General features: G+C 38.3%; 1 protein-coding gene and 1 long non-coding RNA gene across 2 annotated transcripts; one reads left to right on the forward strand and one right to left on the reverse strand.

Moving 5' to 3' along the window:
- Positions 1-34,254: 34,254 nt before the first annotated feature.
- LOC142165769 (uncharacterized) lies at positions 34,255-34,884 on the reverse strand. The gene has a single exon (XM_075224141.1). The coding sequence runs from the start codon at positions 34,882-34,884 to the stop codon at positions 34,255-34,257; it is 630 nt and encodes a 209-aa protein (XP_075080242.1).
- A 4,874-nt stretch (positions 34,885-39,758) lies between these two features.
- Positions 39,759-41,948, forward strand: LOC142166240 (uncharacterized). The gene is made up of 2 exons (XR_012696466.1): positions 39,759-40,451; positions 41,308-41,948. It is a non-coding gene; the product is annotated as an uncharacterized LOC142166240 (long non-coding RNA).
- The last annotated feature ends 30,141 nt before the right edge of the window (positions 41,949-72,089 follow it).

Here is a 72,089-nt window from a genome sequence, read left to right on the forward strand (position 1 = left end):
TTTTGTCCTGAAAATTGAAATTCAAGATACACCGACTAATTCCTAAATAACAGCCCTTTAGAGTGGCTACCTGGTGTCATTTCTACCAAATAGCCACACACACATTCGCTTAAACTAAATATAGTCGCAAATATATAATATGTGTATATGTGTATAATCATGTATGATCATTATATAGTCTACTAGCTAAAAAATAAATAGTGAATTCAATCAGCAATTCGTGTAAAACTCAATTTTTTTTTACCAAAGTCGCACAACTTTGTTTTCTAACTTGAAAGTCACAACACTATCATATCACATTAATATCCATCACGACCCAAAGTTGTGTGACTTTGGTAAAAATAAAATAAAATATAGTTATGTGAACATTTGTAAAATTTATTCCATTTGAGAATAACGTGATATCTCTGATTTTAGTAACCGGTGAATCACTAACTAAAGAGCCAATTTTGAACAAAATTCTTTATTGAACTAGTAGCCGAAGAATCACGAATCAAAGACTTAATGATTTGGTAAAATCTAGAGATACAATGGTTGATAGATCGATTCTTCTTCTTCTTCTTCCACGAAGATTCAGATAAATTCAGATTTTTTCTTTCTTTTTTGATGTAAATACTGTTGACTTAATTACTTATTTTTAACATCTTAGAAGAGTGAGTAACCGAGAAGGATGGATGAGAAAATCTTTTTTTCCTTGTAGGATGATTCTAGAAGCTCTAAGCTAATTATTCTTTAGCCCAATATTCTGCACCAGCAGCCATTTATATTCCACGTTTAGTTTCAGGAAGATAATTATATTACGGTCAAACCTAAAGTCACTATCGAGTATCATATTCAACATTGGCTAATAATTTTCATGAACAACCTATACATATATAATACTATTTTTAATATTAAAATGTCAGAAATTAAAGTAGGAAGCATATATTAATATTTCGCATAAACAGGTAGATTGTCCTCTATCTGAAAAATAATACTGAATTCAAATTCAAACAACTTGAATTTATATATACATATTTCACAAAATGTAAAGAATGAATGGGAAAAGGTTCAAATTTGTTCCTAAATCTGCAATTTGTCTTATATATTTCGTCCATTTACATATGTGATTTTTTCCTAACTATACCATATATGAAATCTTATTACCCTAAATGTGCATAGTTTGTTAATTACCCGTCCAGTCCACATTTTAACTACAATTTATATACCATTCGACTATTAGGCATTAAAAGGGCAGAATATTCCCTAAAAGCGCGCTAAAATTAAGGAGAGAATCTTGATGTTAATTGATTCTACATTAAATTCAATTTTTAAAAAGGGAAAGGAGATTTCTCATCTGCGTATTTTTCTCCAGAACTACAATTCAAATTCTCGAAAAAAAAGAACGAACAATTCAAATTTTCGAGTTTCAACAACTCAAAGTTGAAAAAATCTGTTCTTCCATATATTTTCCACCATTGATAGCCATTAAAAAGCTTGAAAGCTTTGAATTCAAATTTGAGTTTTCAAAAATCATTATTTGTTTGGATTGGGTGTTGTTGTAAATAATTCGGAATATGTTTAGGAGTTTATATCTCAATTTTGAGGGGTTTTGGTGAAGATTAGACTTGGTTTTGACTGAATTTCAGATTGAAACTCGAACAAGAAGAAGAAGAATAAGACATATTTCCAGAAATTGTAGAATTGTAGATCAATTGTAGATAAATTGTAGATAAATTGTAGATTGGGAAGACTAAAACTTCTACAAATCTTCTACAATTATGTCGAAAATGCCAATTATGCTACAATTGAAATGGGAATTGGGATATTAAAATTCAATGTATCCAATTTGTAGATATCTTGTAGATAAAATTTCTACAAATAAACTACAAATCAGTTTAAGTATTGTATAAAGTTTTATTGTTTTTAAGGGTATCTACAAAATTACTACATTTATACTACAATTAAACTACAATCTTATTTGAAAAAAAATGTTAGTATAGGTACCCTCTTTTTCTCTTTGGTAGGGTGGTAGGTGAGGGTGGGGGTGAATAAGCAATGAAAATCACAGGTTAGTGTAATTAGTAGGAGTAATTTCAAAATACTCTTTGATGTTCAAGATACTGTGCAGTGGTTTAATAGGTTTAAATAGATCATACAATTGACATTCTGCAAATGTTATTTTGGTTGTCTTATAAGTTCAATCGCTCAAACTTTTTTCCAATTTCACGTTTTCTTCAATGGGCTGAATTGAACGGATATGTATTGCAAGTTTAATTATTCTTTTTTTTTGTCAACCCAACATAGATAATTAGGTTGATATAGCGATCTCACGCCTTTTTTCTGACAATAAGGTTGAGGTTTTCTCTTTACTAATTATTATTAAATAGTTTTACTACATATCTTTATGACAATTTGTTCCAAAAATTCTTGTTAATGATTTGGTCGTATGTGCTTCTCTAATAAACTTTTCCAGCTATGCTTTTATATGTTTGAAACGTGGGATTAAGGGGAGAGGGAAATGTGGGATATATAGGAAGGGAGAGAGAAACTTGGGATATATGGACACCTTTAATTAAGGAGTAAAAAACTGCCAATTAATTATACCTCTAAATTAATTATGGTATATAAATGGTAATTTGGTATGCTGAAATGTAATAAACACAAACCTTAAATATTAAGGGTAATAAGGTTTCATATATGGTATAGGAAGGTAAAAATCCCTTTACATATCTCATAGGAGCTCCCACCGGGTTTTAATTCAAAAATAGCCAGATTTACAAGTGGTAATTGAAAAATAGCCACAGTTTTTAAATTAATCAAAATTTAATCACTTTTCATGTGAAGATAAATCTGAACGAAAACACTGTTCAAAATCCGAAAAATATTCCAACATAATATACTGGAGTTCGAATTTTTTACGTGTGAATTTCCAACATAAATATATTGGAGTTCCAGCATAATATACTGGAGTTTTTTTTGTTGTTGCTAGAACGACAAAATGTATTAAAGAATGAAATTAATGAGTGTTATTACAACATGGAACCGATCTTAACGATGCAGTTCCTAACAAGTCTTTGCGATAAGTAAAAAAAGCATATAAAAGGCACTGTGCTCCAAAATATGTCTTCACGTTCAGCATATCCTTCCAGCATCTGTGTACATGCATAATGTGCTAGAACGTAAGTAACTGAGTTGGTTTCACGGTATATTTGCTTGACTGGTGGATGGTCCATTGCTGCAAGGAGGGACATGCAATAATTTAGTAAAGTTGTGTAAGCGTCATTAATCATGTGAGGCTTTATAATTATGGACAATTCCTGACAGTCAGTTTTCACAACCAGTGGCATTAAATTCTTAGTAAAGGCCAGCTCCAGTTCCTTCAGTAGGGCAGTAATTTCAGCTTGAAGTGGCGTAGTTGCTACAACATGGCTAGAAAACGCTGCTATCCAGCTTCCATGGGAATTCCTAATAATTTTTCCTGCTCCTCTATAGTTGGAGTTTTTTCTGTGTGCACCATCTATGTTGAGTTTATAGATGTTTTGTGGTGGCGGCTCCCACCGTACTTGAATTCTTGTAGTTTGCTGCTGAACTGTTTTTTGATTTGTGAGGTAGGGGTATTCGATTGCTTGGACAATTGGTATGTTGCTAGTGATGGTTGCGGAGGTTTTTTTTGAATAAGTTATGATTGCGTTGTACTAGATATACCATAGGGTAATGGGGGTGATAATGGACAATAGGACTTGGGTTTGGTTTGGTAGAATTGTTGAGCCATTGGAAGTACATAATTCTTTAACCTACGTACTGAAAATTGGTGGATTAAAGTCTATGTGCAGAGTGTTCCAGATGGTGTTGTTGCATGGGCAATGGAGGAAGATGCGTTGTATCTTCCACAACACTGCAGTGGGGACAACGGGGTGATAGAACTATTTTTATGTAGTATAGCATGGATGTTGTAGATACACGTTTTATGATTAATAGCTACATAAAGTGTTTCAGTTTGTTAGGCAGGTAATTGAGTTGCAAGTTGGAGTTCCAGCATAATATGCTGAAAGTTCATATACAGATGCTCAAATATGCAGTTTATTATGTTGGAACTTTTCGTGTACTGGAGTTCCAGCATAATATACTAGAAGTTCATACACATATGCACCAATCTCCAGTATATTATGCTGGAACATTCCGTGTTGCAGTAAAATAGTGGCTATTTTTCAATGATTTTACAAATGCTGGCTATTTTTCAATTACTAGTCCGAAAACTGGGCTAGCCCGTGCTATTTTCACTCCCACTATTACTCGTAGAAATGCCACCAGATAGCCATTCTAAAAAATTGCTATTTATAAATTAGCCAATGTGTTCGAATTTCAGTAATCATTTTAATTTTTGAGACACAAAATTCCGAAATAAGTTTTTTAGTTCAAATTTTTAGGATAAAATACGTACTGACTGATCTCTAAATAGCGGCCTGAAAAATAACTATCTGTGTACTTTCCCCATTATCCTTTGTCTAAAATATGCCCGTCTCATTGATTTGGTTTGATTGATATAGTGGAAGCCATGTCGTCTATTTCCATGAACAACCTATACATATATAATACTGCTTTTATTATTTTAAATGGGCAGAAAGTAGAAAATTCATGTACCAAATAATTCGTATAAACAAGTGGATTACTCTCTATCTCAAAATAATACTAAATTCAACGTGCATAACAACTTGAATTTGAATATATATTTTCTCAAAATTTAAAGAATGAAATATCAAATGGTGGAATTGTATAGCTGTTTGTTTATACTTGTGGTGGGCCAAATAGGCCTGAAATTACGGCCTAACGAAACAAAATGTGGGCCCATTAAGCATACGTGTAAAGCCCAATAAGCCCATCATTATCATTGCCGCTCTATGACTCTGACCGGCCACTAGTCTCCAACCGCTTCACGTCAACTGAACCGGCCGATTTAACAGTTTCAACATTAGCTACACTTTTTGCTCTCGGCCGGATTTTCAGAATATTCCTTAACTTTTTCCAGAACCCGGTTCTTATACCTCTGTCTTTCTTTGACCTAACCCTCCCGATGCAAGAAACTTTAGGTGAACCCGGTTCACGTACGTGCCTAATCCCCTTTCTACCCGGTTCAGACCGGCTTCTGAATAAACTTTTTGGCACCTTTTTCTGCTTGAGATTTCCTTCGGTTGAGCTAGTTTTTTTAGACTGTGGAAGAGCAAAAAGAGATGTTGATTTGGGTTTTTGATGATGATTCAACGAGGTGAAAGAACGATGAGAGAAAGATTTGGAGTGGTGATTTGCCTTGCCAAAAAAACCAAGTTTCATTGAGGTCATACGTTGTATGGTTGCATTTTCATCAAACCAATCTTGTTCGGAGTCTTTTGGGATCCAAAAAGATTCCGGTGGTAGATCAAGGAAGTTCTCCGGAGATTTCTTGACATGTTGTTCGTCGTCTGGAATTAGGGTTTGATCAGTATCTGCACAAACAACCGAATTCTCTAGATGAGATTGTAAGGACATACTTCAATATATATGAGTTGATGAATATAGTGAGAGAAGAGGGAAAAAGTGGGGGAAAAAAGTTAAACAAAAGGGGAGGTGTCGGAGGAAGAAGAGAAGCACAAATGTGTTTTTTCACATGATATATAGGGGACACCAATTCAGTATTGTTTTGTAAATGACAGACGAATCACGTTGCAAGACCAAATTGTATTTTGGCAGCAACTAGGATTGTTTTGTTTGATATTTAATCCCTTTAATAAATTATTTCTTGGAAAATGACATCTTTGTTGCCATGCATATACGTGAATATATACGGTGGCTGCTTATTTTTCAATTCTCTTACGTACCTAGCTGGTTAGCATTATCCGGTTTTGGTTTTCGTTCTGTAGGTAGTAGCACTCCAAATTTGAATTTTCACAAATTTCTCTTCTTTGCGCTAGGAAGATAAGTACTCCCTCCTTTTTTTATTAATGAGTTAGTTTGACTCGGTACGGAGTTTAAAAAAAAAGATGAAGAGTTTTGATACTTGTGGTCTTAAAAGCTTAAGGGATAAAAAGTTTGTGGGGCCATGACATTTGTGTGGCTATAAAAGGTTTTCATTAAGAGTAAATGGTAAAATGAAAGAGTATAAAGTTGAATTATTTTCAAATTTAAAAATGTATCATTTGTTTTGGAACAGACTAAAAAGAAAAGTACCTCATTTAATATGAAACGGATGGAATAAAAGTTTAAGTGTGAAAATTGTTGATAATATTAATCCTGATATAATAATCTTGTAAAACTATATAGTAATAATCAATTAAATTGCACTAATAATATAAAATAGTTTTTATGTTAATCTATATAACTTAAATCCATCTGTAATAATTTCAACATATCAAAAATTATGAACTAGACATAGATATAGGAAATTCCGAATCAACTTTTCCCACTGTGCAAAACAGTTACTGTCCTTTTCCCGAAATGTAAACATAAGACATTCCTTTAATTTATTCAAAGGTCTGGTGGCAAATAGCAAGATAATTAAATGAGATTTTAATAGCAGGCAAATGTATAATATATATTTAATTTATTTATATTAATTATCGGATGTAATTATTTTTAGTGGAGCGTCTAAAAGTGTTAATAGCCCAACTAAGATGCTTGGATGACCAAATCAACATCCACCAATATCCAGCGTTATTCAGAATAATTCCTTCATTCACAATTAATACATTAGTTTATACAACTTCTAAATTACTCATAAATTTCAAACTAGTTTAACTGTTCAAATTTTAATCTTTGGTGTGATATTTTTTTCTATATATCAAACAACTTATCAACCAGTAGTTTAATAGTTTTTACTGGTATATATTTAATATATATAACGAAAGTTGTATTAACATTTTTTATTTAGGGTCCGTTTGAAAACCGCCCGCTAATTGGAATTGGCGTAAATATTACGGTAATAATTATACAGCCTAGTAATTACACAATATAATCATTGACCTGTTTGTTTGTCATAACGTAATTATAGTGTAATTAAAAGCGTACTGTTTGGTTGCACAAATATAATTATACAGTTAGATTAAAATTTTAAATGAAATAATAATCAAAACTTAAAAGTTAATATGATAAATATATGCCTATAAATGACTTTTTTAAAGTATAAATGATATTAGATTTGGTATTTAAGATACATATTTTTTCTTCAATATACATTAATTAGTAATCATACATTTATAACTAATATTGTAAAAATAATTGATATTTATTTTCCATATTAATATTATTTAGTTTAATATTGTAAGATGGAATGCATGTTTGATAAAATAAAATAATATTTATAAATATAATGTTATATCATTATTCAAATATTTGACAAAACTAATCTATCAATTATAACTAAAAAATGAACAACATACAATGTGAAATAACAAAACCAATACTACTAAAACAAGTAAATTGGAACCATAAATATAACAAAATTTCAAAATCCAAATTAAAGTTTAACATATGTCAATTTCCAACATAATAAAAATAAGTTCCAATACAACTTAAGATTAGGAAACATAACAAGTTTATAACCTCATTCAACAAAGAAATTATACTTTAATGATATCACTCACTCTATGCCAAGGTTGCTAGTGACTCATTATTTCTAATATTAGGAGGTGTAGCTTTAAAAACTAGAATAATAACTCAGTAATGCTAAATGAAAAAAAAAACAAATAAGAAATAAAATAAACGAACAATTACATGAAATCACAAGTAAAGTTAAAGAAATAAAAAAAAATATTGTACAAAAAAATATATTTTAAATTAAAAAAGAAAAAAAATTAGAATAAAATAAAAAATTTAAAATAGAAAGAAATTACAATAATGAAATAAAAAATTATAAAGAAAATAAATTAAAATTAACAAACAGGAAAGAAATTAAAGAGTAACCTTGTAATTAGATAGTGTAATTACCACCAATGCTCACCTCCCCCTTGTGAATTAAGGAGTATAATTACACCTCTTCAATTACACCCAATTATATGATGATCATGTAATTACTTGGCCTGACAAATATGCAAAATTAAATAATTACACTCAATCACACGCAAATTCAATTCCTAGATGCCTTTCCAAACAGGCTCTTATTGTCTCTACAAACACCATCACGTAAGTGAATGGAGGAATTTCAAAAATCATCATTTACGCATACACAGTACTGCTCTTCATTAACTTAAAGAAGGAATGTTTCTACCATTCCACAAAAGTAAATAGAAATGATTTAACTTACGTAGTTTTCCTTACTTATCAATTATTTATTACTACTACTGTATTGCTTTTGCGAATTATCATGTTGAACTTGTTATGAATAATCACAGCGCCCGGCCGTGCATTGCATCGCCTGCTGTTAATTCCCCTGCTTGAAATACAATTTATAATATGCTAAATATTCAGCAGATATCTACTACTATATAATACATTTAATGCTTCAAGCGAATATGGATGTTACGATCGTATGGGCAAATATTGAACTTCAACCAAAATACTGAAATATTGGTTTCAAGGTGTATTTCAGGTGAAAAAAAATAATTTTTTAGTCAAATGATTAACTTACACAAGCTTTTCAAACTTTTTTTTTTCTAAGTGAAGTTCATACCCAAACGTAAGTACTCGTGTAATTAACTTCTTTAAAAATATATATTATAAATTCAACTTCAAATCCTTTTTTTATATTGGTCCAATGCCTATTTAATATCCAAACGCATGCATGTCACTCAAATATTGTCCAAACGCCTTAGATTATCCTAAATCATATGTTCTAATGTGGAGAATTGTAATATAATGTTTGTGGATCTGGACCATACCATACCATGTAAAAGTAATTACTCGGATGGGTTGGATACTCGGATCATGTGGGCTGGATACTTTTAATAGTAAATTTTTTTGAGATAAATCGTGCGGGCTGACTCAAAGTGAACGCTATCATTATATTAAGACTAATTTTTCTTATAATATTCGATTTAGACGCACTTAATTGGAGCGATATGAACAATAAAGATTTATGTTCATCCCAAATTGCTTTACACTGAGATGTTATAAGCTTGCATGTAAGAACCTTTCGACAGAAATTTGTCAATTATGGGCTTGTAAAAGTGAACCATGTTGTTCCTTCCGCACAAAATTTCTGGCATGTGAGCATTCCAATGATTTGTCAAAGCAGAAAAAACGCTATTACCTGCTATTAATTTGTCGTGACTCACGAGAATAACAAAAGTTATTTTATGGGCATTTAAGCCAAAAAACACGCATGTGCCATCCATTCATGCATGCCGGAGAGAAAAAGAGAGGAAGAAAGCAACTTAAATCTGCCATTACTGTATAAGGGTAAAATCGGGGATAATGCATGCCCAGATTTTTCTAGCGAAGAAGACGGGATAAGAGCACGGACATACGAGGTTGAAATCGAGGCTGGGAGCCTTTCTTACCCAGACCCAAGAAAGGTGAACGATGTGCTCATTATCAGGCGTGATAAAGCAACGTTCCCCAAACCCAAAACAAGCACTAAGACCTTAGGAAATATGGCAAACAGTTACGCACGACTAACAGAGGGCCGTGATATCCGTATATAACCGGATATCATGACGCAGATCTCGCCCGATGTCAGTTACGGGAAATTTTTACCCTTTTAGACTTGTACTAGGGATGAAACTCTCCTACTATATGAATAAAAAGTTTTTCTTTGATAAGATACATTGTAACACGCAAACCAAAGCAATACAAGTTTATTTTTTTGCTTTCTAACTATTGAAATTTCTATTAGTTTATTGTTTGTTCTTCATTCGCAATTGGCTTCAAACCAAGGATCCGATCGAGGGTAAAATTACTATTCAACCCAAGTTCGAGCTAGGCCGTAACATTATAATTAGTTTGATTATTCATTTTATCTTTAACTTTTTTATCTAATATTCTTGATTATTTGTGTTGAGTCAATCCACATATCCTTAAAACCGCATACAAATTCAGGTGTTATCCGTTTTAAAGGTAAACAGTTTGGCGCCACCGTGGGGTTGAGGATAATAGTGGTGATTTTGATACAAATCTCCATAACACACTCTATTTTATGCTTGCTCTTTAAAATCTTAATTTTAGGTTAGTTTAAAAATGTCAAATTCTCAGTCTGCCCACTTGAATATTGACGCCGAGTTTAGCCACTGTGACGAAAATAATAACCTGGTGCCTAGCAACAAGGTGCCTCATGCTAACCCCAAGAGAGTTCTAGTTTCCGATCCGGTCGATGCTAACTCACATGTGGCTATCGACGTCAATCTGCCAATTGATCTCGAAAACAACGTTCGCGGGTGACCTCGACCAACAGCTCGAGAAGCGCCCGAAGGCGAAGGGCAATAGGGTAAGCCTACTGTTAATCTTCGAAATGTTGCAGGCTCAACAGGCAACGATAGCGCAGCTACAAAATCAAAGCCACGTCCCCAGTAGGATTATGCCCGAACAATCACGGGAAAATAATTTAAGAAATGAACAGATCACCGAACGACTGGGTGAAGCTAAGTCCGGAGTCAATCCCGAAATAATGAAAATGCTTGAAGCATTAAAGAAGCGAGTTGAGTCAAGTGAAAAAAAATTGAGGCCAATGACAAGAAGGAGGAGATATACAATTCCAAGGTCGATCAAATTTCAGAAGCACCCCCGATATTGAAAGGGCCAGATTCCAAGACGTTTATCCAGAAGCCTTTCCCATCGAACGCGACACCGAAGCCGATCCCAAAGAGGTTTCATGTACCTAATATCCCAAAATATAGCGGAACCACGAATTCAAACGAGCATGTGGCCTCCTATACATGTGCAATCAAATGAAACGACTTGGAAGATGATAAGATCGAGCCAGTGTTACTGAAGAAGGTTGGGGAGACTTTAGCCAAAGAGGCAATGATATGGTATCACAACTTACCTCCAATTTATATTGACTCGTTTGCTATGCTTGCAGATGCCTTCTTGAAGGCCCATGCCCGGGCCATCAAGGTCGAGACTAGGAAATTGGACCTTTTCAAGGTTAAACAAAGAGATAACGAGATGCTTAGGGAGTTAGTATCGAGGTTCCAAATGGAACAAATGGACCTACCTCTAGTCGCAGATGATTGGGCCGTTCAGGCATTTACTCAAGGGCTTAACACCCGAAGCTCCTTGGCTTCACAACAGCTAAAACAAAATTTGGTACAGTACCCAACAGTAACTTGGGCCTACGTCCACAACAGGTACCAGTCAAAGATCAGGGTCAAGGATGACCAAAACAGAGCCCTTTTTGGGTCTTTTTATCCCATCAGAACCGACGATATATCTAAGAGAGCCGTCGATCATGAGTCAAGGCCGGTCCAGGATCGATACCAACCATACAGCGTGGACCTAAGGGGAAATGGTTCCAGACGTCACCCCACAAGGAACAAAAAGAAAGGTGATTGAGGGTCCAGGGGTAGGGAAGCACCGAGATTATTAGAGTATAACTTCAACGTTGATGCTGCCTGGATCGTATCAGCCATCGGGGGCGTCAAGGAGACCAAGTGGCCCGACCATTGCAGTCTGATCCTATCCAAAGAGATTCTTGAAGTGTAAATATAACAGCACTCATGACCGCATGACCGAGGATTGCCGACAAATGAGAGAAGAAGTTGCCCGGTTGTTCAATAACAGGCACCTCTGAGTATTTCTGAGTGATTGAGCTAAAAACCACTTCAGGAACAGGGACGCCAACAAACAGGACGAGCAAGAGCAGTCTCAACACATTGTCAACATGATCATTGGAGGGGTCGATATCCCTCAGAGGATAATGATAAAGTGCACTAAAGTATCTATCACAAAAGAGAAATACACCTGAAATTATATACAGGAGGGAACCATTTCTTCAGCGACGAAGATGTCGAGGGCATTGTACAACATCACAATGATGCACTAGTAATATTCGTAGTTATCGATTAATCTTGAGTTAAACATGTGTTTATTGACCTAGGTAGCTCGGCCAACATCATCAGATCGAGGATCGTAGAGCAGTTGGGGTTACAGGACCAAATAGTGTCGGCAGTCCGAGTGTTGAACGGATTTAACATGGCATGAGAAACCATTAAAGAGGAGATAACCCTGCCAGTGAACACCATCGGGATGGTCCCTTGGACAAAGTTTTACATGATCGAAGGGGATATGAGGTGCAACTCCCTATTCTGAAAGCCGTGGGTTCACAACATGAGGGCGGTTCCCTCGACCTTGCACCAGGCATTGAAATTTCCTACGTCGGGTGGAGTCAAGACAATCTACAGAGAGCAGCCGGTTGCAAAAGAGATATTCACGGTCGATAAGGTAATCCCGGTGCCCGCAGTTTCGACATCAAGGAACGTAGATCCAACTAGAAAGGAAGAGATTAAATAGAAATCACTGATGCTGGCCTCAGTCGAACCAGAAGTATGAGGAATAGACGTGGAGGATGATTACGAAGTCCCGAGATCGTTATATCTCCTGATGACACTGACGCCACCAAATAGATGTTCGAAGAGTTAGAGCAAGTCACATTAATCTAGCACCTACAAGATCGAAAGGTATACCTGGGCACAGGATTAACCCCCAAGCTCAGGAAAAAACTCATTGATTTTCTTAAAGCTAACACAGATTGTTTTGCTTGGTCCCATATTGACATGATAGGGATCCTATCGGAGGTAACCACTTATAAGCTGAGTTTGGACCTGAAATTCCATCCAATTAAGTAGAATAGGAGACCACAGTCCGAGGTCAAGCATGCATTCATCAAGGACGAGGTATCCAAACTCCTTAAAATAGGATCCATTCTGGAGGTTAAGTACCCGGACTGGTTAGCTAATGTAGTAGTAGTGCCTAAAAAGGAATAAGCTAAAAATTTGTATAGATTATAAAGATCTAAACAAGGCATGCCCGAAGGATTCTTTCCCTTTGCCTAACATCGATCAGATGATCGACGTGACGGGCAAGCATGAGATACTCAGTTTTCTCGATGCCTATTCCGAGTATAATTAAATTCGGATGGACCCGGAAGATCAAGAAAAGACTTCTTTTATCACTAAATTCGGCACCTACTATTATAATGTAATGCTATTCATATTAAAGAACGCCGATGTCACCTATCAATGCCTAGTAAACCAGACGTTCGAAAAACAGACAGGGAAATCAATTGGAAGTTTATATTGACGACATGTTTGTCAAGTCCCTACGAGTAGAGGACTATTTGAAACATTTGCAGGAGACCTTCGACATACTGAAGAAATACAATATAAAGCTGAACCCAAATAAGTGCGCATTCGGGGTCAAATTGGAAAAAATCCTTGGGTTCATGGTGTCAAATCGGTGGATGGAGATCAATCCTGACAAAATCAAATCCATAGAGGACATCACCGTGGTCGACAACTTCAAGATTGTTCAAAGGCTAACATAGGTGTATAGTCGCCCTGGGCCAGTTCATATCGAGGTCCTCATACAAAAGCCATCATTTCTTCTCACTATTAAAGAAGAAGAATAACTTTTCCTAGACCCGAGAATGCCGGGAAGCTCTGGATGAACTCAAACGGTACCTATCGAGTCCGCCCCTGCTCCACACTCTAAAGGCAAACGAACAACTGTACCTTTACTTGGTGATTTTCGAGGTGGCGGTAAGTGTAGTCTTAGTCTGGAAGGAAGAAGGTATGCAATTTCCCATTTACTATATCAGTAGAACTCTAGGAGAGGCCGACACAAGGTATTCTCACCTAGAAAATTTGGCGCTCGTGCCTCTAGAAAGCTAAATCTGTACTTTCAATGCCACTCCATATGTGTCATAACTTTTTACCCGCTGAGGAACATCACGCACAAACCTGATCTCTCAGGCCAGTTGGCCAAATGGGCCATCAAAATTAGCTGGTGCGATCTCGAGTATCGACCCCGTACCGCCATAAAATCTCATATTTTGGCAGACTTTGTGGCCGACTTTATACCGGACTTAATACCCGAAGTCGAGAGGGAATTACTGTTAACCTCGGGAACCACCTCGGGAATCTAGACCTTTTTTTACCGATGGTGCCTCAAATGTAAAGGGGTCCGGGCTCGGCATCATATTAAATCTGCCTACGGGAAATATAATTAGGTAATCTATTAGAACTGTGAAACTGACTAACAATGAGGCCAAGTAAGAGGCCATGATTGTAGGTCTAGAATTGGCTAAAAGCCTTGGGGTCGATGTGATCAAAGAAAAGTGCAGATCCCTCCTCATAGTAAACTAAGTTAACGAGACGTTCGAAGTAAAAAAGAACAGATACGAAGGTACTTGGACAAATTATAGGTAACACTGCATCAATTTAGGGAATGGACCCTACAACACGCCCCGAGATCAGAACAGTGAGGCTGATACTCTGGATAATTTGGGGTCATATGTCGATGAGTTCAGTTCGGGAATAGTAGTGCAGCTCATGAAGTCAGTGATAGAAGAAGGCCATGCCGAAGTAAACTCAACAAGTTTAATTAGGGATTAGAGGAACAAGTATATAGATTACTTAAAGACCGGAAAATTGCCTTCGAATCCCAAAGAATAGAGAGCCCTGTGTACCAAGGCTGCCAAATTTAGCTTGGTCGAAGGGACACTATTGAGGAGAACCTTTGACGGCCCGCTAACCAGATGCTTGGGATCGGGAAATACCAAATATGCCTTGAGAGAAGTTCACGAAGGCACTTGCGGGAACCATTTGGGGGTAGAATCTTTGGTTCGAAAACTAATTAGAGCCGGCTATTACTGGACCGAGATATAGAAGAATGCGAAGGACTTCATACGAAAATGCAATGATTGCCAGAGACATGTCCCGATGATCCATTAACCGGGAGATGTGCTCCACTCTATTTTGTCCCCGTGACCATTTATGAAATGGGGAATGGACATTGTCAGTTCCCTACCATGGGCACTCGGTAAAGCTCAATTCATACTATTCATTGACTTCATACTCGGTCGAGGCTCAAGCATTCGAAAAGGTGCGAGAGAAATAAGTCATTGACTTCATCTGGGACCACATAATATGTCAATTTGGAATACCAGCCAAGATGGTTTGCAATAATGGAAAACAATTCGTTAGCAGCAAGGTAACTAAATTTTTCGAAGATCACAAGATAAAGAAGATACTATCAATATCTTATCACCCTAGTGGGTATAGGCAGACAGAATAAACAAACACGACCATGCTTTAAAACCTGGAAAAGAGGTTGATTGATGCGAAAGGAAAGTGGAATGATATCCTGCCCGAAGTCCTATGGGCATACTGTATGACTTCAAACTCTAGCACCGGGGCCACCCAATTTTCATCGGTCTACAGAGCCAAAGCCATAGTACCAGTCGAGGTGGGAGGACCAAGACTCAGGTTCTAATATGCGATAGAAGAGCCAATTGGCGATGCCATGATCACGAGCCTGGAACTATTGGATGAAAGGCGGGAGGCCGCCCTAGTCTGATTGGCCGCCCAAAAACAGCGAATAGAAAGGTATTATAACCGAAGAGCTAGCCTCCGACATTTTCAAGTCGGGGACTTGGTGTTGAGGAAAGTAACATTGCACACCAGGAACCTGAACGAGGGAAAGCTGGGACCGAACTGGGAAGGACCATATCGAGTTGTCAGAATAACCAGCAAAGGCTCGTACAAACTCAAAGCGAGAAATAGTGTACAACTACCGAACAACTGGAATGTAATACACTTGAAGCGGCACTACTGCTAAGGTACGAACTCAATTACTCTTTAATAATGTTATAAACCGGACTAACATATGTAGGTAAACGGCTAAGGACGGATGTGGCTATTAGGTATGAAAGCACGCGTTGCACTCTTTTTCCCTTGAACCGGTTTTGTCCAAAATGAATTTTTTGGCAAGGTTTTTAATAAGGCAATAGTAAAACGCACTAACTTAGATTATAAAACTGGTTTCAGACCGGAGTCAATGATCGTTCGTGTCATGCCCCGACCTTGGGGAATGCAGTCGGCGCTAAACTGAGATAACCCGGTCAAGCAAGCCTTCTAGATACTTTCTACATGACCATGCCCATGAATAGAGTGAAAATGTATTCCATTATTTATACATTGAGAAGATTTCATAATCAACACCAATTCCAGTACCATTTGTCGCTTCATTTATAATTCCCAAAAATATATTACCTATTCATAGTTTGAAGTGGAACATATGGTACAAATACAATATTTCTGGTTTTGACTTTCCCAACACCAATGTTGTGTTGCCTCGTTTTCTCGTGAAAGTGGACTACGAAATGTGACAACTCTTTTAAATGGGTATTAAAACAAGAGAGTCGCTACCTAGTGATTTTTAAGGTGTATTACGACACCTATTTGTAAGTAACTCTGTTTGACTAGTCAACGCCACCAAAGATCGGGTAAGGGCTCAAATTACCTCAAAGAGAAGGTGTTAAGCACTCTTCGAGGTCCACAATTGTGGGCCCCGACCAAAATTTACACTATGTGAATTAGATAGTTAATTTAGGTGATCAAATAGATAAGGAAAAGTATAGAAATTGAAGACTATGTTATAACTCTTAAGAATAAATAATCGGTACAAATCTTAAAGATTACAAGTGTACAACTGCATTGGTCTATGTTAAATGACTAAGTGTAAATATAAAGGGGGGAGGGGGAGAGGGGTCCTAAGTTTTTTAGCCTAAAGGATCACCCCGTGCAACATAAATAATACTTCGCAACTCCCTTAAGATAAGGGTTACTCATATTATTCAGCGAGTATAGACTGTCATCTCCTCCTACCCGATTACTATGTTAAAGTTGTTACTTAAAGGCGCTCTAGTTCAATTCTAAACCGTATCCTATGTGTGCTCTACCCGTCCCATGCCTATGGTCCAAGAGGCTTTGGACCTACTATTAGGTGGTGCTAGACTCAGCTTAGGTTGCTCAAAATGATAAAACTAAGTGACATCCAAAACAGATAGGACTTTACATAAAGACAATTAAAGGCCCAAGTTAGCCTCCACACGTAAACAACAAACGCACACGGGTAGTTTAGGTAGGCATGGTTTCTAGGTGATTCTAAATTCCAGCATCGTATATGCAACATTATTGTTCTATCTAAAGGGCTTAGGCAAAGAGGCAGTCAACTGTTTGCAAACTCAGAATTATTAGCGCTAGTTTTATAAATAGGCGTCTTAGGCAGGTGACACTGTCCTATAGGCATGGTTCTAGTAGTTGCATAACTTAGGCAATGAAACAACCTTGAAGGTCTAGTGTTAACAACGTTGATCTCATAAACAATTTTTTAAGCGAGTGACAACATCCTATAGGCAGGATTTCTAACAATTAACAATCAAACTTGATTTTTATAACACTTTATTCCTATAGTCATGTCATCTAAGTGAGGCAGTATAGTAAAAGCAATTGAAACGATTGACCAATTGATTAGTTAGAGTCCTATAGTCATGGTATCTAGGTTAACAAAGCATATGTTATACATCCTATAGGCATGCTGTCTAAATGCACAGTAGTAACATAGAAGCGAGTATGGCAAATGCTTGGACTAACGTGCTCGAACAATCTACAAGTGAGGTGTGTATGATTCTTATAGACATGATTTCTATTGATGTGCCAAAATAAAGCAAGTTAAACAAAGTAGCACATAACACACGTAGACCGTATAAGCATGTTTCTACCCTTTCATGCAAATATTAGAATACCCTATCCGCTTTTATTACTCTCCCCATTATTCATTATTATAAATTATTATAGGCCCAAATGATATAGTATAAACCTAAATATGACTAGTTACAGAATAAAACAACTGCAAGCCCAATAGAAAAAATACATGCCAAATATAGAACAACCTAGGGATGTCTCCACGCCTTCAATGGTCTTAATCTTCGCACAACAACAAACCCATACACTATTTACCATAGAAACCTGAGTTCCATGCTCAAACCCAACATGTATGACCCAACATTAGGCCTAACGAATAATTTTACTTACCCAAACCATGCCAAAATCAGCCATACGGGTGATAGAATACTCATAGAATTAACTAAACCACATAAACACTTAGTTCTTAGAGATGTAGCTAACAACAACTCTAGCCAAGACATATAAATAGGATCAGGCTAAATTGAAAGGCACACAAGGCACATACAAGGCAAGTTTAGCTTATAATTCTAGCAACAAAGTTTAAGAGCGACATGATTGACCACCATAGAATAGTAAACCATTCCCAAGAGTGACAAAAAGAAGCATAATTCAGAATCAACCTAGCAAAAAAGTTTAAGAGCGACATGATTGACCACTATAGGATAGTAAACCATTCCCAAGAGTGACAAAAAGAAGCATAATTCAGAATCAACCTAGGAAAACTTAGATGAAGGTCTAGCAGAATCAGAAAAGAAACAAAAAAAGCACAACCATCACATGAAAGTATCCATCATGAAAAACTCAATGAAAGGAACAATGTAATATAACAAACTCATGATCAAGCAATTTCTTAATGGAGCAGGGAAAAAACTTTAGCATGCTGAACATTAGTCACAATACAAGAGACATGTCAATTTTCAGAAACAAGATAGGTTGGTATTGAACGTGGTACTAGTTGGCCATATATGAGAGGAGAGACTAGTTATAAGGTTTACCTTAAGGTCTCAAACATTACTGAACAACACAAGATTGCATAAGTCAAAGCATACATTAGAACTTAAATGGCATGGAGACAGGCCTTAGCTAATCAGTACAACATCAGGAACTTAGCAGGTTTGACATGAATGATTTAACAAGGTCTGAAATACATACATTGATTTATCACAAAGATACATGATAAGACAGGGAACATACATTAGTTTACAAGTATCAAGGAAAGTAGGTTTGGGCTAATAACATGATCAGGAGTTAACTCTAGAGAAATATTAAGTTACACATAAATGATTCAACAAGAATTAAAACAGGTTCTGGGCATGACTTAACTCATCACAAATGTACAGAACAAAGAAAGAAGCTAAACTCAGAATAAGCAACAGTAATAAGCATTCGAGCACACACATTAGAACAAATAGGCTTAAGAAAACAGAATCAAGGCAACAAAAAGGCAAGTTAGGTCACTAGAAGGTATAAACCCTCAAGAAGAGCTTCAGAGCATATAATAGCATGTTGGTTCATAAAAATCTTATAGACATAGATATATAGAGCAGGAACTCAAACGAAAAGAGAATAAAACTGCAAGAGTCATAGGTACTTACCAGTTACAGATTAATGAAAAAGTAAACAAGAAGAATAATTTCACCAATACTCCAATGCCAAAAGCAAAACAAGCAGTAGAACCTAGGAATTTTAGTGCGTCAGAGTTCCCAAGGGTTTCGAATGAACCCCGGGCAGCGCTCACATTGAGAAAGGTCCAATAATCGAATTTCGATAGCCTTGGCTTTCAGCCGGCCAAGTGTAACGACCCGACTGGTCGTTCTGAGCAATTGCACTTTGCTCGATTATTTTCGGGCATGAGTAGTTCCGTATGATATATTATGACTTATGAGAATCGTCGGTTTTAGTTCTTAGGTATTTCGGAGTCAGTTTGGAAGAATGAAATTCAATGTTTAAAAGCTTAAGTTTAAAGGTTGACAGAATGTTGACTTATGTGTAAATGACCTCAGAATAGAATTTTGATGATTCCAATAGCTCCATATGGTTAATTTGGACTCAGGAGCATGTTCGAAAAATTATTTGTAAGTCTGTAGTTTAATTAGGTTTGAAATGGCTAAAATGGAAATTTAAGTTTGGAAATTTGACCGGGGAATTAATTTTTTGATATCGGGATCAAAATCTGATTATGGAGATTGGAATAGCTCCATTATATCATTTATGACTTGTGTACAAAATTTGGGGTCAATCGGACATGATTTGATAGGTTTTGAAATAGGTTGTGAAAGTTTGAGGTTTCAAGTTCATTAAGCTTGAATTGGTGTGTGATTCATGTTTTTGTTGTTACTTGATGTGATTTTAGGGACTAAGTTTGTATGGTATTTTTAGGACTTGATGGTACCTTTGGTTGAGGTCCCGGGGGCCTCAGGTATGTTCGGAGGTGAGTTTTGTGCGAGTCCCGGTATTTTGGCACTCTGATATTGTTCTGGTACTTCTGGAAGTGCGGACCGCACATTTTGGAGTGCTGATGCAAAGGAGAGATGCGGACTGCATATAAAAGTGTGGATGCAACAGAAATATGCGGACCTCAAAGGAGGAGTGCGGACCGCACAATTTTATGTGCGGCCGCACATCAGGGTGTCCTGCAGATTCACTAGTCCGGCTTCGGCAGCTTATATCTTTTGATATACAAGGAATTTTGAGATGATTCTAGACAAAAGTTATAACCCTTCGTGTTTAGTTTTCAGAAAGGTAAAGAAGTCATCATTTGGACATCTGTAGAAAAAGTTATGATTAAAATATTAAGGCCTGGCAGTGCAGTCACCAAAAGGTGTAGTCGCACAATTTTTGTGTGACCGCAAGAGCTAGGATGTGCGGCCGCACTTGGAAATTTGCAGATCGTACATTGGGAGTTCAGAGGGTGTACTATATAAACAAGGTTTAGGGTATTATTTCACATTTTGGACTTTGGGAGCTCTGTTTTCAACAATTTTTCGTGGGGTTTTCAAGAAATTCATCGGGGTAAGTGATTCTAAATCGAATTTGGTTAATATTCATGAATATATCATTGATTTCATCATCCGATTAGTAATTTGAGATGGAAATTTGGGAAAAATTGTAGAAATTTCATAAAATGAATTCTTGGGATTTGAATGTCAATTCGAAGTCGGATTTGAGTAAAACTAGTATGGTTGGACTCGTAATTGAATGGGTTGTCAGATTTTGTGAGTTTTATCGGGTTCCCAGGTGCGGTCCCGGGTGTGATTTTTGGCCACATTTGGGATTTAATTTAGGATTCGATCTTTATCATTTGTAATTGCTTTCTTGGGCTTTATTTGATGTATTCGAGTTGCTTTTGACTAGTTTTGAGCCGTTCGAAGGTCGCTATGCGTGAGAGGGCATTCTTGAGGCGTCACTTGGCTTGCTCGGTATTTGGAATGGGCTTGTTTGAGATAAGTAACTCTTCTAAACTTAGTGCTGAGGGTATAAACCTCGAATTATGTGTTATGTGATTGATGTTGAAGTGACACACATGCTAGGGGGCATGTGGGCGTGCACCCTGTGAATTATGACTCTATTGTTTCTAGGGCACTGAATAGTGACCCTATTTTGTTGATATCTATATTTTCACCATGTGATTAAGTAACTGAGCTGTTAATCATGCTAGATATCATGTTTAGGCTTTATGCTGATATTGTTGGGACCCATAGTGGTCGTTTCTTGCTGTCATCTCATTGATTTCATTGATATTTCATACCCAGTCATATTCATGCATTCATATCATATCTCAGTCTTAGTTGTTGTTTATTGATATATCATATTATTGTTGTCGGGCTAGTTTCATGACATTATGAGCTCGTGAGTGAGACTGGAGAGATTGATGACTGAGTGAGGCCGAGGGCCTGAGTGAGAGTGATATTATGGGATCGGGCTGCATGTCGCAGCATGTTATATTGATTACATTTTTGGGATAGGGCTGCGCGATGCAGTGATATATCACTTGGGTCCGGAGTCTGCACACCCCAGTGAACATAGTCGACTATATATATGTATATGGATCGGGTTGCACGCCATAACGAGCATTATGGCTATATGTATATTGGTCGGGTTGCACACCGCAACGAGCCTTATGGCTATATATATAGATACGGATCGGGTTGCACGCCACAACGAGTATTGTACAGTGCTGAATGATTGAGTGTGTTGAGTATTGAGCACGGTAAGAGATAATACGAGACAGTGAGGTTGAGTACCCTGGGAGTGTGAGTACATGAGTTCAACACTGAGAGGCATTGCATTTGAAATGCATTCTTGATATACACGCATAAAGATGCATTTCCTTTTGCTACCCGATTTTGGATACATTCATTATTTTACCTGTATCTTGATGTGTAAGCATAAAGATGTACTTTCCTCATGCTATCTGAAAATAAAATATTTACCTGATGAAAAGGTTTTGGGAAAAAGTTACAGTTTTCAAACTTACTCATATTTTTTGACGATTTCGGTAAAGGATTTGGATATTCACTGATATACTTGAAAAACGGAACTATTTCAAAAAACTATGAAAAGGCTGAGCATTTTATCTCTGAGCTACTTCTTTATTTACTTGCTTTACACTGTTATGGACAACTATTGGTTATTGGTGTTGGGCCCTACCTATGTTCCAACTCGTCACTGCTTTCAACCTAAGGTTAGGTTTGTTACTTATTGAGTACATGTGGTCGGTTGTACTCATACTACACTTCCTGCACATTACGTGCAGATTTTGGATGCCGATGTTGCTGTGCATTGCGGGAGCTGGATTCGAAGGTGTACCTGTGTCCCTGTTGTAATTGCCTCTTGTTCATGGTAACCTTAGATTTATAAAACTATATTTATGTACTTTTCAAATAGAAGATGAATTTACTTCTTATCAGCTTTATAAACTCTATTATTAGAAGCTCATGATTTGTACTACTAGTCCTTGGGAATTGTATAAGATTCACACAACTCCTTTATTTAATTATTTTATTAATATTATTGGAATTTGATAGTTATTAGTTGGTTTACCTAGCAGGTTGAGTTAGGTGCCATCACGAACACCAAGAGATTAAGCCTCAGAGTAGTATAAGACAAGTGAGAATAAGAGAATAGTAGTAATTTTTTAGTGATTAAAGTCTGTCAAAATGGGAAATTGGGAAGGGGTTATATAATGGTAGAAATTAAACAAGCAAACATGAAAAAAATTAATCAAACACAAATAAGGAAAGAAAGTATCACATGCAATCAATAATAGAACCGGTAAAGGAAAAATTGAAATTTCAAACCCTAGTTCGACAGAAATCAAAGAATCGACCAAAGATCTTGGTGAATTGGCCTCATATCATCTTGCCATGAATGTATACAGATGAAATACCGTCTAGATATTGAAGATTGAAGACGACTGTATGGATTATTGGGCTAGCTTGGCGTGTGGGCTGATGGATTGAGTCCAAAATTGACTCCAAATTGGGCTACAAATTAAATATGTGAAATTCATTAAAACTAAATTATAAAAAAATGACTAATAAATGAAAAAAATATTATTTATGTAGTAAAATGCTTATAATAGCCTAACATTATAAAAAAATAGAAAAATGCTATTTTAGTATAAATAATAAAATAAATACAATTATGTATAGAATATATGCTATTATTACAAAATTATTTATATAGCTTAAAAATACAAATATAAAATAAAGTAAAATATTATGAAACATATATGTGGATGCAAATAAGAAATTTGGATGATTAAGTCATCACAAGATAATTTAAAGGAGTAATTAATACATATTCAAATAATTTAAATGCAAGAAAATCATTTTAAGGCTTTAATAATTATGAAAAATTATAGAAAATACTTATGACTCTTGTAAATTGGTAATGATATTTTAAAGGCATATATGACATTCATAAAAATACGAGGGCAAAATTGAATATCAACAAATGTACAACCCATAATATGTCTACGGAGCCTCTAAGTACAATAGAAAAGTAGTATGGAAGTGCCGGCGACAAGGCCTCGACTATACCTCAAAATAAAAAGTACAACGTCAAGTGGCAGCAGGCCCAGAACAGAGTAGGGCTCACAAAAACCTACTGAATAGAGAGTAACTGCTAACGAGAACAAAAGCTGCCTGCTGACGAATCACCTGCATCCATTGAAGATGCAGTGCCCCCGGAAAAAAGGACGTTAGTACATATGGATTAGTACTAGTATGTGAAGCTAAATATCCTCTTTCGGAATAGAATGCCAATATAAGAAGGGGAAAACCATAGAAGTAACAAGTAACAATCAATGATATCCAAATGCCAAGTTTTTCAAAATATGAGAATAATATTATTTTTGGTTGGGAGATTTTTAGACCGATACACCATCGTGATTTTAGTACGGAGTCCGATCTCAGTGATCGGATCCAAACCTACACCACTATGGAGTAGTAAGGATGGTCGATGCAGTTTTACCCAACAAAGGTCGGGATCGAATCCACAGGGAGTTAATGAGCTTGGAGTTAGGTTTATATCCGAGTAGAGATGCGAGTTTTGCTCTTAATTGTACTTCCACAAATGGTTGATTTTGTTTTCTACTTCTACTTCTATTCTATAACATGCAATAATTAAAACTACGTACAATATTTTTGTTGGTTGTTTTCAAAGATTTAAAGGGACTAGGGTAGTGACTTTCGCCTAGGTGGATATCTAACGGGTATCGAGAATTCACGGCAAGCTTGTTATGATTGGGGTCGTGATATAAACATCACACATAAGTGTTCACTCTATACCTCTCAGTAGTTTGAGTGACTTTGCCCAATTTGGCTTTCTCAAATCCAAATGGGTGTTCATGCATAACAAATAATATTGGCTCAAGTCGGGTATTATTATCTCTAGGGGTAACCTTTTAATTGGGGCTATCAATCTCTTGAATTCACCCCAATTCCTTGTTAACCTAATTTTTCTAGACTTAGTCCCTCTTTCTAAAGAAGAGTCTAAGTCATAAAGGCATGACTCAGTGTTTGCAACCACCAATTCTACAATTAAAGCATGGATTAGGCTAAATATCACTAACCCATAAACAATTAAGCCCTAAAATTCAAGACCCATTAAATATCCATACTAGGGTTGGGTCACAACCCTAGCTATGGGTTTAGCTACTCATGAAACTAGAAGAAATCAAAGATAAAGAGAAGATAAAATCCATAATGCTATATTAAAAGATGAAAATCTAAAGTTATAAGGTAAATCTTGTACAAAATTGCCCAAATAGGAAAAACTATCCGTCTCACGTACTCAGCAAAACATAATAACCTAAAAATATGAAAAAAATCTATTTATACTAGGCTGAAATTCCCAGATAAAAATGCCCCTGCAGAGGTTTCGCGGACGCGTAATTCTGATCGCGTCCATTTTTGAGCTATCGTGGCCGCGTAATAACGAGCGCGGTCCGCGTTTCTTCATAACTAGGCTTGGGTAGAGCTTGAATTTATGGACGACACATTTTCAACCGCGTTCGCGTGAGAAACATACGTGGCTGCATATTTTGGACGTGGACCGCGTTTTTCACTTAAGCCAAAAATGTAGAGTCTCTGAACCTTGATATAAGCTCTTAACGAAAATCCATCGGCGGCCGCACCATAGATTTCGCGGCCGCATTTTTACATCCCCGTCAGCGTTGGTTCTTGAGTTCAAATATAGCCTCTATAAATCTCACTTTTGCGGACTGCGTAATAGTGGTCGCCTCAGCGGTAGTCCTTACGCAGCCGCTCTTTTCTGCCACTGTCAGTGCTCCAGTCCCAGCCTTGGATTTGTGCAAGTTTGACTCCTTCATGAGTTGATTATGGCTTCTTTGCCTCATTTTGTCCTCAAGCAAACTAAGTAATTCCCGCCTCCACAAGAAAAAGAAAGAAAAATTTCAATTGTCCTAAGGTGACTTCATCAAGCATCAATTGGGACTAACAATTTCCCTCAACACAAATGCATTATCAACAACACACATCCTTTTGAGTACCATAGTTCTAGTGCGACACAAGAGCATCAAGAGTTGACTTAACTCACCAAGGAAGCTCACTCTACTACGTAGGTCATTGTGGAACCCACACTCTTCCTCCTCTACTCTCCATAAGCAAATCTCACTTTAGATTGTAGCACTCAAAACAAGGATTGTGGAGAAATACGCTCATCTCTCTCAATGGAAGGTCACAAGTCCGGCTCTAAGTACCATAAGCTTGCCCCTTATGTAAATCACCACTAATGTAAGCTCACTCAACTCGAAATCATATAGTACTTTTGCGGGAATGTAATGAAGGCTTTCGGTTCAAGGTAGGACTTATTGGCATATGATGGTTTTATCTTTCCTTAAGCACTCCATTTTCTCATTTTGGCTCATATTTTCTTGACTCTTTGAGTAATTTTCTTCTCCCTTAGGGGAACTAGAGAGGCATACTGTCACTCTTTCTTTCTCATGACGATCATTTTTCTCCTTTACTAATCTTTCCATGCCTTTCATCATTGCTTTCTTTGAATCCCTTCACTTTTTCCATCTTATTCACTTTCTTTTTGACATACTTCTTTTTGGCTATTCTTTTTTTCTTTTTGCCTTTCCTTTTCTTCATTTTTTACCTTTTATCACTTTCTCATTCCTTGACTCTCCCCCAGACTTATGCTTTTGCCAATTGTGAATGCTAAGGAAAGATCGGGTGCCAAGAGAGGATCATTATAGAACGGATAAAGGCTAGTATCATGGTTATTGAAAGAAAAAAAGGTTTCAGCTCAATGGGGTTGACTAGGGATATCATATTTGGTAGGCTATGGATGCTTTCAAGTTTCAAATTAGATCAAGGAGAGCTTATAATCATTTCTCAAGTCGAGCTACACTTAGAATTTCGCCTAGACAAACATTCAGGGCAAGTTCTAGACTTATTGGCAGGGGACTTGGACTTGCTATTCAATACCTCACCTCACAAGCTATTGGATTGTTAAGGAGGACAGAGTTGAGGGCCAACAACAACCCTAGCTAATATTGGGCAACACAAATGGCTCCAAGAAGCCACTCGATGATTGTTTAGTCAACACAAAAGTTTAAAGGTCACAACTAGAACTATTCTTTGCCAATCAACTTGTTTCCAACCATAAGGTCAAAAGTAAATGTGTTAGGCCCAAGTGAAGGTTGCCTGAGACACTTTTATTTATTACTACTATTCACACAAAAACATAAAGAAAACGTACTCAAACCCTTAAGAAGGTTGTCATGCCATCCATCATCGGGCAGAGCCACCCGGTTCACACAACATCTACCTTTTGAAAGAACTATGGCATTAAGAAAACCGAAGGCTTATTGATCACGAAGCTAAGAACTCAAAAAGAAGCTACTAAAGGAAATAAAAAGCTAAGCTATTAAGGAAAAAAACACAAGAAGTTATAAAGTAAACTACTGAAAGTAAAATGAATATGTACAATAATGGAGAGAAATGAATATATACAAAATGGGAATAAATATATACATGGAATGATAAAGTTATATACATAACAAAAATGAAAAATAACAAAAGTGAAAAATAACGATAAGTAACAATAAAGAAAAATAGTATCATAATTATTACATTCCAATCATCAAATCAAATTAGGACCAACCCCCAAATAAAATTTAGCATTATCCTCAATGCTAAAAGAAAAAAATAAGATCAGGGAAGGGATAAAGAGTAGAGAAAACTCCCTATGTGGTCTCTGTTTGCATGGGGTCCTCAGCTCCATCTGGATCCTCCAACTGTATCTCTAAGTCCTCGGACTGGGGCACTACAAATCCTCTCACAGGCTCTCTGTCATCCTCCTGCTCTGGTGCCTGTGCTGCTGGAATAGTCTCCTCCATGAGTAAGTTAAGTGGAAGATCTTTAGTAGAAGTGAGCTTGGTAATATCAGTCATCAAGCTCTCCATTGCCTCCTTTGTAGCCTGAGTCTTTTTTAGCTTCTTGACTAGCTTACCCATCTCCTTGATCACCTTCCCATGAGTATGCAAAGTCTCCAGGATTTTCTGTTGGTCGTCTAGGAGCTTCTTCTGATTGTCTAGAAACTCCTTCAATGAATCTTCTACTGATGGAGGCATCTGACGCTGTGCTGGAGTGGCCTGTGCTGCAATTGCACTGGATAAGGCAGAGCTTTGATGTAGCTACCTGTATCCAATTGTTGATGCTGGATATAGTCTGATTAACCCGCAGTGCAGTTTAAGGGTAAGCTGAGGAGGAGGGCACAAACAATGGGGTAGAGACAAAAGGCCCGGATGATGGAGGTGGCATAGCAGCAGAAGAACCTTCAGTTATGGAAGGCTCGGACCCAGTGGCCACTACCCTTGGCTCTTCAGACTGGATAGTGGAGGTAGTGGGTTTGCCTTTGGACTTGGGGTTGTCTGCTCCCCGAAGGCTGTACCAAGAGAAAGGCCTTTTTGGCTTCACTTTTATGTCAAAATCCCTCGCTGCTACCTCTTGGTCCTCCAAATACATGGTGAGGAAGTTGGGGTAGGGGTATGATCTTTCGTCCTTCTAGATAGCCTTGGTGATGATTCATTACATGAGATTTCCCACATTTATCGGGTACCCCACCATAATAGAAGCCATAACAATTTCCCGGGAGACTAGGATATCACTGTCATGCTGGGATGGGTCTAGCCGACTGCAGACAAATGTACACCACCCTTTCGCTTCAAAGCTTAGAGTGTTTCTAGCTATTTGGACCCTAGGTGTATGCCAAGCCGGTGTTGTCTCGAGGATGGCTATCTCCTCCGCAAGCCAGGACGGGCTGCCTCATCTAAAGCCACCTTCTTCAAGTTTAGGGATTCATCCACATCATCGAACCCGACATATGTGTTCAGTGTCTTGCCATCAAATCTGATCTTCCGGTTCCGTACCTTGGTCACATAGGTGCCCTTTTTGATGTGGGAGACATTGGCGTAGAATTCTTTGAATAAGTACTCATTAGCCTCCGACAGCTTGCCGGTGAAGAATTTCCACCCCACTCTTTCATCAAATTGTTTATTCACATTGGGATTGTGGGGTAGAAAATCTCTTTCTATGAATTGCCTCTCGAGGGTGAGCGACCTTTGTGGCCACCATTCCCGAAATTTGTGGTAGGATTTTTCACTGACAAATCTATCTTCCCAAACTACGGGCTTTCTTGATCTCATCAAACCTCCCACCTGAGCATCACATCCTCGCCCGTCATCCGGGACCTCATCATCATCATCCACCAAAATTGGCACAACTGGTGCAACCAAAGTTGTAGCAGGTGGGGAAGTTGGTGCCGAACCCTCGCTACCTTATTCTGAGCCATCAAATGACTCATAAGAGGAGGTAGTCTCATCTCTCAGCTGATATTTCCCCAGAAACTGTGTGGGGATATGAGTGAGAATCGAGTCTTCTTCCGAAGCTTCCCGGGAAGGGACATACTCACTCGTATCTGAGTGGTCCGCTGCTCTATCCGCAGCTTTGATGGAAAATCTCATCTTTCCAATTGATTTTTGGACTGCTAGGGGCAGTTTGGTCTTTCCTTTACCCCTGCCTCGGGAGGGTTCTGCCCTCATTTTAGTTGTATCACTTCTATCTGTAGATCAAACCATTATCTGCACATATAATTATTTAAAGATCATTAGAATAGGGTGCAGTGTATCATTAAAGAAATGCAGTTGAAATGCAACAGTGGTTCCCAAAACAGAATACCGCGGACTGCGGAAAAACAGGTCCGGCCGCGGAAAGTCCATTGCGGCCTGCGTAAAAAGCAGGGCGGCCGCGAAAGAGTTGGGATCAGATTTCCAACTCTGTGAAGATGGACTTCCGCGGACTATGAAATAATGGGCGCGGCCGCGAAACATCTAACGCGGACCGCGTAACAGAGGAACGTGGTCGCAGAAGCAATTTGCAAACTTTCTGAAGTTCATTAACGCGGGCCGCAAAATTATGGCCGCGGCCGCGTAAAGTCAATCGCGGAAAAATCATCACATCCGCAAACTTACAAGCAATTCAGCCTCACAAAAGCATGAACACGGACAACGTAATTTGGACCGCTGTCCGCGAAATTTAAACCAGACGAGCACTGATGACTTATTTTAGACTAGGGATTCACTTAGTACAAAAATTTAAGCAATTAATAGGCATAGTGTACAATCCTATCCCCAATTTGTCTTGCAAAACAAGTACCCACATGAATTTTTAGCATCAATTAAGCATGATTTTGATTTTGGCATGTATTAACCCTAATTAAAAAGAAAAAGTAAAACTAAATAAAAGAAAAGAAAGAAATAAAATTAATACAAAAAATTGAACATACTAGTTGTGTGATTTGTGGTAGAAACTAACTCTTTCTTAATGATATGAGATTGAAGTTCAAAGTAGAAGAGGGTGAACAGTAGTCTGATTGCTTTGAGAGTTCGAGGGTCAAAAAAGGGTAATAGTGCTTAATATGTTCTATTTATACCAACAAATGGGGACCCACAACTTACCTGAACGCGGCCGCGAAATTCTACTGCGGTCTACGTTCTTTTACCTGATGAAGAGCCTTTTCAGATACATATCCGCTGAGAGCGGAAAAATGGGCACGACCGCGTAAGATTAGCACGAATCGCGAAATAACGAACACAGACACGAATACAACTTTCGAGAGTTGATATTCTGGACTTTTCAAGTCTGCGTCCGCTGACAAATTGTGCCCCCGCAAAAAGCTCTCGCTGACCACCAAATTTTGAGCGCGGTCCGCGTAATTTCCCGCACTTAGGCAAATTTTCCCAGCAACAGTCCAGTACTGCAGAAACAATTCCTACACAAAGCTCACAACCAGTTAGTTCAAAAGAAAGCCTAATCTAAGGTGGAAATCAAAAAGAAAGAAAAACACATAGGTTGCCTCCCAAGAAGCACCTGATTTAACGTCGCGGCACGATATATGTTACCATCATTCACTTGAAATAGATTAATGCTACCACGTGGCTATTATAAAACTTGCCAAGATAGTACTTCACTCGGTGCCCATTAACTTTGATGATTTCACCATTTTTATTTTTCAAATCAAGAGCACCAAACGGAGTTACATGCACCACTTCAAAAGGGCCACTCCATTTTGACTTGAGCTTTTCCGAAAACAGTCGTAACCAAGAGTTGAATAGAAGAACCAAGTCACCCTCCTTGAATTCCTTGTTCTGGTCATATTTGTCATGTAAGTACTTCATTTTTTCCTTATACAAGTACGAGCTGGAATAAGCATGAAACTAGAATTCATCAAGTTCATTTAGTTGCTCTACCCGGAGATTTGCAGCTACATCCCATTCAAGGTTTAACTTCTTCAGCGCCCACATGGCCTTATGATCTAATTCTATCGGGAGGTGACACGCTTTCCCAAATACCAACCGATATGGAGACATACCAATTGGAGTCTTGTAAGCTGTTCTATAGGCCCATAAAACATTATCAAGTTTCTTTGACCAATCAGTCCGGTTTGCATTTATAGTCTTGGAAAGGATATTCTTGATCTCCCTATTGGAGACCTCAAATTGTCCACTTGCTTGGGGGTGATAGGGAGTTGACACCTTGTGAGTGACACCATACTTGGAGAGTAAAGTGTCAAAGGCTTTGTTACAAAAATGAGAACCCCCATCACTGATTATCGCCCTTGGAGTGCCAAACCTTGTGAATATGTTTTTCTTTAAGAAGGCCACCACACTCCGTGCTTCATTGTTGGGCAAAGCCACGACTTCAACCTATTTGGAGATGTAATCCACAACAACAAGAATGTAGGTGTTCCCACATGAACTCACAAATGGACACATAAAGATGATGCCCCATACATCAAAAATATCAATCTCAAGAATAGTGGTGAGAGGCATTTCATCCTTCTTGGAAATTCCACCAGCTCTTTGACACTCATCACACCTCTTAACAAGCTCACTAGCATCTTTATACAAGGTTGGCCAATAAAATCCACAGCTAGGAACCTTCGAAGCAGTTTTTGCCCCACCATGATGACCATCATAGGGCGAGGAATGGCAAGCATCAAAAATGCGCATTTTCTCCTCTTCCAAAACACATCTCCGGATCACACCATCATTAAAAACATTGAAAAGATATGGCTCGTCCTAGTAATAATCCAAGCTGTTCCGTTTAAGCTTCTTCCTTTGGTTAGAAGAGAGCTCACTCGGGATAACGCCGGTCATAAGAAAGTTAGCTACATCGGCGAACCAAGGAATACTATTCAAAGACACGGAGAAGAGTTGTTCATCTGGAAACAAATCATTAATTTTGAGGCCATCATAGGGCCTCCCCTCCTCTTCTAAGTGGGACAAGTTGTCCGTCACTTGATTTTTACACCCTTTTCGACCAATAATTTCAAGGTCAAACTCTTGAAGCAAAAGAACCCATCTCATCAACCTAGCCTTCGAGTCCTTCTTTGTCATCAAGTAATGGAGTGTCGCGTGATTGGTGTGCACAATCACTTTGGTACCCATGCGATATGGCCTGAACTTTTCCATGGCGAAAACGATGACTTGTAACTCTTTTTCAGTCAATGTATAATTGAGTTGAGTGTGATTCATCATTTTGCTTGCATAGTAGACCGGATGAAATATCTTGTTGATCCTTTGCCCCAAAACCTCTCCTACCGCAATGTCACTAAAATCGCACAAGAGCTCAAATGGTAAGCTTTAATTGGGTATGGTAATGATGGGAGTGGTAGTCAATCTATACTTGAGAAGATCAAAAGCTTTCATGCAACCATCATTGAACACAAACTTTGTATCTTTTTGCAATAACTTGCACAAGGGATTCACCACCTTTGAGAAATCCTTGATGAACCGACGGTAGAACCTCGCATGCCCTAGAAAACTCCTAACTCCCTTGACGGAAGTAGGAGGAGTGAGTTTTGAAATCACTTCAATATTCGCCTTGTCCACTTCGATACCGTTCTTTGAGATCTTATGGCCATGGAAAATGCCCTCCTCGACCATAAAGTGGCACTTTTTCCAATTAAGCACTAGGTTGGTCTATTCACATCGGGCCAACACTTTGTCAAGATTATTCAAGCATTCTTCAAAGGAGTCAGCCACAACACTAAAATCATCCATGAACACTTTGAGGAAGTCCTCCACCATATCCATAAACATTGCCATCATACACCGCTAAAAGGTAGCCGATGCATTACACAAACCAAACGACATCCGTGAGAATGCAAAGATGCCATACAGACATGTGAAGGTGGTTTTCTCTTGGTCTTCCGGTGCAATCAAAATCTGATTGTAACCTGAGTACCTATCCAAAAAGCAATAGTAGGCACGCCTGACAAGTCTATCCAACATTTGGTCAAGAAAGGGCAATGGACAAGGGCGGCTCTAGGGTAAGGAAAGTGAAGCCCTTGCCTTAGGCCCCCAAATATTTAAGGCCCAAAAAAAATATGAAACACTACTATATTATTATATAATATATATACTCTATAATGTGTATTTATTAATTATTAATAAAAGATTTCAAATTGTAATAATTTTTAAATTCGGTAGAGGTAGGACTGAGTGAGTTAATATAATAATATTTTTCTCTCACTAAATTAGTAATACATTTCTCATCAATTCTATTTTTCTTCCTTTATGTATAGTCTTTTTTCATGTTTCTCACGATTTTACTTTCTAATTTCAATTCAGATTCTCTAAGTTAGCTATTCCTTTTTGCCATATTTGATTGATCGACATACCAGAAAGCAAGTTCTTTTATGTCTCATCTTTTTTAACTAAGATATCCCCGAGAAAAATAACACAAGGCTCAAAACACGATGGATAATAGGCTCACACTTTTAACATTTTTATTTTAGGTGAGAATTCAATACCATATGACGTGCGCCTAACCCATACATCTTGAGTTGCGCTCTCACCACTAGATTAAATCATGTAGGTTTTTTATGTCTCAATATTTATGGAGTTTATAAAAGAAGTTTTCGGGCCTTTTAATGTGTTTTGGTTTTAGGTCACCAATTCTGTTGAGCCGCCCCCTCATTGATGATCAACAATTATTTACAGACTTCTACCCTACCATGAACATGTTATTCAACCAACTTCATTCATATTTGGTAACTGAATGACACACTCACTGCCTTTAATATTTTTATCACTGTTGTTTTATCTTAATTGAGACTATAAATTTGATTGAGAATGTCAGGGGTGGATTAGTGGCTCTAGTAGGAGACTCGTAAAGCCCTGATGTAGGTCCGCAAAATTTTTAATAATGAATTTCATAATTTTATTTCAAATTAGACAATATTAATGTTTGTAGAGAAAATTAAACAATACAACAGATTTGTAAAAAAGAAAGAAAGATGTCTACTCTTTAATAGTAAAAATATTTTTACAACTTTAAGTTAAACTACTTAAATTTTCATATTAGTAAATATATTTTTTACAACAATATATTGCAAATACATGTCTAACAGCAAATACATGTCTAACATATCATTTATTTAAATTACACTTTTTAACATAAAAAATAATATTACTATGTGAAGTTAAAGACTTTATGTTGTTTAAGAATATAATACTATAACCAACAAGTATGAAAAAAATGGCAAGACTAATTCTTTTGCATATATGTGTGTATACGTACTAATATGTGTATGAATCCATTCCTTGCAAAGCATTGACATATTCCACCAAGCTTTCATCCTCAGTCACATCATGGTTCAAAAACACAACTTCCAAAGGGTCCTCCATATTTATCACAGCACTGGTGTCTTCAACAATCACCTCTGTCACAAGATCCACAAATGAACATACTTCGTTGCTATTGGGATGCCTCATTGACTTGTAGACATGAAACACAACTTTTTCATCACCCACCCGGAAGGTGAGATCTCCTACTTCCACATTAACTAAAGCCTTCCCTATAGCTAGGAAAGGTGTCCCCAATATGATCGACACCTTATAGTCAACCTCGCAGTCAAGTATCACAAAATCCACGGGAAGTATGAACTTGTCGACCCGCACTAACACATAATCAATTGTCCCCAACACAGAGTATGGCATCAAGTTAATGCTATCCCCCAAGTCGTACAAACCTTTGGCGAAATCGGCAGTACCAATAGTGCACGAGATTGTAAAAGCATCAGGGTCTTCTAGCTTTAGGGCCATGGAATGTAAAATGGCACTCACTTGGTGCGTCATCTTGATCGTTTCACAATTCATGGATCTCTTCTTCGTTACCAAATCTTTCATAAACTTGACATATCCTGGCATTTGTTCTAGAGCTTCCACCAAAGGCACATTTATGGACAAATTTTTCATCATATCAATAAATTTCTTGAACTGGTTCTCATTGTTTTGTTTTGCAAGCCTTTGAGGGTATGGTGGAGGAGGCCTTGGCAAAGTAGCCTTGGCTTTAGGCACTACCATTTCTAGTATGTCTATCACATGTTCCCTAGATGGGTTCACATCATTTTGTGTCTCCTCCACGTTGTCATCAATGTCAATTCTCACTTCTTCATGCACATTCCCATCACTCACTTGTACATCATTGCCTTTCTCATCATCATCTTACACTAACACATCATCACTCACAACCTTTCTTGCATTAGAGGTACTAGCAACTCCACCTCTACCACTCTTTGTAGTCACCGCCATAGCATGGCCCGTATTGTTCCCTCCTTTCGAGTTTACTACCGTGTTACTAGGTAGTGCCCCCTTAGGGCGAGTATTCAAAGCTTGAGAAATTTTGCCAAGTTGGACCTCCAAGTTGCGGATAGAAGTATTGTAGGATGCCAATTTGGCATTGAAGTCGGCGTTTTTCTTCATAATTTGCTCAAACATTGACTCAATCCATCCCATCTCATTGTTGGACGAGCTAGGACCTCGTGATGGATATGTAGGCGGGTTGTTAGGTTGTTGAAACATCGGAGGCCTTTGAAAGACCGACCCCCAATTTCCCTGATTATTGTTATTCCAACCCCCTTGGTTGTTATTGCCTCCCCAATTGCTATTGTTATTGCCACCCCAGTTGCCTTGGTTACCTTGGTTGCCCCAATTTTGATTGTTGTCCCCCAGTAGCTTTGGTTGTTGTTGTTTCCATTGTTCCAAATTCCTTGTTGATTTTGATTTCCCCAATTTCCTTGGGATCTCCACTGTTGTTGATGATTCAGAGCATTGCCCCGTTGTCCTTGGTAGTTTTTCACATACTGAACCTCTTCACATTGATCATCATACACATCATCTTGATTGCAACCATTACCACTCTGCTCAAATTGATCTGGATTTCCTTGACTTTTTTGACCTCTTTGCCTCCTCTTGTTGACCATCATATTTACCCCTTCCATGTCATTCACTTGTTTTGGCCCTTGAACTTTCTACAATTGAGCTTTGGCCAATTGGTTCATGATCGTAGTTAACTCGGCTATTGCTTGGCCATGGTCATGGAGCTCTTTGTGTAGGTGAATGACATTGGAATAACCTTGTGGCACATTAGCTCGACTTTGCCACGCCGAGGAAGTATCGACCATCTTATCAAGTATATTACACACCTAAGCATAAGGTGTGTTCATGAAGTTTCCCCCAGCGAGTTGGTTAACTACACACTGGTTGGTAGTGTTGATTCCACAGTAGAATGTTTGTTGGATCATGGCTTCGGTCATGTCATTGTTCGGACATTCTTTAACCATCATTCGATACCTTTCCCAAATCTCATGAAGTGGTTCATTTGGATCTTGTTTGAAGGCAAGGATCTCATCTCTCAGCGTCGCCATATGTCCCAGCGAGAATAACTTTGCTATGAATTTCTCGGCAAACGCATCCCAAGTGGTGATGGAATGGTTGGGCAACCTCTCAAGCCAATCCAACACGTCCTCAGAAACTTTAGTTTGCTTTCTCCCCCAACATGTATCAACAAAACCCTTGAGATGCTTGTAGGCATTTTGGTGTGGGGCTCCAATGAAGAAATCCCTCTGTTCCAAGAGTGTAAGAATGACGTTGGTTATTTAGAAGTTGCCTGCCCTAATCTGGGGAGAGACTATTACACTTGCGTATCCTTCGTTGGGCAACACCCAATGTGCTGCCCTTGCTAGAGGTGGGGGAGGGTTTGGAATATTATCATGAGGCGGTCGACCTCTCCTTTGTGCTTGTGGTTCGGGTTGAATATCATCCATATTATCATCGTCTACCTCCCCCCCTAATGAAAAATTTCCGGGAGCATCATTGTTAAGAGCCATTTTGTACCTAGAAGAAATTCACAAACAAATTAGAAAATCGGAAGGAAAGAAAAACAAAACACACAAATACTCGGATATATAGCTAAAACTATTTTACTCCCCAGCAACGGCGCCAAATAATTGATCGGATCCAAACCTACACTACTATAGAGTAACAAGGATGGTCGATGTAGTTTTACCCAACAAAGTTGATATCAAATCCACAGGGAGTTAATGAGGTTGGAGTTAGGTTTATATCCGAGTAGAGATGCGAGTTTTGCTCTTAATTTTATTTTCACAAATGGTTGGTTTTGTTTTCTACTTCTACTTCTATTCTATAACATGCAATAGTTAAAACTAAGTACAATATTTTTGTTGGTTGTTTTCAAAGATTTAAAGGGACTAGGGTAGTGACTTCTGCCTAGGTGAATATCTAATGGGTATCGAGAATTCAGGACAAGCTTGTTATGATTGGGGTCGTGATATAACCATCACACATAACTGCTCACTCTATACCTCTCGGTAGTTTGAGTGACTTTGCCCAATTTAGCTTTCTCAAGTCCAAATGGGTGATCATGCATAACAAATGATATTGGCTCAAGTCGGGTATTACTATCTCTAGTTTTAACCCTTTAATTGGGGTTATCAATCTCTTGAATTCACCCCAATTCCTTGTTAGCCTAATTTTCCTATTAGTTTATCTTTCTTAAGAAGAGTCTAAGTCATAAGGCACGAATCAGTATTTGCAACCACCAATTCTATAATTAAAGCATGAATCAGGATAAATATCACTAACCCATAAACAATTAAGCCCTAAAATTCAAGATGCATTAAATATCCATACTAGGGTTGGGTCACAACCCTAGCTATGGGTTTAGCTACTCATGAAACAGGCAGAAATCAAAGATAAAGAGAATATAAAATCCATAATGCTATATTAAAAGATGAAAATCTAAAGTTATAAAGTAAATCTTGTACAAAATTGCCCAAATAGGAAAAACTAGCCATCTCACGTACTCAACAAAACATAACTTAACCTAAAAATGTGAAAAAAATCTATTTATAGTAAGCTAAAATTCCCGGAAAAAAATGCCCCTGCAGAGGTTTCGCGGATGCGTAATTATGACCGCATCCATGCTTGAGCTATCGCAGCCGCGTAATAATAAGCGCGGTCCGTGTTTCTTTATAACTGGGCTTGGGTAGAGCTTGAATTCACGGATAGTGACCTTTCAACCGTATCCGCGTTAGAAACAGATGTGGCTGTATAATTTGGACGCGAACCGCGTTCTTCACTTTACAAAAAATGTAGAGTCTCTGAACCTTGATATAAGCTCTCAGCGAAAATTCATCCGCGGCCACGCCATAGATTTTGCGGCCGCACTTTTACATTGCGGTCAACGTTGGTTCTTGACCTCAAAACAACCTCTCTAAATCTCACTTTCATGGAACGCATGATAGTGGTCACCTTAGCGGTAGTCCTTACGCGGCCGCTCTTTTCTGGCGCTTTCAGTGCTCCAGTCCCAGCCTTGGATTTGTGCAAGTTTGACTCCTTCATGAGTTGATTATCGCTTCTTTGCCTCATTCTGACCAAACCCTGCAAGCAAGCACATTAAGTTAGTTTTCGGGAATACTTTTAGGCATTTTCGACCCAAAATCTAAGCTAAAAAGAGAAAATAATCGGCTAAAATCCCTAGTTATCACTCAGCCCGATCGGCTAAGCCATCTCATAAGAGACAACCAATCACATCACAGTCACTACCATATGTGTGGCATGGCGTCCAATCTCGACTTGATTGGTTAGGCCGTCTCACCACAATGCCTTGTGGATCGACATTAACCTTTGCTAGAAATTATCTCATCATAAATAAGGGGAATAATTTCATCACATCAATCTCTTCCCAATTAAGGGGAATAATTTCATCATATCAATACGAGGATTTACCCCTCAATCACTCCTACCCTGACACATGTAGTTTCGAGGTTCGGTTATTTCAACCTACCCTTCCTCGGTGACTAACGGTACTCCCAATTTTTTTTTGTTTTGCATACAAAGGAAATAGAAATACAAATACGTTCACCTCATAACCTTTCACACCATATATAGCTTCATTAGTACTTTCAACCACTCACAACATCATTATTTCATTAGCTCTCTTGGCCACACATATGATTCTTCATTAATGGCACAGTGGCCGTATCTCATATTCCACATTTTCATTCATTAGTAAGGCTTTAAACACAATAGATTTATTTCCAAAGAAATGGAGCAAGATGATTAGCAATCAAATCTAATCATCTTGCTTATAATGAATGAAAATGTTTGAAAGAAATAATGAAGCTATGAGTATGTAAATAGTGTGTCATAAACGAGTGACACACCATTTATTCTTGAAATACTTTTTCCCAAAAAGGACAGTACAAAATTTCAACTTATGAGTATGTAAGAACTCAAATCACATTGGAAATGCTTATAAAAGAGAGCATGGTGATTTACGACTGAAATAGTGATTCAAATCATAGGTATTAGTTTAAAGATGTAGACATGTGATTTTTGACCCTCCCAAAGAATTTACATATTTTAGCATATAAATATTTAGTTTAGACCTAATATCACTATTTCAATTAGTTTTAACTCTTTACTTTATTTTGTCACAAAAATAAAAATTAAAAAAATATTTTCTTTTATTTAGCTAATTGATATAAAACAGTTGCATTATTTATTTTTAATTTTACTTTAATTAATTAGAAATGATTTCATAATTTTGTGGTTGTTATTTTAGGAATTAATATTTTTTAGTCTACTAGAGTTAAAAGGCCATTTTTAAAGTTAAATTTGGCCCAATTCGGATCTAGCCCATAATTACCCAAGCCCAATATCCCTAAAACTCTAGACTTAGACTTAAAAGCAACCCTAAGAGTCCTAAAGAGGCTTCAACCGTTTTCATCATAGAGGACACCCCCCTGAACTTCTTCTTCTACAGACCCCAAAAAACGAAAAGAACTGAGACCAAAAAAGTTCCAGCACTGCTCGTCTTCTACAGACGCACACAACCATCAATCCTTAGCTCCCAATCAAGCCAACCATTTCTCTGATTTCAAAGAGACCGAAAAAACCTAACACAAAAAGAATTCTCCATCTCCAACCTAGAAGAACCACAAAAGAACGACCTCTCATCTGACCTTTGATTCTTCTTCAACAATCGGCCGTACACACACGAAAATGCACAGAAGCAGATGAAAAATGAACAAAAAAACAGATCTGAAAATAGAGCAAGTAATAGAGAAACGAAGGAAGGGAACGAACATGATTTTTATATTCTGATTCCGGATTCAAATCCTTTTGAGTTTCGTTTCAAATTTTAGCTTTCTTTTTTTGATTTCTGATTTCGGAACCATGGAATTCAATAAAGTTTGAGGGTGGTCGGGTTTCGTTTCAGTTGTTGGAGTCGATAATATCTTTCGAAAAAAAGGGTTCGACAAAGAAAATTTTCTATCGTGTTCCGGTCTAGCTTGAGTTCCGGCGAGTTCACGTTTGTTGCCGTTTATTGGCTTCTGTCCGTGGTTCCATTTCGAGTTCCTGTTCCAGCCCGTTCCACAGTTTTTTGCTCGAATACTTAAAAAGCTCAGGTTCATTTTGAGATCCAGTCTTAAACTCTAGTTCTTTTATTTCTTCTCTTATGTGAATATACCGTGTTAGTTTATTATTGCATTTTAGTTGATATTATGTGAGGATTTGTAGTGTTTACTTCAAATTTGTTTGAGTTGGTTCTTTGTTTTGAATTTTATTATTATAAAGTAGTTGAAGTCACGTTATGCTAATACAAACATATGTTGAAGAACAAATTTATTTAATGTGGGAATAGATATAGTTCAAATGTCCTTTTAATATGTGTTGCAATGTCTCGTTTAAATTGGTCTGTGGATTTGTTCTAACTTCAAATAAGTAAACTATTAGTTGAATTGAGAAAATAGGCCAACAAATCAACTGATAATAGGATTAAGTGGGCAGTGGGCTTTTGGACTAAAATTTCAAAGAGTTTGGACTCAAGACAATTTCGTAACTCCTCGTTCTTGCTTTTGGGTTGAATCGTTAGGAACGTGTTTTAGGACGATCACATTTGGGTAGGTAAACTTTTTAAGCGCATAAATAAAATTATCATAGCTGCGGGTACAAATCCCGTGATGTAGTTGTGATACATAATTTCTAAATCCAGGGGTACATTTATATAACCCGGCCACAACTTTTAATGATGTTAATAAATTAAACGTGTTGTAAATCGTGGGTACAGTTCCCGTGATACGTCGCAATATGTACCAAACAAATAATTGTACGACAATCGTAACTTGTTCGAGAATAATTCCATAACTAATTAAAAGTGATAACTAGGGATTATGATGTATTTTGCACTCCTTCTTGCTTAAGGTTTGATTAGAAATGTGTACAAAATAGTCCCAAAGGTTCACAAGTTGTGCTTGATTGTAGGTTTGATCAACAAGGAGACAAGGTGTCAAAAACCAGCTCAAAAAGGAGTGAAATTTACACAGGTACCAAGACAAGACCAAGCTCAGTCAAACAGGGCTAGTGCAGCCGCACACCATTTTGTGCGGTCCACATAGATGAAGTTCAGAGAGTATATATTTTCAGGCAACCAGGCAATGCGGCCACAAAGGGTTTTGTGCGGTCCGAATTGGGTTCATTGCGGCCGCACTCGATTTCGTGAGGACCACATTGCCCGAGATCAGAGAGTTGTTAGATTTGAGGATGAAGCCCAATGCGGTCCGCGGTCCATTTTGTGCTAACCGCAATAGAAGCCACCGCGACCGCACTCGACTTTGTACGATCCACAAAGCCCAAGTTTAGAGAGCAGATTAATCAAGCCAAGAGCCTTAGTGAGGCCGCACTCGATTTTGTGCGGTCCGCACTAGCCCCGCATGGGTATTTCTGTCCAGAATTTTCAGCCTAGTATAAATAGTTTCTTTTCCCATTTTTAGGTCATCTGATAGATTTTGGGACAGAGTTGCGCTTGTGACTTCTTCTCTTTTATCATTTTGAGTAATTTTAGCTTAGTTTCAACATTGAATCTTCAAGTTTTATTTAGTAATTAATTATTATGGGCTTTTCTTCATCTATTTCTTTATTTTCTTCTATAATTATGAGTAGCTAGACCCATTAGCTAGGGTTGTGGCCCAACCCTAGTGTGGGTAATTGATGGGTCTTGTGTTTTGATGCTTGATTGTCTATGAGTGTTTGATATTTGGACTAATTTAGGGTTTTAAATGTTGACTTAGTGGTTGCAAACACTAGTTTATGCCTAGTAGACTTTGGTTCTTCTTGAGAAAGAGAGCCTACGTCCATGAAATTGGTCCAACAAGGAATTGGGGCGTATTCAAGAGATTGATAACCCCAATTAAAGGGTTAAACCTAGAGATAGTAATACCCGACTTGAACCTTGATGGCTTGCACAAATTTGCATACCCAATTGGTCTTGAGAAAGTCAATTCGGGCAAAATCACTTGAACTACCGAGAGGTATAGAGTGAGTAGAATTATGCAATGGTTATATTATACTCCCCGAATGTGACAATCTAGCTTTAGACTCAAGAATCCGTCAATTGACCACCTAGGAGAAAGTAACTACCCTAGTGCCTTTTATCTATTTGATCAACTCTCAATAGTTTAATCTTACCTTTACTTAGTTTAATTTAGCATTGTAGTATTATAAAATTAGAATTAATATCAATACCAAAAATATTTAGAAGTGAAATTAGGAACAAATACACAACTCCACTTTAGATAGAAACTCATCTCCTATATCTAGCTCCCTGTAGAAATCGATCCCGACCTTCTCGGGTAAAAGCTACTTCGACCTCTCTTGCTACTTTATAGTAGTACAAGGTTGGCCTCAATCAAAAAGCGGTCAAAGAATAAATGCACATAGGTTTCAAAGATGTTTTAAAATCAGATAAATATGCCAATAATAATAGCTGAGCGATCGTGCTAAAACCACGGAACCCGGGAATGCCTAATACCTTCTCCCTGGTTAACAGAGTTCCTTACCCGGATTTCTGTGTTTCGTGGACTGAAACAGACTCAAACTTCCTCGATTCGGGATTTTAAAATCGGTGACTTGGGACACCATAAATTATACAAAGTGGCGACTCTGAACTTAAATAATTGATGTTCTAAACATCAATACCATACAAAGGGGAGGGGTGATTTGTGTGGTACCCAATTTTCGCTCTAGAAGAACCTGGTTCTTCTAGGTGTTCTAACTACTACTATTTGCGGAATAAAGAGTACATAAAATAAAGAACACAAAGATTTTTACGTGGAAAACACCTGGCTTAAAAGGTGAAAAAACCATGACCTACTACTCAGTAGGATTTTCCTAAACTTCCACTAAAATCACCGAGCCAAAACAACATTTACAAAAACACTTTATAAACCTAAGGATTAACTCTAATCCCATTGTAGCACACAACCTCAATTGTTGCGACAACTTCAAGTTAGCTTATAACTTGAATACTCAAAGTACCTAATACAATTGCTTCTATGAAAGTTGAAAGGTACAACTTTAAACCATCTACTACAATTGAACTAGAATAAGAAAAAACACAATGAAACTGGTTCTTCTATCTCGTTCAAGTAGCTTCAGGAGTGCAGACTCAAATCTCACACAAATTGCTTGCAAAATTGCCTTGCTCTTTTGCTTTCAATTTATTTTAACTTCTACGTTTGTGCAATACCTTTAAAAGAGAACAATCACTGTCATTTAATAGGTTAGAAGTCAGAGTTTGATTGGGACTCAATTTCTGATCTTCTATCGTAGTTGAGTCCTTGAAGATATCAAACTCTAATACTCTCTTTATCCGGATTGTGTTCTCTTCCTATAAGAAGACTTTCTTTCCTTATCCAATATGCAACCTTTTTGTTCAGATCATGAGATATTGCTGCTTGATCAGTATGACTTATCTCCTTCACATGTAGCTCACGTGTGTAGGTTGATCATGACAGTGCTTCACAAGATGGACCTGGTCCATGACTGAGTTCATTTGTCATTCTTCAAAACTTCACCTGTTCTTGGGCCAACAAATTCCCCCTTTTTGATTATGACAAACTCTATGCTTTTTACTGATCAAAAAACCTGTAAGAACTCAGCTTAACCATCAACACTAAACTTAGAAAATTTTCTTTTCATCAAGGACCAGGTTAATTAGGTTATAAATGTCACTTATTTCAGAATAATGTGTAAAGCACAATATCTCTTCTCCCTTTTGGCATCATCAAAAAGTTGCATACGCAGTGTGAATTTCAGATTTTAATAAGTACTCATGGCCACTAGGGCAACTACAAGTGCAATCATGGTGCAATCAGCAGTAATCAAACAAACATTTTTAAACTATCAAGGTCAGAATAATCATTGAACAAGAGAAAATAGCAGTTGTCATTGAGAGAGATATGTTGCCATTAAAAATCCACAAAAAGAAAGAAAAACATCCAAACCATGAGCAAAAACAGAAAAATCCCTAATCTGGGTCACTGGGGAGGGTACTAGAACTAGTCCAGGAGATAGAAACTAGGAGTCCTAAGGCTTGGAGGAACTGAAGGGTTGAGTTTGGAGAAGATTCAGCATGTTCTGAAGAATTCCATCATTCTTCTCCTTTTCTTTTGCAAGCTCAATCCTGAGACCATCCCTCTCAGCTTCTACTTCAACCACACGAGCCTCGAGCCTAGCAATTTCAGCATCCTTAGCTGCACATTCCTGAACCAAAGTCCTAACCTTGCTGTTGATGGGTGTCCTCAAGGATGAACTAGGTTCAACTGGGATGGCATTGACTGGATAGTCACAAGCAAGAAGAGTTTTGATGCCAAAGTGTTCTTTGCTCGAGGCCATTTCCCATTTCTTCAGAGGCACATTGAGCATGTCCAGAACTGTGGTTAGTATGAAGCCATATGGGGTAGCATGAGCCTTGGAACCATTTGTGATCCTGTCTAGCAGTTTGACTATGAGGGCAGGCCAGTTTAATTGCTTTCCTCTATCCAGGCATTCCATAAGAACCAGATCTATGTAGTTGGCAGTGTACCTTCTCTCCTGTCTTGGCAATAAGTACTTGTTGACAAACTCAAGCACCACCTTGTGCTAAGGCCTCATCTCACTCTTCTACACAGCTCTGGCTTCATTCACATTTTCTGAATCACAGAACCTTTTGGCGATTTCAAGGGCAGTGGGGAGGGAGTCCAGGCATGGACACTTTTGCCTAGTATAGTCATCAAACCCTTCAGAGGGTATATCCAGAATCTCTCCCAGTTTCACAACATCAAACTGCACTTGAACTCCCTTCACCTGACTACTGACAACTCCATCCTTAATAGCAGCATTTGCCATAAATTCAATCAACTCATTTCTAGCTAGTCTACCTTCCATCTTAAGGACCATGTCCTTCCATCCCTGAGCAGCCAAAGAATCTACCAATCTTATTATCCCTGGTTTCACCAGGTCCTTCAACGATCTACCTTTTAAGATTTTTCTTTTGCCAAAAATGGCAAGCTTATCTTGTTCATTCTCAGATTCATCATCATCATCATCATCATCATCATCATCATCATCATCATCATCTTCTTCTTCTTCTTCTTCTTCTTCTTCTTCTTCTTCTTCTTCTTCTTCTTCTTCTTCTTCTTCTTCTTCTTCTTCTTCTTCTTCTTCTTCTTCTTCTTCTTCTTCTTCTTCTTCTTCTTCTTCTTCTTCTTCTTCTTCTTCTTCTTCTTCTTCTTCTTCTTCTTCTTCTTCTTCTTCTTCTTCTTCTTCTTCACTCCATTCATCATCTTCTTCAGTAATTTTCACCTGTTTGCCTTTTACTGTAGATCTTGTCCTCTTGGCTAGTGTGGGTTCAACAGCTATAGGCATAGAGGAGGACTTCTTGGAGTAAGTCTTGGGTTTCTTAGGCTTGGGTGTAGGGACCTCCACTATTGTACCCCTTTCTTGATGGACCAGTTCCATCTCTTCTTCCTCAACAACCTCTGAGTATTCTGCAACCTTTCCCTTTCCCTTATCCCTTTTCTTTTTCTTGATTTCCTCTAAAGCCTTTTGTAGATCAGTTTCACTCTGTTTTACCCTGTTTCTTGTGGCTCTACCCCTAGGCACTGAAGAGGCAGTAGTTGTTGGGGATGAGGCTTTTCTTTTCTTGGATGGCTTGGGAACATTTGGGGATTTTGGTGTAGTAGCTTTACGTTTCTTTGGGTCATAACTTGCTCCAACCTTTTTCAGTAGGTCAGCCAAGGTTTCTTCAGTAGATGAAACAGGTTCATCTATTTGTTTGCTTAGATGAACCAACCCCTCAACTGCTTCCCCAGAACCACTTCCCTCTGACTTCATACCACTCTCATCTAACCTATCTATGCAACCCCACATATAGCAAGAATTGTTCCCTTCCCTTTTCCCCTCTCTTCACCACATGCACCCTCTCTCTTTTTTTCTTTTTCAGACTTCTTTTTACCCCCACTCCTACTCATCTCAAGCAAATCAACATCCCTAATGGGTCCAACCAAAACAAACCTAGTTTCTAAGTTTTCAACCACAGAAGAACTTACCTCAGAAGGAGATTCTTGAGTCTTTTCAGAGCCAGAAGACCCATGTCCATCTCCCACAGTCGCGGATTGAAAGGATTCAGACTCAGAGCTAGAGTCAAACTTTGGAGCTGGGCTTTTTTTCACTTGGCTAGCTTTCAACCTTTCATTTAAAACCTTCCTTAGAGCCCCAGATGCTACAATTTTTCGAGCAAGCATTTTCTGCCTTTGAAACCTAGGTTTTGGAGATGTACTCGGTGGAGTAGATGAGGATGAATTTGAGGGAGATGGTGGTGGAGGACTGCCAAGATAATCTTCTGGGTTAGATATGATTCTTTGTTTCTTGAGAGAATTTGTGAATTTTGGAGAAAAGGGCAATTAGAATTGAAGAGTAATTTTTGACGATTTTAGAATTATGAAGAAGACTAGAGATGTGGTGTGCATTTAAAGCGAATTAGACATTAAGTAAGTAATGGAAACTTTTTCAGGGGTCAAAGAGCAGTCTAATCAAATTGAAATTCCAGAATTTTAATGATAGATTTGGTTTCCCTAGATATTAGGAAAAAATCACGGTTTAGAGTTCTAGATGGACGGAACTGGTTCAATGCTCAACAGGTAGAATTTTCTAGGAATTTGACAAGTATAGGACATCTGCTCATGATTGAAATATTAATCTTTCTAATTATGCAGAGTATATAAAACATACCTGAGCTTTCATATGAACCCATACTGATGAACCAGGTTTTTCATACAGAACTCTCTTGAACAAGCTTCAAATGCCATAATAGAGAAAATGTTGTAAGAGATCAGTGAGTCATATATACACATGTCACAGGAGTATACTGATTAAAGTATGAAGATGGGTAAGAATTAATCTAGATATTTACACATGTTAAGAATTCCTAGCCAAAAAAAATTATTTCTTTTTCATTTTTTTTCATTGTGCATTCTGAGTTGAACCTATTAGGTGATCTTAATCATCCCTAATTCCAACCTGTTCCTTTAAAAGTTTTCTCTACTCAGTGCTTTAGTGAAGATGTCAGCAATTTGCTTATCAGTAGCACAAAATTCTATGGAGATCAATCTTTTCTCATAGTTATCTTTTAAGAAGTGGTGTCTAACATCTATGTGCTTAGTCCTCTTATGATGAACAAGGTTCTTTGTCATACTTATAGCACTAGTGTTATCACAGAATATAGGAATGCAACCAACTTCAATGCCAAAATCTACCAGCTATTGTTTGATCCATAACAATTGAGCACAACAAGATGCAACAACAACATATTCAGCCTCAACAGTGGATAAGGCCACTGAATTTTGCTTTTTAGTGGTCCAGGATACAAGACATGAACCAAGAAAGTGAGCCATACCTGAGGTGCTCTTCCTATCCACTAGGAAACCTACATAATCAGCATCTAACATATCCTACTAGATTGAAATTACTACCTTTGGGGTACCAAAGACACAAATCAGTGGTGCCTTTCAGATATCTTAGTATCCTCTTCACAATAGTCAAGTGAGATTCTTTTAGATTTGCCTGAAAACGAGCACAAAGCCCTATACTGAAAACAATGTCAGGTCTGCTGGCAGTAAGATACAAGAGTGAACCAATCATACCCCTATACAACTTTTGATCAACTGATGAACCAGGTTCATCAATGTCTAATTTAGTGGTAGTTGCAATGGGTGTGTCTATTTATTTTGATTCTTCCATTTTAAACTTTTTGATTAGCTCTTTTGCATACTTATGCTGATGGATCATGGTTCCATTAGTACTTTGTTTGATTTGCAAGCCTAATAACAAGTTAAGCTCACCCATCATACTCATTTTAAACTCACTCCCCATTAATTTTGCAAAGTCCTTACTTAGCTTATTAGTGGTGGCCCCAAAGATTATGTCATCAACATATATTTGTACCACAAGAAGATCCTTACCTTTTTCCTTTAAGAATAAGGTACTGTCAATTTTACCTCTTTTGTAACCATGCTCCAGTAGAAATTTGGACAGTCGTTCATACCATGTCCTTGGGGCCTGCTTGAGTCCATATAGAGCCTTGTCTAACTTGTACACATTCTCAAGACATTCTTTGCTCTCAAACCCTGGAGGTTGTTTTACAAACACTTTTTCTTTCAGGTAGCCATTCAGAAAGGCACTTTTGACATCCATCTGATGAAGAATGAATTCTATGTGTGCTGCAAAGGCTATGCGGAGTCTGATTACCTCTAGTCTTGCAACTGGAGCAAAGGTTTCATCATAATCTATGCCCTCCTCTTGGCTGTAACCTTGGACCACCAGTCTTGCCTTGTATCTTGTAACTGTTCCATCTTTATCAAGTTTGTTTTTAAAGACCCATATTGTACCAATAACTGATCTGTCCTTGGGTCTTGGAACTAGATTCCAAACTTGACTTCTCTCAAACTGATTGAGTTCATCTTGCATTGCATTCACCCAATCTGCATCCTGCAAAGCCTTAACAACATTTTTAGGTTCAATAAGAGATAAAAAGGCATCAAAAGCACACAGATTCTTGTAATCTAGTTTTGACTCCAGATGTTGGATTAGTGATAATATTCTCAATAGGATGAGAACTTTGATACTTGTGAGGTTTCACAACCAACCGATTTCTGCTAGATGTTTCTCCCATGTTCTGTTGCTGAGGAACAGGGTCATGAACATGTTCTTTTAGGGGATTTATTTCAATTCCTCTTTGATCAGTTCCCCCTGTCAGGTTGCCCTGGATGGAAGAACCTGTTCCATCACCTATTCCTTCTTTTGGTGCCACTTTAATATGTGCTAAGGCTTCAGTCAAATCCTTTACCAATCCAATGGCTTTATCTTTATGTTCCTGTCTCTCAGAAAGAATGTTAGTTTCATCAAATACTACATGTACACTTTCTTCTACACACAAAGTTCTTTTATTGAACACTTTATATGCTTTGCTATGTGAAGAATATCCCAAGAATACTCCCTCATCACTTCTGGGATCAAACTTATCTAGGGAGTCTTTTCCATTATTGTGCACAAAGCAATTGCATCCAAATGCCCTAAGATGGGATATATTTGGTTTTCTCCCTTTAAGTAACTCATAGGGAGTCTTCTCTACAAGAGGTCTAGTCATGCATCTATTGATAATGTAACATACAGTGTTTACGACCTCTGCACAGAAGCTATAAGCCAGTTTACTAGAAAGAAGCATAGTCCTAGCCATGTCTTCAAGAGTCATGTTCTTTCTTTCAACTACTCCATTTTGTTGAGGGGTCCTAGGGGCAGAGAAGTTGTGAACTATACCATTTTCATCACAAAATTTAGCAAACTTAGCATTTTCAAATTCAGTTCCATGATCAGACCTAATTGATGCAAGTTGATTTCCTAATTATTTCTGAGTTTTTCTAACAAAGGCAGTGAACATATCAAATGATTCATCTTTAGATGTTAGAAATAGTACCCAGGTAAATATAGAATAATCATCAACAAGTACCATTACATATTTCTTTCCTCCTCTGCTCATGGTTCTCATTGGACCATAGAGATCCATATGGACCAGTTCCAACGACTTGGTTGTGCTTACCATTTTCTTGCTTTTGAAAGATGATCTTACCTGCTTCCCCCTTGCACAGACCTTACAAACTTTGTCTTCTTTGAACTTGATGTTGGGTAACCCTATCACCAAGTCCTTAGAAACCAATTTGTTTAGATGATTCAGATTGGCAAGTCTTTTGTGCCACAGGAGGGGATCATTATCCAACACACTTAGGCAAGTTAGTTCATTTTCTGAGAGAGTAGACAAATCTACAATGTAAATATTGTTAACTCTTTTTCCCTGCAAAACAATCTTGTCAGTGGTAAGGTTAATCACAAAGCATTTAGTAGAGGTGAATGCTACAAGGTTACCTATGTCACATAGTTGTGACACACTGATCAGGTTGTATTTCAAGCCATCTATCAAGTAGACATTCTCAATGGAGTAAAAGTCTGTCTTACCTACCTTTCCAACCCCAATGATCTCACCTTTCTTCCAATTTCCAAAGGAGACATTGCCTCCCCTTAAGTCCTCAAGTGAAAGTAACTGGTTCTTGCTTCCAGTCATATGTTTTGAGCAACCACTATCCATGTACCATATTTGTCTGCTTCCCTTTGCTTGGACCTGCAAAAAAAAATCAGGGGTTAGTCTTAGGAACCCAAACTAGTTTGGGTCCCTTTCTATAGGCAAAGGGATAAATCAGATTCCTTCTAGACCACCCAGGCAGCCTATTTTTTTCTTGAACAAAAGCTTTGTTCTTTTGACTGGCCTTTTCTTTTGCATTACATTCATTTTTGTAATGGCCAGTTTTGCCACAGTGTGTGCAGATTTTATTCTCAGGAAGAGTGAGGTACTTGCTTTTAGGATCCCACTTAGGTGCTTGAGTCCCATAGCCAAGTCCTCTTTTATTGCTACTGTGATGTTCTTGTAGCCAGGAGAGTGCATCAGAAGCCTTGTTCCATTTGCAAGTTCTGTCTAGTTCATGTTTTACCTTCCCTAGATCTTCTTTTAATCCTCTTATCTGCTCATCATTCCTGTATAACTCATCCTGTCTGTGATCAACTTTCTTCTTTCCTGTTCCTAGTTTCAGTTTTAAGTTCTCAGACCTAAGTTCTAGGACACTAGTGTCAAGTTCAAGAACCTGGTTCTTCAACTCAGTATTTTCACTTTCACTCTCATTAGCCCTAGACTCTAGATTTTTGCACTTGGCTTTTAGGATCATACATTCCCTAGACAGCTCTTCCTTCTCATTGTTAATTATCTTAGACTCATCAATGAAGTCTAGCAGTAGCTCAGACAACCTTTCTTTAGACATGAATTTAATCTTGTCTTTGAGATGAAGAATACTTACCTCTTGTTCATCATCTGGTTCTCCGATGGCCATAAGTGCTTGTTCATCTCCAGCTTCATCTTCTGAGTCCTCATATGATGTTTCTCCCTAGGCAACAACTATAGCCTTTGTTGATCCTTTATTCCTTTTTGGTTGAACCTGTTCCTTCTTTCTGTTCCTTTGGTCAGCCTTTTCCTTCTTCCACTCAATTTCCTATTAAGGGCAATTCTTGATCATGTGATCAGTCTTATCACACTTGTAGCAACCCTCATTGGTCTGTTTCTCAAGATCCCTTGGTTTGTTGAAGGTTGTACCTCTTGAAAAACCCTTTCCTCTCATCAGGTACTTTTTGAAATCTCTTATGATCATAGCCATTTCATCATCCTCCAGATCTGACCTTTAGCAATTCTGAGAGCCGAACTTCTTTCCTTATTTGGTGCATCCATTTTCATGGTTTGCCTTCTCAGTTCATAAGCAGTAAGGTTTCCAATTAGTTCATCCATCTTGGGTGTAGCAATGTTCTTTGATTCCTGAATAACAGTGATTTTACTTTCCCAAGAGACTGGAAAAACCCTTGTCTTAATATTCTCAACTTTATCTTCTTCAAGAATAATCCTTCCAAGAGATGTAAGTTCATTTGTTAGTATAATGAACCTTGTATATATCTCTAGGATGGTTTCTCCTTCTTTCATGCTGAAATTCTCATACTAAGAATACAACACTGTTCCTCTGGACCTCTTCACTTGAGGTGTTCCTTCATGAGCCACTTGCAAAGTGTCCCAGATTTCCTTAGCAGTAGTACAACTTTGCATTCTATTGTACTCATCTGGAACTAGTCCACACACAAGCCATTTCTTGGCCTTGGCATTCTTCTCCCACTTCTTTAGGTCTTCAGCAGTGCAGTCAGCTCTTGTCTTTGGCACATCCACTCCTTCAACATTCTTCTAGCAGTTGCTAGAGGATCATCAGTGACTATATCCTAGAGTTCATAGTCTTCTCATATGATGTGATCCCTCATCCTATTCTTCCACCAAGAATAGTACTGGCCATTGAAAAGTGGAGGCCTAGCAGTGGATTATCCTTCCCAATTCCCAGGTGGTGCACTCATGTTGATATTTTCCTAAGGTGTTAGCCTCTTCAAGGAAAACCTGCTCTGATACCAATTGATGTTCTAAACGTCAATACCACACATGAGGGGAGGGGGTGATTTGTGTGGTACCCAATTTTTGCTCTAGAAGAACCTGGTTCTTCTAGGTGTTCTGACTACTACTGTTTGCGGAATACAGAGTACATAAAATAAAGAAAACAAAGATTTTTATGTGGAAAACACCTAGCTCAAAAGGTGAAAAAAACACGACCTACTACTCAATAGGATTTTCCCAAACTTCCACTAAAATCACTGAGCCAAAATAGCATTTACAAAAATACTTTGTAAACCTAAGGATTAACTCTAATCTTGTTGTGGCACACATCCTCAACTGTTGAGACAACTTCAAGTCAGCTTATAACTTGAACACTCAAAGTACCTAATACAATTGCTTCTATGAAGGCGGAAAGGTACAACTTTAAACCACCTACTACAATTGAACTAGAATAAGAAAAAACACAATGGAATTGGTTCTTCTATCTCGTTCAAGTAGCTTCAGGCGTGCACACTCAAATCTCACACAAATTGCTTGCCAAATCATTTTGCTCTTTTGCTTTCAATTTAGTTTAACTTCCGCGTTTGTGCAATACCTATAAAATAGAACAATCACTGTCATTTAAAAGGTTAGAAGTCAGAGTTTGATTGAGACTCAATTTCTGATCTTCTATCGTAGTTGATTCCTTGAAGATATCAAACTCTAACACTCTCTTTATCTGGACTGTGTTCTCTTCCTATAAGGAGACTTTCTCTCCTTATCTAATATACAACCTTTTCGATCAGATCAGGAGATATTGCTGCTTGATCAATAGGACTTATCTCCTTCATATGCATCTCACATGTGTTGGTTGATCATGACAGTGCTTCATAAGATGGACCTGGTCCATGACTGAGTTCATTTGTCATTCATCAAAACTTCACATGTTCTTGGGCCAAAAATAATAATCCTGTTTTGGTTTTGTCACTTTAATTTGAAAAACTCCCCTATACCCCTTTCCTGGTAGAAAAAAGAGGTGCGACAGCTCTGGCGACTCTGGTGGGGATAAAAACTTAGAATCTCTGGTTCAGGGTTCAGAATTCGAGCTTAGGATAACTGTTATAATTGACTTTTATTTATTATCTAATTTTTACGTGTTTAAGCCTAATGTGCTAAATGTCGCTTTTTACCGCTTTGATATTATTTGAACTGTATATAAACTACTGCGAAACACTTCTCTTCTCATCTTCGGGGAAGTGCATGCTAGCGTGACTTCTTTTCTGTTAGTGGCATACCCTAATTTAGAAATAGGTTCGGACAAGTTACAAAGCCGGATGGCCTTTCGGTTCCCGGTACGTTGCCCCCCCTTCGGCTCGAGTTGTCCGCTAGGGGTACACCAAGTCTAGAAAAATACACCTAGGTTTTATACCTAGAATAACTCAGCCTCATGCCGGATCCCTAGTAGGAACGCTTGTTTACATCATGTGCATTTGACTTTGGAGACTCAACATAGGGGTTGGGTCCGTCTAGGACAAGTGTACCCAAAAATAAAAGACCATCCTGATGCATCTAATGTGCTACATGTTCCATTCTTCAAGGGTAAAAGGGTCATTTGGCGGACCAATGAGTGATGAGGATAAATGCAAAAAAGGTGAAGTGTGAAAAATAAAGCTAGTAGGGCCCAGTTATGTTTCTCTTTCACATTTTTCTTTAAGAAAAAGACAAAAAAATAAAAATGAAAAAAAATCCAAAAGGATTTTGCACTTTCCCCATCATTTTTTTAAAAAAAATCAAAAAAAGAGGAAAAAGAAAATCCAAAAAGACTTTACATGTTTCATCATTTTTTCAAAAAACAAAAGACAAAATATATTTTCTCTAAATTAGTTTTTTTATTCTCGCCCGTATCCAATCTTCCCGAACTACACATACCTGATTCTCGTCTTTTGGGGCGTGATACGTAGGCAGCCCACGTAGGTTCCGGTCTTCTTAGTGAGTCTTAGGTTCTTGGCTTCGAGGGTCGTAGCCAAATCTTGCATCTCTAGCCACTTTTGGCCACATCGGTCGTTTTGCAAAATAGGGCTATTTTTGCAAAGTGGCTTGTTTAATTGTGTATTGAGAGTATTGAATCCATAATTAGGTGCCTTTTTTACTTTAAGGCCCATCCTTGCCAAATCTTGCATGTCTAGCCACTTTAGGCCACATTGGCCATTCTTGCAAAAATGGGGTCATTTGCGCAAAAATGGTTCAATGACCCATGTCTTAGAATCTTTAGTCCACAATTAGGTGTCATATTACTTTAAGGTCCGTCCTTTTTTGAATTGTCATCTTTAGCCACTTCTGGCCATATCGGCCATTTTTGCAAAATGGGTCATTTTTGCAAATTTATTTTGGGCTATGATTATAGGGAGTTTGAATCAACATAATCTTAGGTGAGGTATTTCCATGTCTATGAGGTCACCTTTGTTGAGTTTGCACTTCTAGCCACCCTTTTTGGCCACATAAGCCGTTTTGAAAAAATAGCCTCAATCATTTCTTACATGTGTCCAATAGGGAGTGTTATTGTCTCACATAGTGTTGGCTTCAGTTTTTTCATATAGGTGTGGATCTACTTACCAGAGTTTGAGCATGACAGATACCCCGGGACCATCCAGTCAAGATCGCTCATTCAAGAGTTGCTTAAGGAGATTTTTTTATGTTTTGAGTCTGTTTTTCTTTTTATGTCGTCTTTTGCCTTCTAGTTTTGTACAGTAATGTCAAGTCTTTTGTTATTGTACTTCCTATTTATATTTGAAAAAGTGTGTTATAACTCAAAAATTCAAAAAAATAGAAAAAAAAAGGAAAGAGATTTTGCGTTTTATATTTCCGTTAGAAGTTTTCTTTAGAAGACTAATTCTAGAAATTAAAAAAAAAAAATCTTTTGGGGTGGTTCTCCTTAGGAAGTTAATATCTAGAACTCAAAATAAAAATTGCTTTTATATTTCCTTTAGTAATCAAGACTAAAATTCAAAAAAAAAAAAGAAGAGAATTTTCTTTAATACCTCTTTAGAAGTTTTCTTAAGATATTAATTCCAAAAATCCAAAAAAAAAGACTTTCTTTTGAGTTTCTTCTTTGGGAAATATATATAAAACAAAAAAAATATTCTTTTTATTTTCATTAGAACTTTAGGGCATTGTACATAGAAAAAAAACATACTTTATCTTTTGTTTATCTTTAGAGTTTCTCCTTTAGGTAATGAAAAATTGAAATCCAATTTTTTTTTTTATATATTTTTCATTTCTTGTTTCGAAATCTTTCTTCAATATATCAAGTGAAAATTCAATATATTTCTTTAATTCATTCTTTAGATTTCCTTCCTAAAAAAATCAAAAGTTATTTTCTCTTCTAGGAGTTTTTCTTTAATAATTTCTCATAGAGTATCTGTTTCAAAAAATGTAAAAAAGAAAAATATATGTTTGTTTAAGATTGAGTTTATAATAGATTATAGAACATTAACTCTAAAAAAAAAGAGTATTTCCTTCTTTTTCTCATGAGAGTATTCATTAATGTAAAAAAAAGAAAAAAAGAAAAGAAAAAGAGAACGTTAGTTTATTTACTTTATTCCCAATCTTGCGAACCTAAGCAAAGATCTGGTTCATACGGCGTCATGATAAATAGGCAACCTACATAGGGTTCGATCGAATCATTTTTTTTAATTTTATTAAAAGAAAAAGGAAAAAAGTAGGAAACAAGAAAAAAAAAGAGGTGAAATTATGGAATGTGAGAAACAAGAGGAAAGAAAAGAGTGATAATTAGAAGAAAAAGGAGAGGAAGGAAAATGAGCAAGCCAAGAAGTGCTAGAAAAGAAAGAGAAGATTGAAATGAACAAAATTGGGATGATGCCAAGTGACCTTGTGACGCTAGAAGTCATTCTATAACCGTTAATTGTTGCTAGGTGCATTGCACTCAATGTGATATTTTTAGCTGTTAAATGCCTTAATGCTAACAAGATGACCCCATTTTGTTCCTTTTGTTATCTTCATTGAGCAGAAGAGTGGTTGGTTTGTGGTTCTTAAGTAATTCATCCATACAACACAAGGTCAAAGAGCAAGGCAGCCATGGCTAGCAAAGAATTGGATACGGGTGTTATTGATCCGTCTAAGGAGATTGTTGAGTCAGAATCTGAGTTGAAAGAAGAGGTCTTAAGGTTGAAAGGATATATGACCGAAATATACCAAGCCTGGATTAGTGGGCGTCCTCCACCATTATTTCCCACTAACTACCCTGAAAACCTTGCCACCATTTCTCCACTGTCACAAATCTAGATTCCCACTACTGCTAATATCTCCCCACAACCTTTTCACACTCCACCCACCAAAACCACCTCATATCTTGCTCCTTTGACCACTCATTTTTTTGTAGCTCATCCACCAGCTACCTTTCCTCGATCCTCTAGCGAGACTATGTTCAAAATCCCCGATGCCCAACACTGTGCTCTAGAATCAACTTTCAAGGTCTCGGATCCATACTCTCACTCTCCTCATTTTGAGCCTCCCGAGGAAACTAAAAAGCCTGCTAAGACAGTGGAGCAAGATGAGATATCCAGGAAGGTGAAAATCTTAGAGCAGTCTTTAAGAAACATGCAAGGGTTGTCAGGTCAGAAGAGTATTGCCTTCAAGGATCTGTGTATGTTCCCCGATGTTCACTTGCCCGCAGGATTTAAAATACCAAAGTTTAACATGTATGGCGGGCATGGAAATCTAGTAGCCCATCTGAGGGGTTATTGCAGCGAAATGAGAGGTGTTGGCAGGAAAGATGAGCTGCTGATGGTGAATTTCAGTGAGAGCCTGACTGGGGCAGCCTTGGAATGACATACTCGTCAAGATATCAGTAAGTGGCATACATAGGGTGACATAGCTCAAGATTTTGTTCGGCACTATCAGCACAATGAATACATTATCCCATACCGCTCCTCCCTATCTTAGATGGAAAAGAAACCCAAAGAAAGTTTTAGGGAGTTTTGGTTCAGATGGAACGAACAAGTTGTTCGGGTCAGTCCTTCGATTGATAGAAAATATGCTGCTGAGCCCCGCCAATGACAGGATCCAGTGGGCATTCCTGCTAAACATTTTCAGCCTCAATACCAACCCCATAAACATCCCCAATCTCCAGATAATCCATCCCAGTATTATCCTTCGAACAATATCCGACCATCTGTCTAACCACTAGGTCACTCCCTAGGGCGAGCACCAGCATCTCAAAATTCTCGTGCGCCTTCACAGCATTTTTAGGGACCCTATAACCCTAAAAACATAGGCATGGAGGGAAACAAAGACAGAGAAATAGTTTCATGCCAATCGAAGAATCCTACACAAGCCTGTTTGAGAAGTTAAAGCATTTTGGACTGATTGAGCCGCTCGTCGGCTATACTCTGGACCTATATGCAAAAGGTTTTGATCCTACTGTATGGTGCATGTACCATTCTAATGTCCAATGGCATAGCATCGAAGATTGTCGTGCTTTGAAAAGGGAAATGGAAAGAATGATTCAAGAAGGGATAATTGGGATATTGAAGTTGGTAATGGTCTTGATAATATTGATGTGGAACTCAGTGGCTAAGATGTCGAGCTTGGTAATTGGAAAGATGCTCCTTTTATGGCTGGCTGGGGAGGAGTCCCGGTGGTTCATTTCTGTTGTTCGGGTTATTTCAGGGTTGTAATCCGGATATTGTCTTGTGACCAAACCCTTCTATCCTTTTATTTTGCCTAGTTCCTTAGTCGTAGTAACTCATTCAGTGTTATCTAGGTTTGTTCCAGGGTTGTAACCTAGTTTATTTTGCTTGTTTTGTTATTTAAACCCTTTCACCGTCTGTCTAGTGCAATTTTCTGTTTTATGTTATTTCTAGCCATTTTTTTGTTTAGTTCTCTTTTCCTTTTTTAGTTCTTTTCATGCTGGCTCTAGTGACCTGACATGCACGCATAATTTTAGGCCTGGTCTTAAAAGTTAGTTTAATCGTGGAGAAATAAAACAATTTTGAAGATGATATGGACATTTGAGGGAAATAAGTGCAGATTTGGACATTTTGAGATCATTTAAAGCCCGAACTGTGTGAAACTGGGGCAGATAATTTGTGAAGTTAATAGGATGACAAGAATTCATTAAAGGAGAGTGAATTCCTGACAATTTGAAGCGAGCAACTTTGAGTGCAAGTGCATCTCAAGTAACAAGATAAAGCCTAGGGATTTTGTTCCAAACAGACGGAGGGTATCCATTGTGGAGAAGAAATCACCTGACGAGAGTTCTGTACTTGACAAGGCGCTAAAGAAAAGTGGAAGTCATATCAGTGATATTAATGCCGAAGCTGCAAAATAAATGTTGTGCATGATCTTCTTTTTCATTCTCAAGTTGAACGTGTTGTACTTGGCATTTTCAGGATTGGGAGGCCCTCTTTCAGCTACCCCAAACACTTATATCATTCAATACCCTTTGAGCATGTACTGATTTCTTTGACCCCCCCTCATTTGGAATCACGTTAGAGTCATACGAAAAAAAAGTTCATGTCCCCATAGGTTTTTTTTAAAAGTTCATTCCAAAAAGAAAATTCAAGAAAAAAAAGAGAAAAAAAAGAGATAAATAAAAAAAAGAAAAAAAAGAAAAAAGGAAAAAAGAAGAAGAAAAAGGAAAATAGTAACAAAAAGTAGTTTTGTGAACTACGTTCTACCTGATTCTTATCACCACAAGATATGTAGGCAGCCTTACGGTTCGGTCGCACCAAGTAAAATATTTCATAATCCCACGAAGTCGAGAGTGGGGTAGTCTTTCTTAGAAATTCCATCTCAAAAAGAAAACAGAAAAAAAAAGATTCAAATTCCATTGTTTTGGAAATTGGGGCAAAGTTTTTAGAATGGATTCCAAAAGTTGTAAATAAATTAACCCCGTTGTCTTAGTTATTTTGAGCCTTTATGATATCCTTTCTTTCTAACCTTGTCCAAAAGTCATATTACAGTCCAAAAAAACCTTCTAGATAATCTTTGAGAGTGTCGAGTCAGACATGCTAGAAGCATATGATATTTCTATCGTGGTTAATGCCTTGTCATCTGCAGAATCAGAAAAAAAGAAGAAAAGAAAAAATGAGAGAGTCTTATCGGTGAAAACCTTCACAGGAACCATAAGGCGACGGTAAGTTGAGATCAAGAACAAAATGAGAGAGGCTTGATGGTGAAAACCCTTCGGGCACTACAAGTCGAATAAGGACCGTGAATCAGATAGGATAATCGGAGCATGGAAACCCAGTTTCACGACTCAGAGGTACAAGGAGAGTTGAACATTAGACTTGCTTGAAAGATTAGGCCACTTCATTCAAAGGTGCATGTCATGGTTATTAGAGTTGGTATCCATATCTAATAAGTTTCTACTTTGTAGTTTTCTTGTTAGGAATCATCTCTTTCCATTGTCCTTTACCCTGTTCCTTTTGTCTTGTTTACTTCCTCTTCCTGAGTCTGTTTGGTCAGAACAAGTGAGAAATGACTTCAAAATTTGCCATCAGCTTTCCAATTGCACAAAACGGAATTTGGATAGCACATCAAAGCGGCATAAATTAGGAAAGAACAGTATGCACGCTGAGTTGGTAACAATCAACGTGCTTTGGGATTCATGTGAAATACAAAGGTTCGGTATATGTCAATTCATAAATAATGCAATAGATAAAGGGCTTGGGTTTGAACGGATCAGAGGTATTTTCTATGATAAGGGTGACAGAGATAGTGGTTAGTCACTAAACAAGCAAGGTCGTTTGAGTTGAAATCAAAGTTATCATGGGAAGTGAAGGAGCAATCGCCCTCAAAATCAAGGCCACAAACCAACTACCATGTTTAAACACACAAGTTTTCTTTGTTTTAAACAGGGACGAAGACTATGTCCAAATCAAAGCTTGGAATATTGAACTTTTACAAGTGTCGTGCCCAAATTTTGTCAGCACAAAGGCGGTTTGAGAAGGGAAAAGAAAATTTGTTCGATCTGCAGGAACCCTCCATGAGGAAAGCATGGTTTAGGGGCAAGGAATTTTGTTCGTTCTGCAGAGATCCTACAGGAAAAGAGCATGGATCGGATAAGTTCATTCTCGGCTTCTCAGGACCATCCTCGATAATAGGATTTATTTTCAAGTTTTAGGACCCTACTGGATAATGGGATTTAGTTTTAAGTGTTCAGGACCTTCATAAATAATGGGATTTAGTTTCAGGTTTTCATGGCCCTCCTGGATAATGGGATTTAAGTTCAAGTTCTCAGGACCCTCCTGGATAATAGGATGTAGTTTTAAGTTGTCAGAACTCTCTTGGATAATGGGATTTAGTTTTAAATTTTTAGGACCCTCGAAGATAATGAGATCTAGTTTAAGTTTTACCTTTAGGAAATAGAATTCACCTTTCAGGTTTTCTTTCTTAAGATGAGATTTAATTTTAGTTTTCAGGGCCCTCCTGGATAATGAGATTTAGCTTTTAAATTCTTAGGGTTCTTTTGGATAACAAGATTCAATTAATACTCACAGATGTTCCCGGTACCAATTGGGGCAGAAAAGTTTTTTTGTTTTGTCTATTATGTTGTAATGACAGGCGCCCACCGGGATAACAAGAGAATTCATTTCAAGTTTTGCATTAGGCGCCCACCAAGATAACAAGGGAATACATTTCAAGTTTTTCATTGGGCGCCAACCTGGATAACAAGGGAATACATTTCAAGTTTTTGAATCAAGCGCCCACTTGGATAACAAGAGAATACATTTCAAGTTTTTGCATCAGGCGCCCACCCGGAAAACAAAGGAATACATTTCAAGTTTTTGCATCAGGCGCCCACCTGGAAAACAACGAAGTACATTTCAAGTTTTTGCATCTGGCGCCCACCTGGATAACAAGGGAATACGTTTCAAGTTTTGTGACCAAGGGAATATATTTCAAGTTTTGCATCAGGCGCCCACCTGGATAATAAGGGAATACATTTCAAGTTTTGCATCAGGCGCCCACCTGGATAACAAGGGAACACATTTCCAGTTTTTGTATCAGGCGCCTACCTGGAAAACAAGGGAATACATTTCAAGTTGGCATCAGGCGCCCACCTGGATAACAAGGGAATACATTTCAAGTTTTGCATCAGGCGCCCACCTGGATAACAAGGGAATACATTTTAAGTTTTGCATTAGGCGCCCACTTGGATAACAAGGGAATACGTTTCAAGTATTGCATCAGGCGCCCACCTGGATAACAAGGGAATACATTTCAAGTTTTTGCATCAGGAGCCCACTTGGAAAACGAGGAAGTACATTTCAAGTTTTTGCTTCAGGCGCCCGCCTGGATAACAAGGAAATACATTTCAAGTTTTTGCATAACAAGGGAATACATTTCAAGTTTTTGTATCAGGCGCCCACCTGGAAAACAAGGGAGTACATTTCAAGTTTATGCATCAGGCGCACACCTGGAAAACAAGGAAGTACATTTTAAGTTTTTGCATCTAGCGCCCACCTGCATAACAAGGGAATACATTTCAAGTTTTGTGACAGGCGCCCACCTGGATAACAAGGGAATACATTTTAAATTTTGCATCAGGTGCCCACCTGGATAACAAAGGAATATATTTCAAGTTTTGCATCAGGCGCCCACCTGGATAACTAGGGAGTACATTTAAAGTTTTGGCATCAGGCGCCCACCTAGATAACAAGGGAATACATTTCAAGTTTTGCATCAGGTGCCCACCGGGATAACAAGGGAATACATTTCAAGTTTTGCATCAGGCGCCCACTCGGATAACAAGGAAATACGTTCCAAGTATTACATCAGGAGCCTACCTGGAAAACAAGGGAATACATTTCAAGTTGGAATCAGGTGCCCACCTGGATAACAAGGGAATACATTTTAAGTTTTTGCATCAGGCGCCCACCTGGAAAACAAGGGAATACATTTCAAGTTGGAATCAGGCTCCCATCTAGATAACAAGGGAATACATTTAAAGTTTTGCATCCGGCGCCCACCTAGATAACAAGGGAATACATTTAAAGTTTTGCATCAGGCGCCCACCTGGATAACAAGGGAATACATTTCAAGTTTTACATCACGCGCCCACCTGGATAATAAGGAAATTCGTTTTAAGTTTTGCATCATGCGCCCACCTGGATTTCAAGGGAATAAATTTCAAGTTTTTTCATCAGGCGCCCACCTGGAAAACAATGGAAGACATTTTTAATTTTTTCATCAGGCGCCCACCTAGATAACAAGTGAATACATTTCAAGTTGTTGCATCAGACGCCCACCTTGATATCAAGGGAATACATTTTAAGTTTTTGCATCAGGCGCCCATTTGGATAACAAGGGAATATATTTCAAGTATTGCATCAGGCACCCACCTAGATAACAAAGGAATACATTTCAAGTTTTGCATCAGGCGCCCACCTTTATAACAAGGGAATTTGTTTTAAGTTTTGCATCATATGCCCACAAGAAAAACAAGGGAATACGTTTCAAGTTGTCATCATGCACCCACCCGGATAACAAGGAAATAAATTTCAAGTTTTGCATCAGGCGCCCACCTGGATAACAAAGGAATACATTTCAAGTTTTGCAGCAGGCACCCACCTAGATAACAAGGGAATTCGTTTTAAACTTTGCATCATACGCTCACCAGGATAACAAGGGAATAAATTCAAGCTTTTGCATCAGGCGCCCACCTGGAAAACAATGGAATACATTTTTAGTTTTTGCATCAGGCGCCCACCTTGATAACAAGGGAATACATTTCAAGTTTTGCATTAGGCGCCCATCTTGATATCAAGGGAATACATTTTAAGTTTTTGCATCAGGCGCCCAATTGGATAACAAGGGAATATATTTCAAGTATTGCATCAGGCGCCCACCTGGATAACAAAGGAATACATTTCAAGTTTTGCATCAGGCGCCCACCTTTATAACAAGGGAATTTCTTTTAAGTTTTGCATCAGATGCCCACCAGAAAAACAAGGGAATACGTTTCAAGTTGTCATCATGTGCCCACCCGGATAACAAGGAAATAAATTTCAAGTTCTGCATCAGGCGCCCACCTGGATAACAAAGGAATACATTTCAAGTTTTGCAGCAGGCACCCACCTAGATAACAGGGGAATTCGTTTTAAGTTTGGCATCAGGCGCCCACCTAGATAACAAGGGAATACATATCAAGATTTTGCATCAGGCGCCCACCTGGAAAACAATGGAATACATTTTTAGTTTTTGCATCAGGCGCCCACCTAGATAACAAGTGAATACATTTCAAGTTTTGCATCAGGCGCCCACCTGGATAACAAGGGAATACATTTCAAGTTTTTGCTTCAGGATCCCACCTGAAAAACAAGGGAATACATTTCAAGTTGGCATCGGGCACCCACCTGGATAACAAGGGAATACATTTAAAGTTTTGCATTAGGCACACACTTGGATAACAAGGGAATATGTTTTAAGTTTTGCATCAGGCGCCCGCCTGGATAACAAGGGAATTCGTTTTAAGTTTTGTATCATGTGCCCACCTGGATAACAAGTAAATACATTTCAAGTTGTTGCATCAGGCGCCCACCTGGAAAACAATGGAATACATGGAATACATTTTTTGTTTATGCATCAGGCACCCACCTGGAAAACAAGGGAATACATTTCAAGTTTTGCATCAAGCGCCCACCTGGATAACAAGGGAATACATTTCAAGTTTTGCATCAGGCGCCCACCTAGATAACAAGGGAATACATTTCAATTTTTGCATCAGGCACCCACCCGGATAACAAGGGAATGCGTTTTAATTTTTGCATCAGGCATCCACTTGGATAACAAGGGAATACATTTCAAGTTTTGCATCAGGCACCCACTTGGATAAAAAGGGAATGCGTTTTAAGTTTTGCATCAGGCGCCCACTTGGATAACAAGGGAATACATTTCACGTTTTTGCATCAGACGCCCATATGAAAACAAGGGAATACATTTTAAGTTGTCATAATGCGCCCACCTGGATAAAAAGGGAATAAATTTCAAGTTTTGCATCAGGCGCCCACCTGGATAACAAAGGAAAACATTTCAAGTTTTGCATCAGGCGCCCACCTGGATAACAAGGGAATTCGTTTTAAGTTTTGCATCATGCGCCCACCTGGATAACAAGGGAATACATTTCAAGATTTTGCATCAGGCGCCCAACTGGAAAAACAATGGAATACATTTTTAGTTTTTTCATCAAGCGCCCACCTAGATAACCAGGAAATACATTTCAAGTTTTGCATCAGGCACCCACCTGGATAACAAGGGAATACATTTCAAGTTTTTGCTTCAGGTTCCCGCCTGAAAAACAAGAAAATACATTTCAAGTTGGCATAAGGTGCCCACCTGGATAACAAGGGAATATATTTCATGTTTTGCAGCAGGCGCCCACCTGGATAACAAGTTAATACATTTCAAGTTTTGCATTAGACACACACTTGGATAACAAGGGAATATGTTTTAACTTTTGCATCAGGCACCCACTTGGATAACAAGGGAATACATTTCAAGTTTTGCATCAGGCACCCACCTGGAAAACAAGGGAATGCATTTTAAGTTTTGCATCAGGCGCCCACTTGGATAACAAGGGATACATTTCAAGTTTTGCATCAGGCGCCCACCTGAAAACAAGGGAATACATTTTAAGATGTCATCATGCGCCCACCTGGATAACAATGGAATAAATTTCAAGTTTTGCATCAGGCGCCCACCTAAATAACAAAGGAATACATTTCAAGTTTTGTATCAGGCGCCCACTTTTATAACAAGGGAATCCGTTTTAAGTTTTGCATCAGGCGCCCATCTGGATAACAAGGGAATACATTTCAAGTTTTGCATCAGGCACACACTTAGATAACAAGGGAATATGTTTTAAGTTTTGCATCAGACGCACACTTGTATAACAAGGGAATACATTTCAAGTTTTGCATCAGGCACCCACCTGGATAACAAGGGAATATATTTTAAGTTTTTGCATCAGGCGCCCTTTTGGATAACAACAGAATACATTTCAAATTTTTGCATCAGGCGCCCACCTGGAAAATAAGGGAATACATTTCAAGTTGGCATCAGATGCACACCTGGATAACAAGGGAATATATTTCACGTTTTGCATCAGGCGCCCACCTAGATAACAAGGGAATACATTTCAAGTTTTGCATCAGGCGCCCACTTGGATAACAAGGGAATACGTTTCAAGTATTGCATCAGGTAACTACCTGGAAAAAAAAGGGAATACATTTCAAGTTAGAATCAGGCGTCTACCTGGATAACAAGGGAATGCAATTCAAGTTTTTCATAATGCGCCCACTTGGATAACAAAGAAGTACATTTCAAGTTTTTGCATCTGGCGCCCACCTGGATAACAAGGGAATACATTTCAAGTTTTGCATTAGGCGCCCACCTAGATAACAAGGGAGTACATTTCAAGTTTTGGTATCAGGTACCAACCTGGATAACAAGGGAATACATTTCAAGTTTTGCATCAGGCGCCCACCTGGATAACAAGGGAATACATTTCAAGTCTTGCATCAGGCGCCCACCTGGATAACAAGGGAATACACTTCAAGTTGGCTTCAGGCTCCCATCTGGATAACAAGGGAATATATTTAAAGTTTTGTATCCGGCGCCCACCTAGATAACAAGGGAATACATTTCAAGTTTTGCATCAGGCACCCACCTTGATAGCAAGGGAATACATTTCAAGTTTTTGCATCAGGCGCCCACCTGGAAAACAATGGAATACATTTTAAGTTTTTGCATCAGGCGCCCACCTAGATAACAAGGGAATACATTTCAAGTTTTGCATCAGTCGCCCACTAGGATAACAATGGAATACATTTCAAGTTTTGCATCAGGCGACCACCTGGATAACAAGGGAATTCGTTTTAAGTTTTGCATCAGGCGTCCACCTGGATAGCAAGGGAATACATTTCGAGTTTTTGCATCTGGCGCCCACCTGGAAAACAATGGAATACATTTTTAGTTGCATCAGGCGCCCACCTAGATAACAAGGGAATACATTTCAAGTTTTGCATCAGTCGCCCACTTGGAAAACAATGGAATACATTTCAATTTGGCATCAGGTGCCCACCTGGATAACAAGGGAATACATTTCAAGTTTTGCATCAGGCTCCCACCTGGATAACAACGGAATATATTTCAATTTTTGCATCAGGCGTACACTGGATAGAAAGGGAATATATTTCAAGTTTTTGCATTAGGCGCCCACCTGGAAACATGGAAATACATTTAATGTAAGCATTAGGCGCCCACCTAGATAACAAGGGAATATATTTCAAGTTTTGCATCAGGTACCCACCTGGATAACAAGGGAATACCTTCCAAGTATTTCATCGTACGCCCACTTGGATAACAAGGGAATACGTTTCAAGTAATGCATCAGGGGTCCACCTAGATAACAAGGGAATACATTTCAAGTTGGCATCAGCCACCCACCTGGTTAACAAGGGAATAAATTTCAAGATTTTGCATCAGGCGCCCACCTGGAAAACAAGGGAATGAATTTCAAATTGGCATCAAGCGCCCACCTGGATAACAAGGAAATACATTTAAAGTTTTGCAACAAGCGCCCACCTGGAGAACAAGGGAATACATTTCAAGTTTGTTCATCAGGCGCCCCCTGGATAACAAAGGAACACATTTCAAATTTTTGCATCAGGCGCCCACCTGGAAAACAAGGAAATACATTTCAAGTTGGCATCAGATGCACACCTGGATAACAAGGGAATATATTTCACGTTTTGCATCAGGCGCCTACCTAGATAACAAGGGAATACATTTCAAGTTTTGCATCAGGCGCCCACTTGGATAACAAGGGAATACATTTCAAGTATTGCATCAGGTGCCTACCTGAAAAAAAAGGGAATACATTTCAAGTTAGAATTAGGCGTCCACCTGGATAACAAGGGAATGCATTTCAAGTTTTTCATTATGCGCCCACTTGGATAACAAATAAGTACATTTCAAGTTTTTGCATCTGGCGCCCACCTGGATAACAAGGGAATACATTTCAAGTTTTGCATTAGGCGCCCACCTAGATAACAAGGGAGTACATTTCAAGTTTTGGTATCAGGTACCAACCTGGATAACAAGGGAATACATTTCAAGTTTTGCATCAGGCGCCCACCTGGATAACAAGGGAATACATTTCAAGTCTTGCATCAGGCGCCCACCTGGATAACAAGGGAATACACTTCAAGTTGGCTTCAGGCTCCCATCTGGATAACAAGGGAATATATTTAAAGTTTTGCATCCGGCGCCCACCTAGATAACAAGGGAATACATTTCAAGTTTTGCATCAGTCGCCCACTTGGATAACAATGAAATACATTTCAAGTTTTGCATCAGGCGCCCACCTGGATAACAAGGGAATTCGTTTTAAATTTTGCATCAGGCGCCCACCTGGATAGCAAGGGAATACATTTCGAGTTTTTGCATCAGGCGCCCACCTGGAAAATAATGGAATACATTTTTAGTTTTTGCATCAGGCGCCCACCTAGATAACAAGGGAATACATTTCAAGTTTTGCATCAGTCGCCCATTTGGAAAACAATGGAATACATTTCAATTTGGCATCAGGTGCCCACTTGGATAACAAGGGAATACATTTCAAGTTTTGCATCAGGCTCCCACCTGGATAACAACGGAATACATATCAATTTTTGCATCAGACATACACCTGGATAGAAAGGGAATATATTTCAAGTTTTTGCATTAGGCGCCCACCTGGAAACATGGAAATACATTTAATGTAAGCATTAGGCGCCCACCTAGATAACAAGGGAATATATTTCAACTTTTGCATCAGGTACCCACCTGGATAACAAGGGAATACCTTCCAAGTATTTCATCGTACGCCCACTTGGATAACAAGGGAATACGTTTCAAGTAATGCATCAGGGGTCCATCTAGATAACAAGGGAATACATTTCAAGTTGGCAACAGCCGCCCACCCGGTTAACAAGGGAATAAATTTCAAGATTTTGCATCAGGCGCCCACCAGGAAAACAAGGGAATGCATTTCAAGTTGGCATCAGGCGCCCACCTGGATAACAAGGAAATACATTTAAAGTTTTGCAACAAGCGCCCACCTGGAGAACAAGGGAATACATTTCAAGTTTGTTCATCAGGCGCCCCCTGGATAACAAAGGAACACATTTCAAATTTTTGCATTAGGCGCCCACTTGGAAAACAAGGGAATACATTTCAAGTTGGCATTAGGCACCCACATGTATAACAAGGGAATGCATTTAAAGTTTTGCATCAGGTGCCCACATGGATAACAAGGGAATATATTTAATGTTTTGCATCAGGCACCCACTTGGATAACAAGGGAATACGTTTCAAGTATTGCATAAGGAGCCTACCTGGAAAAAAGGGAATACATTTCAAGTTGGAATTAGGGGCCCACTTGAATAACAAGGGAATACATTTTAAGTTTTTGCATCAGACGCCCACCTGGAAAACAAGAGAATACATTTCATGTTAGCATAAGGCTCCCATCTGGATAACAAGGGAATACAATTCAAATTTTGCATCCGGCGCCCAGCTAGATAACAAGGGAATACATTTCAAGTTTTGTGTAAGGCGCCCACCTGGATAACAAGGAAATATGTTTTAAGTTTTGCATCAGGCGCCCACCTGGATAACAAGGGAATACATTTCAAGTTTTTGCATCAGGCGCACACCTGGAAAACAAGGAAATACATTTCAAGTTGGCATTAGGTGCCCACTTGGATAACAAGGGAATACATTTCAAGTTTTGCAGCAGGCGCCCACCTGGATAACAAGGGAATACATTTCAAGTTATGCATCAGGCACCCACCTGGATAACAAGGGAATGCGTTTTAATTTTTGCATCAGGAACCCACTTGGATAACAAGAGAATACATTTCAAGTTTTGCATCAGGCACCCACTTGGATAACAATGGAATGCGTTTTAAGTTTTGCATCAGGTTCCCACTTGGATAACAAGGGAATACATTTCACGTTTTTGCATCAGGCGCCCACCTGAAAACAACGGAATACATTTTAAGTTGTCATCATGCGCCCACCTGGATAAGAAGGGAATAAATTTGAAGTTTTGCATCAGGCACCCACGTGGATAACAAAGGAATTCATTTCAAGTTTTGCATCAGGCGCCAACCTTGATAACAAGGGAATACATTTAAAGTTTTTGCTTCAGGCTCCCACCTGAAAAATAAGGAAATACATTTCAAGTTGGCATCAGGCGCCCACCTGGATAACAATGGAATATATTTCAAGTTTTGCAGCAGGCGCCTACCTGGATAACAAAGGAATACATTTCAAGTTTTGCATCAGGCACACACTTGGATAACAAGGGAATATGTTTTAAGTTTTGCATCAGGCGCCCACTTGGATAACAAGGGAATACATTTCAAGTTTTGCATCAGGAGACCACCTAGAAAACAATAGAATGCATTTTTAGTCTTTGCATCATGCGTCCACCTAGATAACAAGTGAATACATTTCAAGTTTTGCATCAGGCGCCCACCTGGATAACAAGGGAATACATTTAAAGTTTTTGCTTCAGGCTCCCACCTGAAAAACAAGGAAATACATTTCAAGTTGGCATCAGGCGCCCACCTGGATAACAAGGGAATATATTTCAAGTTTTGCAGCAGGCGCCTACCTGGATAACAAAGGAATACATTTCAAGTTTTGCATCAGGCACACACTTGGATAACAAGGGAATAATTTTTAAGTTTTGCATCAGGCGCCCACTTGGATAACAAGGGAATACATTTCAAGTTTTGCATCAGGCACCCACCTGGATAACAAGGGAGTGCGTTTTATGTTTTGCATCAGGCGCCCATTTGGATAACAAGGGATACATTTCAAGTTTTGCATCAGGCGCCCTCCTGAAAACAAGGGAATTCATTTCAAGTTGTCATCATGCGTCCACCTGGATAACAAGGGAATCCATTTTAAGTTTTACATCAGGCGCCCACCAAAAAACAACGGAATACATTTCAAGTAGTCATCATGCGCTCACTTGGATAACAAGGAAATAAATTTCAAGTTTTGCATCAGGCACCCACCTGGAGAAAAAAAGGAATACATTTCAAGTTTTGCATCAGGCGTCCACCTAGATAACAAGGAATACATTTCAAGTTTTGCATCAGGCACACACTTGGATAACAAGGGAATGCCTTTTAAGTTTTTCATCTGGCTCCCACTTGGATAACAAGAGAATATATTTCAAGTTTTGCATCATGCACCCACTTGGATAACAAGGGAATGCGTTTTAAGTTTTGCGTCAGGCGCCCACTTGAAAATAAGGTAATACATTTTAAGTTTTTGCATCAGGCGCCCACCTGGAAAATAATGGAATACAATTCAAGTTGGCATCTAGCGCCCACCTGGATAACAAGGGAATGCATTTCAAGTTTTGCATCAAGCGCCCACCTGGATAACGATATAATACATTTTAAGTTTTTGCATCAGGCACCCACCTGGAAAACAAGGAAATACATTTCAAGTTGGCTTGAGGCGTCCACCTGGAAAACAAGGGAATGCATTTCAAGTTTTGCATCAGGCGCCCACTTGGATAACAAGGGAATATGCTTCAAGTTTTTTTTCATCAGGAGCCCATTTGGAAAACATTGGAATACATTTTTAGTTTTTGCATCAGGCGCCCACCTAGATAACAAGGGAATACATTTCAAGTTTTGCATCAGGCGCCCACCTGGATAACAAGGGAATACATTTTAAGTTTTTGCATCAAGCGCCCACTTGGAAAACAATGGAATACATTTCAAGTTGGCATCAGGTGCCCACCTGGATAACAAGGGAATACATTTCAAGTTTTGCATCAAGCGCCCACCTGGATAAAAAAGGAATACATTTCAAGTTTTGCAACTGGCGCACACCTGGATAACAAGGGAACATATTTCAAGTTTTGCATCAAGTGCCCACCTGGATAACAAGGGAATACCTTCCATGTTTTTCATCAGGCGCCCACTTAGATAATAAGGGAATACATTTCAAGTAATGCATCAGGCACCCACCTGGATAACCGGGGAATACATTTCAAGTTGGCATCAAGCGCCCACCTGGATAACAAGGGAATACATTTCAAGTTTTTTCATCAGGCGCCCACTTGAAAACAAGGGATTACATTTCAAGTTGTCATCATGTGCCCACCTGGATAAAAAGAGAATAAATTTCAAGTTTTGCATCAGGCGCCCACCTGGATAAAAAGGAAGACATCTCATGTTTTGAATCAGGCGCCCACTTGGATAACAAGGGAATTTGTTTTAAGTTTTGCATCAGGTACCCACCTGAAAACAAGGGAATACATTTCAAGTTTTCATCATGCGCCCACCTGGATAACAAGGAAATATGTTTCAAGTTTTGCATCAGGCGCCCACCTGGATAACAAGGGAATACATTTCAAGTTTTTGCATCAGGCGCACACCTGGAAAACAAGGAAATACATTTCAAGTTGGCATTAGGTGCCCACTTGGATAACAAGGGAATACATTTCAAGTTTTGCAGCAGGCGCCCACCTGGATAACAAGGGAATACATTTCAAGTTTTGCATCAGGCACCCACCTGGATAACAAGGGAATGCGTTTTAATTTTTGCATCAGGAACCCACTTGGATAACAAGAGAATACATTTCATGTTTTGCATCAGGCACCCACTTGGATAACAATGGAATGCGTTT

This window comes from Nicotiana tabacum, chromosome 11 (genome assembly GCF_000715075.1).
Source record: "Nicotiana tabacum cultivar K326 chromosome 11, ASM71507v2, whole genome shotgun sequence".
NCBI classification, from domain to species: Eukaryota; Viridiplantae; Streptophyta; class Magnoliopsida; order Solanales; family Solanaceae; genus Nicotiana; species Nicotiana tabacum.

What these genes read in the sequence shown, in the direction of transcription:
- LOC142165769 (XM_075224141.1), bottom strand. Translation starts at nt 34,884, where the DNA reads ATGCCAGGATATGTCAAGTTTATGAAAGATTTGGTAACGAAGAAGAGA.